The sequence below is a fragment of the Beta vulgaris genome, chromosome 7 (assembly GCF_026745355.1).
Source record: "Beta vulgaris subsp. vulgaris cultivar EL10 chromosome 7, EL10.2, whole genome shotgun sequence".
Classification (NCBI taxonomy): domain Eukaryota; kingdom Viridiplantae; phylum Streptophyta; class Magnoliopsida; order Caryophyllales; family Amaranthaceae; genus Beta; species Beta vulgaris.
Genome location: NC_079208.1, coordinates 17,805,074 through 17,876,759, shown reverse-complemented (window position 1 = coordinate 17,876,759; position 71,686 = coordinate 17,805,074). Strand labels below are relative to the sequence as shown.

The 71,686-nt window shown below is 36.3% G+C and overlaps 2 protein-coding genes across 2 annotated transcripts; both read left to right on the top strand.

Moving 5' to 3' along the window:
- Positions 1–16,897: 16,897 nt before the first annotated feature.
- Positions 16,898–18,721, top strand: LOC104898836 (uncharacterized). Its single transcript, XM_010685946.4, has 2 exons — positions 16,898–17,299; positions 18,063–18,721. The coding sequence occupies exons 1-2, from the start codon at positions 17,132–17,134 to the stop codon at positions 18,696–18,698; spliced, it is 804 nt and encodes a 267-aa protein (XP_010684248.2). The 5' UTR covers positions 16,898–17,131; the 3' UTR covers positions 18,699–18,721.
- A 13,683-nt stretch (positions 18,722–32,404) lies between these two features.
- On the top strand, positions 32,405–54,267 carry LOC104898837 (uncharacterized). The gene is made up of 9 exons (XM_010685947.4): positions 32,405–32,869; positions 36,629–36,690; positions 37,591–37,645; positions 43,411–43,509; positions 43,661–43,747; positions 51,982–52,098; positions 52,255–52,347; positions 52,943–52,973; positions 53,747–54,267. The coding sequence occupies exons 1-9, from the start codon at positions 32,762–32,764 to the stop codon at positions 53,923–53,925; spliced, it is 831 nt and encodes a 276-aa protein (XP_010684249.2). The 5' UTR covers positions 32,405–32,761; the 3' UTR covers positions 53,926–54,267.
- Positions 54,268–71,686: the final 17,419 nt, after the last annotated feature.

Here is a 71,686-nt window from a genome sequence, read left to right as displayed (position 1 = left end):
AAGCACATGACATGGCATGTCCAGTAGAAAGCGTACACGTGGTACAAATTTTGAAAGAAAATTGCGCTTCACGCAGAGCTGTGCGCCAGGCGCACGACTTAGTGTGTGGTACAGTGCCAAGTGTCAGAAAAAGTTGCGCCTGACGCACCAAGGTGTGCCAGACGCAAGGCTGTGCGCCAAGCGCACGGTGGTGCGCCTGTCGCACCAGCCTTGCTTTTGGCACGCCTTTGCCAACTTTTTAGAATGCGTTTTAAAAGATTTTCTTTTGTCTTTTAAGTTCGAAATCTAATTTTATGGGATAAAATTTGATTTTAACGATAAAAATATATTTTATTTATTTAATTATTATTAAACAATTAATTAGGCTTTTCAAAGGATCAGGCTCAAAATACAATTAATTATCATGAATAATTAATTGGACTTTAAAATAGAACTTTAACACTTTTCGAAATGGTTTTTGAATAGCTTTTCAGATTGGTCTGCCTTTGGGCCGGACCATTTAAGACTGCGATATGTTTCATCATAGGATCCTTAAATGGGGAGACATGATTACATCACTTAACTATTGATGGAGAAAGCTCAAAAATATTAGCAAACACAAAAATCCTCATAATCTAAGCCTAAAAATCACATGTTTATAAAGTAAATTCAATAGAGGTAATAACAACACAAATAGTACTAAATTAAACCCCAAATTCTATGATTCTAAAAGTTCATCCTCGTCGCATATATCAAACAAGTCCCTAGGCTTAGTCTTAGCAACATGAAGCCATCCTTTCCGTATCTCATCATCCTCAACATAAAAAAACTTTGTTTTGTCTGAGAAGAGAAGACAAATGGTTTGTCATGAAAATTTCGACCAGTGTGCATCAACTTCGAGGACTTGACAGTAACTCTACCACTTGGGTATATTTTGAACCCCTTACGTATATCAACCCTGTCACAACGAAAACATTACAACTTTGAAAAGAACCATAATAATCATGTTATAATATTTCTTTAAGTTTTTCGTAATACTCTTGGCCATTGACTTCAACCATGATTCTAGAATTTTGTGTATTTCGGAATCACACACGATCTAGGGTATCAAAATTGTTGCCATTGATAATCAAGATATCCTTCTACCGAGATTGCTTAATCCACTGGCCAAGGAGTTCCTCAGCTTTCCTTCTACTATGCTATCATCTAGGTTATGGACCTATAGTTCGAAATAAATTAACTTAAATTTGATTGATATATAAAATAGATAAAGCAACTCTAAATTGTAAAGCATGTAACATCGTTTTGTAACAAATCGTCAAGTTATCCAATGGTTTTTGTCATTTACATTCCCTTGACTTCCTTCAATTTGATTATGTAGTCGTTTTTGTTGTACGAAATCACTTAAGAATATTTTAAAAACGGAATTATGTTACGAAATCATTTATATTGGCCTCGTCATGATTCATCTTGAACAGGTTCGAGTGGATTGGAGTCAACCCAAACTACATCGGTTGACCCAATATTTTACTTTTTTTTTGTTGAAAGTGTAACAATATATTAAAAATAACGGTTTTTTCACCAGGTACTCCTGAGGTTTCTTAATATTCACCAGGTACCCTCGCGTTTTCCAATATTCATCGCGTACCCTTGAGGTTTGGAAAAAATTCATAAAATACCCCTGTCGTTAATTAAGTTTCCATCAATTTTGCTAGGTTTCCATCCAAATCATTCATATTAACCCAAATAAACTCTAACTAACTCTAATTAAACTCTAATTAATCCTAATTAACTCTAATTAACCCTAAAACTCTAACTAACCCTAACCCAACACACCAGCCCCCCACCCAACCCTAACACACCAGCCCCCCACCCAACCCCAACCCACCTGCTCCCCCACCTGCCCCCACCCTGACCCCACCTGCACCCCCACCCAACCCAGCGCCGCCCCTCTCCCCCTCCCTCTCCCCCTCCGTCGCGTAGCCCCCCCTCCCCCCTCTATCGCGCATCCCCCTCCCTCTCCCCCTCCGCCGCGCGGCCCTCTTGAAAATTCTCAATGTTTACCGCATTTAAAAGCCTTGGAAACACTGATTTCGGTGGTTGAGTCAGAGATTTCGTGGTTTTCTGAAGGTGAGGAAGCCATTGATGAGATTGAAAATGGAGGTTTGAAAAACAGAAATGGTGTAGTGGAGTTTGAGTTGAAGGAGGAAGGGGAGAGGGAGAGGGAGGGGGAGGGGGTTGCGTGGATTCTACTAGGGAGGGGGAGGGGGCACTAGTAGAAAAACGACGATTTGCGTCGCACTAAAACGGAAATGACGCAAATGGGTCATTTGCGTCGCACGCGAAGAAGAGTGCGACGCACATCATGTGTAAATGAGCACCAGTATGAGCTATATGCGTCGCATGTACCATAGGTGCGTTGCAAAAGCCCAATGTGCGTCGGACCTTCAGGCACGTACGATGCAAATCGTCTTCGCAAATCTGCGTCGCATGTTACTTCAACGCGTTGCAAAAACCCAATTTGCGTCGGACTTCATGACCCGTCCGACGCACGCAGATCCACGACCCATTTTTAGGTTTAACTTTAACCGTATACCTGTGCGTTTGTACTCTCCTCACTCTCTCTCTCTCTCTCTCTCTCTCTCTCTCTCTCTCAGCCGCTTCCTTCACTCTCCTCTCTCCCTCAAACCCTAAAACCCTCAAACCAAATCTCTCTCAGCCGCTTCCTTCACTTTCTCTCCACACCAGATCTCTTCCTCTCTTCATTCTTCGGTGACCTTCCATCGCAAGTTTTCTCTCTCCTATAATCTTAAATCTGCTCCAAGCCTCCAACTCACCAGATATTTTCTTCGAAACCCTAACAATGGAGGAAGCACTGTAATTCACCAACTTTTCTTCTCCTTTTCTCTTTCTCTTCATAAGTTGAATGTTAATTTCTGTTTGGTGCATTACGCCGGAGTTTGTTGCTCGTCACGCTAATTTCGTCTGTTGTTGCTCGTCACGCCGGAGTTCGTTGCTGTTGGTGCTGTTACGGTCGCCATCGAGAAGCCCAAGGTTATGGTCGCCATTTCTTCTGTTGTTGCTCGTCACGCCGAAGGTTAGATCTCCCGTCATCGAAGATTAACAAGAACGCATCGCTCATTCTCAGGTTTTTAGGATCTTTAGTTGTATTACATTAGTTGTTGAGAGATTCAAGTTTAGGATTTTCAGGATTTTTAGAGTATTTTTTTGATTGGATTAACAAATTGTTGCTTCAATTTTTCATTGTATTTCTACATTCTTTCAGATCTACACGTTTTTTTTTCAATTTCTTTGTTGTTTTTTGTTCTTGATTTTGTACATATTTTTTCGAATTTCGCTTCGTTGTTGCAGTTGGTGATGTATCGTGTACATATTCTTGATGTATTATGTTGTCGTATCTCTGATGTATTCGTTGTACATATTCTTGATGTATTCATTGATGTATTCGTTGTACATATTCGTTGAATTTCACTCGAAAAGTTGATGTATTCGTTGTACATATTCGTTGAATTTCACTCGAAAAGTTGATGTACTCAACAGCCTCATTCCAATTTCTTTTAAATAAATAAATAAAAATTTAAAAAAAATTGCAATTTGCGTCGCACGTAGCCGAAGGTGCGACGCAAATCACTCATCTGCGTTGCACCCTAGGCGATATGCGACGCACATTACCCTTTGAGCTTGGTGTTGGGCTGGGTAGCCATCTGCGTCGCACCGTATACAACGTGCGACGCAAATAGCTAACTAATCTGCGTCGTTTCCGCATACGACGCAGATCGTTTCTGAGTCATTTGCGTCGAGGGCTTTGGCGTCGCACCATAGTCCGACGCGAATAGGCGCCTCACATCCGACGCAAATTGCCTATTCTGTACTAGTGGGGCCTGCATGGCTGCTGCAGGGGAGGGAGGATTGGCTGTGTGGCGGGTGGTGGTGGGGGGAGACGCTGCACAGGGGGTGGGAGTGGCGCTGCATGGGGGTGGGGGTAGGGTGCTGCTGGTGGGAGGGAGGGGAAGGGGGTGGTGGGAGGGTTATGTAACACCCCGATAATTCTCTCTTTTCGGAAGTAACTTTATAATATAAAACTTAGAGAATTACCCAGGCATTATCGCCCGTGTGATAACGTATCGGCTTATTCAGAATTTTGCAGCGGAAAACGATATACTGAAAACCAACTTTATTAAAACTTGCTAAATAAATGACAAGTGTTTGAAACTTAAACACACCAACTTAAAATAAACCACAATCTGAAATAAAGATGTTCCTACGAAAACAGAACTTAAACTACGCTAGATATATATAGTCTCTCCACTCCAGATTCCCAATGTGATGCACATCTGCGAACCTGTAATGTCAATGCAATATCGACTCTGCTCACCAGAAGGATAATCACAGGATCAATAAGGCAATGCCATGATCACACACACAAGTAAAGCACGTAATCAGCAAAGCTGAGTACTACATATCAAACATAAACATTCCTAAACATGATACTAAATAATAACGTATAGGAATAAACAATAAATAAACATATACCAAACTGCAGGTAACTTTTACTGAACTAAACTCAAACCTCTTTTAATATTTAAATGGAATAGTTATTGGACGAGTTGACTTAACTACTAATATGAAATGGGGGGGCGACTCCGCATTTCAGATTGACCTGCGATATCGAGGAACCTTTGAAATAAAAGAGGGATGGTGATCAATCCATTCCTAGAAAAGCCATGGGCTACCACCATGTACTCCAACCCTTAGTGTCCAACTCTAGACGTGCACCAGTCTAAAGCCTATAACTTATTCTCGTTACACTTTACGTTATTTACATATTATTACTTGTGTTGACACTTACAGACAAGTAACACATAATTTATAATCAAACATTCATAACAAAACTTCTTTTATCTTTGGATTAACAAGTGATCACAACTTACAATCCAAGTCTACTTAATTCCTTTTTATTCTTTACTCACTTACTTGTTGAACCTAGCCAACAATAAACTTTACCTTTATATAGGTATAACTTGTAACTTACCAAATAAGGTCCACGACCCTCATAAGATAATAAAATATATAGTACTTCTCATGAATACATGCATTATAGGCACTACTACAAAAGGAGTGTTATTGCGACGCTTTTTAACTCATTTGGATTCACTTAATATATACTAATTCTATTATGAATTAATAAATAAACTAACTTAACATGCTTGCATCAATCATTCCATACAAACATTATAATCTGATAAACATAATCAATACTAGATAACATGTTGCACACAGGCATATAACATATAAAATAATTCCAGAGATCACATATATGAAGAATCATGTTCCTATATGATGAGTCATATTAATATAGGTATTTCATGATGCATTTAGGTTGCATTTTAGGATCATTTAGTTGCATTCTTAGTCCATAATTGCATATAGTTACTTAAGTTGAGAAGATATTACTCTTGTGTGTGTTTTCGTGTTTTTGATAGTTTTCAGGTATTGAGAACACAATTGGAGTATTATTGGACAAGCTTAAGCATGAAAAGCATCTAGGAAGGAGCTAAGTCAAATGAGAAGTCCAAAGGGCATCTTCAAGTCGGATTGCAACTCAAACATAGCGGAAACGTATTAAAAGAAGTATGAAAATTGAGTCATGTGCACTCTTTTGATCATAACTTATTATCCTGAGATCGGAATTCAGCGATTCTAGTGGGGTTGGAAACTAGACTTGAAGAGCTTTCCAACGGTATATTATACGCCCTGATACGACTTCTAGTTTGGGAGATATGGTCTTTGCAAGTTGATGCTGTTTTGCAGGCCGAAAACCCGCGGCCGCGGATTATTCCGGATTTCCTAGTCGAATAAGGCTTTATCTTTTGACGAATTAGACTCTATTTTTCTAGTTGTTTTAGGAAATAGAAAGGTATAAAGACTCAAGGGAATATTATTATTTCCTACCTTATTTTCTATTTTGTTTTTTCCAGAATTAATTCATTAAAGATTAGAACTCTTTTTCTCTCAACTATTGAAGAACCCTAGTTTTGTTTTTTCCCCAATTACATTGAATTTTCAATAGAAGCTTTGATTTTTGGAAGATTGGTTCTACAATTGGTATTATTTCTCTTCTCTTCGTATTCCTATTCAATCCTTTATTATTAATTCATGTTTGCTTATTTATTTATGAATATGTTTTCCCCAACTATGATTGAGTAGTCTGATCTATTTCTAGGGTTTAGGGGGATCCATGATCAATTAGGAAAGGATCTTTAATTAAAGTATTGATTTTTATTGATGCATGTTGATTCCTATTGAATGTTTTTACATCTATTCAATCCAATTTGGCCAGATTTGATTGTTATAGTGTTGCAATATTAGGTTATGCGCCGAGAGGTATAAACTTGATATTAAGGCTAGTTTCAATAGGTAGAATTGGTGTTAATAAATTGCGAGAGCCTGTTAATATTGTTCTATGCTTGATTTAGACTTGAGAGAGCAAATCAATCTGTTTAACTGCATTATTAATTGTTGATTTTTGTGTTTCATCTCGAAATATTGATCATTGGTGAACCTATGCCCTAGACTTTTTATTATTGATAATTCTTGAATTAGTTATAGTTTAGTTTAGTATAATTACTCACAAACACTCGTTCCTATACTCTAGATTTGACTGACAATTAGGAAAAGAACATTGTTTCTCTGTGGATTCGACCCTACTTCCTTGACTACTATTTGTTAGAGGACTTAGGATTACTTTTGATAAGGTGATACGACTTTAGCCTGTCACTATACATGATACTAAGCCACATAGCACGTAAATAATGTACGTACCTTGTATATACTAGCCTGTAGGCTACTTTTGAATCGTTAAAAGTCTCCTACAACGTATTCTCCGCCTAGAAAATAAAGTAGTTAAAATTAATAACTTGAACCAAAAATTACAGCAGCTTTAAAACGATCAAAACCCCTTAAAACACGTTTTAAAAGTGGTTTTTAAGTGTCAAACTTAAGTTATTTTTAATTCCTAGTATATACTATTCTAGCAATTAAAAATCCTTAAAAACTCCATAAATACTTCTTTTCTGAAATTACAGCACTTTTAAAATCTAATAACCCTTCTGAAAATATGTACAACGTATTTAAAATTACGTACTAAACAAATCTCATATTTCATAATATATTTCTTTAGTTTCTAGCAAATAAAAACCCTAAAAACTCTTATTTCCATGATTAAAACTAAAAACAAACTCAATATAATAAATCGGAAATTTCTTATAATACATAACTATAATAGCCGAATATATATATATATATATACAACAGTATTTAATTAGTAAACATGATAAATAATAATAAAATAACATAAAAACCTAGTCTTTTAATGGAATCTTAGGAAGGAAGAAAGAAAACAACCGACAATAAAGGAGCAAGGTGGCGCCGGCCAGCAACAGTAGTAGCAGCGACCCGGCGGCAGTAAGTTTCTGTTCTTGAGAAAGATTTCTGACGTTTCTTGTTGAAAAAGAAATGTTACTTGAAGAAGAAGAAACGAGTTTTTGAGAGAGAGAACGAGAATGACGCACGAAGAGGAGAGAGAAAAAGTCGAAGGAAGAAGAGAGAGAGAATGACGTGATTTTTGAGAAAAATAATTGTGTAGGGTGAAATAATTGGGTTTTAGGATATTTATATAAAAGCTTCCCTTTATGGGCTTAGGAAAAGAGATAATGTTTAATGAAACTTGATGACTAATAAGATGGACAATTTAAGACTTTAGTCATCAACATGACTCTTTCCCTTTATATCCTTTTAGGATTTTCGATTCCATTAAACTTCTTTTTCAATATACTTTAATATTTAAAACCTTTATTAAAACATGCTTAATTAAAATAAGTCTAATTTTATTAAGCTATGAAAAATAATTTCGTTTGACTTTTAAAATAGTCAACCCTTTTTAAATAGTCAAATCATTTTCCAAACTCATTTGGATTTAAATATAACTATATAAATACTTAAATATATTTATAAAAATTCTTTAAAATTGTGGGGGATTACAGTCTACCCCCCTTAAAAGAAGTTTCGTCCCGAAACTTGACACAAAAACCTCATACTTTCAAAAGTTGAATTCGTTATTTCGAAAGTTTTTGAAGAAAGGTAGTGCCTCTTGTGCACTTTTCCCATTTTTAAAACACTTGTATTACTTATGAACACTTTTCTTATGCGGAGAATCTACTTCTTTTGCACTAACATGTGCAAATTGCCCGACATAGGCATGCAATGAATGAAAATTTCATAAAAATAGGCAAAAAGCGCGAAAATTATCGCATTCTACCCCCTTAAAGAAAACGAGTTACACCCTTGTAATTCACCTCAAGGAATAGGTCTGGATATTTTTTTCTCATATCATCTTCGGTTCCCACATTGCCTCTTCTGACTCGTGGTTAGACCAAAGAACCTTGACAATGTGGACATCTTTATTGCGTGTACTACGCACTTTCCTATCGAGAATCTTGACAGGTCTTTCCTCATATGTGAGGCTACTATCGATCTGAACTCGTTCAGGCTCTAGAACATGACGCTCATCAGGGATATAGCGCTTAAGTTGGGAAATATTGGAATACATCATGCATCTTCTCAAACTCAATTGGCAGCGCCAATCTATAAGCTACTTTCCCAATACGCTCCAAAATCTCATATGGGCCTACATACTTAGCACTTAGCTTGCCCTTTTTCCCAAATCTCATAACGCCTTTAGTGGGTGATACTTTCAAGAACACTTTATCACCTACAACAAACTCATCTTCGCATCATTTTGAATCAACATAACTTTTCTGCCTATCTTGCGCAGCTTGGATTCGAGCCTAAATTAGTCTGACATTCTTGACGATCTCCTCAATAAATTCAGTCCCCAAGACTATATTCTCACTAAAGTCATTCCAGCAAATGGGACTTCTACATTTCCGTCCATATAATGCCTCAAAAGGTGTCATCTTTATACTCGCGTGATAACTATTGTTGTAAGAAAACTCAATCAAATCTAATTGGTCCTCCCAAGTTCCTTGAAAATCGATCGCACATGCTCTCAACATGTCCTCCATGGTCTGATTAGTCCTCTCAGTCTGACCATCGGTCGCAGGGTGAAAGGTTGTACTCATTTTCAGTGTTATCCCAAGATTTAATTGGACCTTTTTCCAAAACTTCGAGAGAAATCTAGAGTCACGGTCAGATATGATGTCCTTTGGAACTCCATGAAGTCTCACCACATGCTTAATATAAGTCTTAGCGAGCTGCTTCTTTTTCCATGTCTCCTTAATAGGTAAAACCACGGCAGATTTGGTCAGTCTATCCACAATAACCCAAATGGCGTCATTTCCGCTTCTCGTCTTAGGTAAGGCAGTCACAAAGTCCATAGAAATAGAATCCCATTTCCATCCAGGAACCTCTAACGATTGAACCTTTCCCATGGGTCTCTTATGGTCTATCTTCACCTTTTGATAAGTTACGCACTTAGACACATATTCGGCTACCTCTCGCTTCATGTTTAGCCACCAATAGATAACCTTAAGGTCTTTATACAACTTGTCACCCCCAGGGTGCACAGAATATGGAGTATTATGCCCTTCATCCATAAGGCGTCTCTTAAGGTCATTACACTTCTGTGGTACACACCACCTCCCTTTAAACCTTAGATTCCCATCATCATGAATCTTAAAGTCAGCTTCCTTTCGTTGCTTCATTTTCTCCTTAATCTTATCTAGGTGCTCATCACCAACTTAACCCTCTATGATCTCGTCGAAAACTGACAAACCCAAAGAAAGATTACTAAGTCTAGCCTCACTTTCCCCAGGATTTAAAATTATTAGGTTCAGCCTTTGCATATCTCGACACAACTTCTCAGGGACTATCAAAGCGCTCAAGCTATGACTCGATTTCCTACTTAGGGCATCAGCAACCACATTTTCTTTCCCTTCATGATACTGGACATCTAGGTCATAATCCTTTATCAACTCTAGCCATCTTCTTTGCCTCATATTCAGGTCTTTTTGAGTGAAAATGTACTTTAAGCTCTTATGGTCTGTAAATATCTTACAAGTTGCTCCATATAGATAATGTCTCCAAATTTTCAAGGCAAACACTATATCAGCTAACTCTAGGTCATGGGTTGGGTAATTAGCCTCATAAGGTTTCAATTGATGCGACGCATACGCTATTACCTTACCATTCTGTTGTAACACATAACCCAGACCATTTTTCGATGCATCACTATATACCTTAAATCTCTCATTTCCATCAGGCAGGGTTAAAATAGGTGCAAAGGTTAAACGATCCTTCAAGATCTGGAAAGCTTCCTCACACTTTTCATTCCACTCGAACTTAGACTCCTTTTTCATCAAATTGGTCATAGGTCTTGCTATCTTCGAGAAATCTCTCACGAATCTTCTATAATAGCCAGCTAGACCCAAGAAACTCCTAATGTCTGACACACTCTTTGGAGTTGGCCACTCACTCACAGCTTGAATCTTAGCAGGATCTACTGAGACTCCTTCCTTAGACTCAAAGTGACCCAAGAATGCTACTTTCTCCAGATGGAACTCACACTTAGAGAACTTGGCATATAGTTGGTTCTTCCTCAAAGTCTCCAAAATAACCCTCAAGTTCTCATCATGCTCAGTTTCATTCCTCGAATATATCAAAATGTCATCAATGAAAACCACTACAAACTTATCCAGAAACTCATGAAAGATCCTATTCATCAAGTCCATAGATATTGCAGGAGCATTGGTTAACCCAAATGGCATTACAGTGATCATAGTGACCATAACGCGTTCTAAAGGCAGTCTTAGGTACATCCTTATTGGCTACCCTCAATTGATGATATCCAGAACGTAAGTCGATCTTTGAGAACACACTTGCTTCATTCAATTGGTCGAATAGGTCATCTATTCTAGGCAAAGGGTACTTGTTTTTTATGGTTACGTTGTTCAACTCCCTATAGTCAATACATAACCTCATGCTTCCATCCTTTTTCTTCACAAATAACACAGGAGCTCCCCAAGGTGATGCACTAAGCCTAATAAAACCTTTATCTAAGAGCTCTTGCAATTGCGTCTTCAATTCACTCATCTCAGGAGGTGCCATTCTATAGGGTGCCTTAGATATAGGTGCAGTTCCAGGAACTAAGTCTATAGTGAACTCAACAGCTCTAGCAGGTGGCATACCTGAAATCTCACTCGGAAATACATCCATAAACTCGTTCACTATTGGGACATCCTCAAGTTTTAACTCAGCTTCCTTACTCACATCTTGCACACTACAGAAAATAGCTCACACCCCTTTCTCATCAATTTTTTCACTTGCATAGCGGAGATAACTCCAAACTTCTTAGGTTTCCCAAAACGTCTATAGGAGGTTAACTTTCCCAAAGGGTTTCTCAACACTACTTTCTGAATCTCACAATCGATATTAGCCTTATAAAGACTCCCAAGAATCACATCTAGGTCTCCCAAGTTGAATTCAATTAAGTCAGACCGAAAGACACACCCTCATATCTTCAAAGACAGGTTTTTAAACAACTTGGTACACCTTATGATTTCTCCAATAGGTATGCTAATAGACAAGTCAATCACTTAGAAAACTACTAAACCCAATTGAATTTCCTCAATCAAACCTTCCTCAAATCACTGAGCCTTTAACTCCTCAATGGCTATTACCTCAAATGGAAATCTAGACAATGCTATGAACTTGCTATAATACTTAGAGATATTCATACTTCTCATCCTAAGGTTGATAAGCTCTTGGACCTTTAGTTTCCTCATAAAAGCAGGGTAAAATTTTCCTCTTAAAGCAACAATAAAGGATTCCCAATTAAACTCTTCCATAATACTAAGTATAGTCTCATTCTCTTTCCACCATAAGCCATTCTCATCTTTCAGATACAGTATAACTTGACCTTCTTTCATATTCTCAAGACAGTTCGCGGCCCCAAAAATCTTTTCAAACTCCCTAATCCAACTCTATAAGAGGATAGGGTCAGCTTACCCTTTAAGGTACGGCGGTTTAATCTTAGCTACTCTCTCAAACATGTCCCCATCAAAATCGGGACTCTCAAGTCTTTCTTGAGTCGAATTCTCTGCCAATAGGCGAATAGCAGAAGCGAAGGCATCATTGTTGTTTGACACTCTACTTCGCAACTGAAAGTTAACGTAACTCTACTTTAGGTTCCAGCATAACTTACATGCCCATCCAAGAAGGCAATATTTGATTTGATCATTAAAGATCGCATCAACAAATAATTTCACTAGTTTCAACATGAAATGTTCTCTAATAGTCACATAATCATCCATGTAAAATATATTCACATCAACGTGCAAGTAGAAACAAGCAAGCACGAATATAATCACATGATAAAAGAAAAATATTCCCATCACGTGCTTAGAATAAAATCTTACTCACTCATATAAATAAATAATAGATTTCATTCCTCAATTGGTAATCTCCCAGTCTAAAATAACCAACTTATTCCTCAACAATATCAGAATAAGGAAATTTAAACCATTATAGCTTGGCTACTTTCCAACAACTAATCTCAAACCATAAATAAATACTATATGGAATTACACCATCATTCTCATCCTTATTTCCTTTATATGGAGTCATCTTCAAAGTCTCCATAGTCTTCACTATAATAATATTGATAACAATAATAATCTGAACTCCTAAATCTAATAGATCTTCGAATCCTTTTGGATTGATGTCCATTTTCATCCATCTCTAAAACACTCACATCGCTCAGATAAAGTCTCCAAGTAATATTGTAGATGTCCTTTCAGGCTTGCGCTCTAGTACGATCAAACTCCTGAAAATCTTCATATATCGCTAACAAGGATGTCTACTTTTAACACATAACACATAATGCTCTCTAAGCTAGTGTAGATATAACTTCCAGGCTCATGACATCGAACATTCTCATCATCACTCAATACAATTGAGTTATGATAGCTTCCTACTCTATTAACTTGCCTGACAGACATGGTTAGAGATCTACAATAAATAAACCTATAATGTCTTAGAACTCTCTCTAACGTATTCCCACAAGAAACAATAAGGGTAAACAAAAATAAAGGCAGGAAATCATAACATCTAGTAGGCAAGAAATCATAAACAGTTAGCAGGGAAGAAAAACATTCATGCATCATTAGCAGGGAAGTATAATAATAATAATGCATTGTCAACATGAAGGAATAATAATAATGCATTATTAGCAGGGAAGAAAGTTATAATGCTGAACTGACTATTCAATGTAGGCATATAATATCTCTATCCTATATGCCATTCCCATACTACCCATTCTCACAATGCAATAATATAGACTGAAAAGGCATGAAATATAATAAAGACACTTTTATAACTAATAATAATTAAGTGTCTAAAAAAAAGTTTCAAACTTAAAAAAAATTTCGGACCTATATGTCGGAAAAACGAAATTTTCGAAACATCTAACATTCCGGAAAAAAAAAAAATTTTGCACAAAATTTTTTTTTTTTCCGAACTAACCCAAAAAAATTTCGAAAAATTAATGAAAATTCCGAACGAGTTAAATTTTCAGTCAAATGAAAAAACAAAACGGACTCTAAAAAAAAATTTGGTTTCTCCAAAACTTATACATTCCTATAAATTTTTTTCAAATCGAATAAGTTCGAGCAATTCTAAAGTTTCCTTCAAATAACTAGTAAGCTAGCTAGCTAGTTAGGCGCCTATAAGTCTTAAAATAACCTAAAGCTCTAATACCACTTTATAACACCCCGATAATTCTCTCTTTTCAGAAATAACTTTATAATATAAAACTTAGAGAATTACCCCGGCATTATCGCCCGTGTGATAACGTATCGGCTTATTCAGAATTTTGCAGCGGAAAACAATTTACTAAAAACCAACTTTATTAAAACTTCTAAATAAAGACAAGTGTTTGAAACTAAACACACCAACTTAAAATAAACACACTCTGAAATAAAGATTTCCTACGAAAACAGAAACTTAAACTATGCTAGATATATATAATAGTCTCTCCACTCCAGATTCCCAATGGATGCACTCTGCGAACCTGTAATGTCAATGCAATATCGACTCTGCTCACCAGAAGGATCATCACAGGATCAATAGGCAAGGCCATGATCACACACACAAGTAAAGCACGTAATCAGCAAAGCTGAGTACTACATATCAAACTAACATCCTAAACATGATACTAAATAATAACGATAGGAATAAAAATAAATAAATATAATAACTGCAGGCAACTTTTACTGAACTAAACTCAAAACATCTTTTAATACTTAAATGGAATAGTTATTGGACGAGTGCTTCTACTAATGGAAATGGGGCGCGACTCCGCATTTCAGAGTGACCTGCGATATCGAGGAACCTTTGAAATAAAAGAGGGATGGTGAGTATCAATCCATTCCTAGAAAAGCTATGGGCTAGCACCATACCAACCCTTATGTCCAACTCTAGACGTGCACAGTCTAAACTATAATTATTCTCGTTACACTTTACGTTATTTACATATTATTACTTGTGTTGACAACACAGACAAGTAACATAATTATAATCAAACATTCATAACAGAACTTCTTTTATCTTTGGATTAACAAGTGATCACAACTTACAATCCAAGACTACTTAATTCCTTTTTATTCTTTACTCACTTACTTGTTGAACCTAGCCAACAATAAACTTACCTTTATATAGGTATAACTTGTAACTTACCAAATAAGGTCCACGACCCTCATAAGATAATAAAATGATACTTCTCAGAATACATGCATTACATGATTCACTTTAAATATATATAATTCTTATGAATTAATAAATAAACTAACTTAACATGCTTGCATCAATCATTCCATACAAACATTATATTCTGATAAACATAATCAATACTAGATCACATGTTGCACACAGGCATATAACATATAAAATAATTCCAGATATCACATATATGAACAATCAGGTTCCTATACATGATACTAAAAATTTAAACCTTCCTTAAACATGGTACTAAGCCACGTAGCATGTAAATAATGTATGTACCTTGTATATACTAGCCTGTAGGCCACTTTTAAATCGTTAAAAGTCTCCTACAACGTATTCTCCGCCTAGAAAATAAAGTAATTAAAATTAATAACTTGAACAAAAAATTATAGCAGCTTTAAAACGATCAAAACCCCGCAAAACACGTTTTAAAAGTCGTTTTTAAGTGTCAAACTTAAGTTATTTTTAATTCCTAGTATAGTACTACTATTCTAGCAATTAAAAATCCTTAAAAACTCCATAAATACTTCTTTTCTGAAATTACAGCACTTTTAAAATCTAATAACCCTTCTGAAAATATGTACAACGTATTTAAAATTACGTACTAAACAAATCTCATAGTTCATAATATATTTCTTTAGTTTCTAGCAAATAAAAACCCTAAAAACTCTTATTTCCATGATTAACACTAAAAAAAACTCAATATAATAAATCTGAAATTTCTTATAATACATAACTATAATAGCTGAAAATATATATATAAAAAACAGTAATTTAATTAGTAAACATGATAAATAATAATAAAATAACATAAAACCTAGTCTTTTAATGGAATCTTAGGAAGGAAGAAAGAAAACAACCGACAACAACGGAAGAAGGTGGCGCCGGCCAACAACAGCAGCAGCAACCCGGCGGCAGCAAGTTTCGGTTCTTGAGAAAGATTTGTGACGTTTCTTGTTGAACAAGAAACATTACTTGAAGAAGAAGAAAGGAGTTTTTGAGAGAGAGAGAACGAGAATGACGCACGAAGAGGAGAGAGAAAAAGTCGAAGGAAGAAGAGAGAAAGAATGACGTGATTTTTGAGAAAAATAATTGTGTAGGGTGAAATAATTGGGTTTTAGGATATTTATATATAGACTTCCCTTTATGGGCTTAGGAAAAGAGATCATGTTTAATGAAACTTGATGACTAATAAGATGGACAATTTAAGACTTTAGTCATCAACATGACTCTTTCCCTTTATATCCTTTTAGGATTTTCGATTCCATTAAACTTCTGTTTCAATATACTTTAATATTTAAAACCTTTATTGAAACATGCTTAATTAAAATATTTATAATTTTATTAAGCTATGAAAAAAATAATTTCATTTGACTTTTAGAATAGTCAACCCTTTTTAAATAGTCAAATCATTTTCCAAACTCATTTGGATTTAAATATAACTATATAAATACTTAAATATATTTATAAAAATTCTTTAAAATTGTGGGGATTACAGGTGAGGGGTTAAGGGTTAGAAATTAGGGTTAATTAAGTGTTCTAAGGGTCATATTTAACGGAAAGATGACGGTAGGGGTGTTTCAGGAATTTTTTCCAAACATCAAGGATACACGATGAATATTGGAAAACGCGAGGGTACCTGGTGAATATTAAGAAACCTCAGAGGTACCTGGTGAAGAAACCGTAAAAATAAAGTTTAGGCATTAAGTCCTCTATTTATAATGATATTGCTCAAAAGCTAACTCGGTGCATGGGGAAAATATCATCGTCGACCCAATTTGACATCTATAATTTCGAGTAACATTGCCCGTTGGAATCAATAAACATAATCACCAAGTATTTTAACACCAAATAGGTGTAAAGATAAAGTACTTCTACACTCAAGTAGTAGATAATCTAATTTGAGCTACCTAATATTGCTCTCTTCTGGTCCTTTTGACTGAGTGCGGAGCGCTTATAATAATTCATCACTAGGATTAGTGCGTCTAACATTATTTAATCAAGTGTAACTTTACATAATATAACTTAACTACTTCAACACTTTAACTAGGTTGTTTTTTTGTGCATTAAAATTTAAAAAGCCATTTTAGCCTAAGCTATCACAAAAACATTTCCAGCACCATTTTGCATTATTTATCTTAGAATATCAATTTGGGACTACTTTTTCTTCGTTGTGTGTTTTGGTAGTTTTTAAGCAGTTTATATTATTAGCATGACTATTTTTACTCTGTATACTAACTCCATTTAGATATATACGGAGTAACAAAAATTTAAAGGAATTCCATTGAGAAAGGGATCGATCGAGAGTGGAGAGTCGAGACTAATAAGTGAAAGAATGAAGTGGAAAAAGGAGATGCTAGATTTGATCTTGGTACCAGCAGGGCTGTTCTTGATGTTTGGGTACCATATATTCCTGGTATACAGATACCTCAGAAATTATACGTGTACAGTGCTTGGCTTTCATAATCACTGCCAGAAAGTATGGGTTAAGAAGCTTATGCAGGTTAGACTACCAACTTTTCCTACACTTATTATTAGGTGTAACCGTGTAAGAGAACAAGAATAAGTCTCGAGTTCATCCTAAATCAGTCGGATTAGAGTGGACTCATATCATTTTGGACTAAATATGCACTCAAATTTTCATTTTCTAAATATTTGCTATTAGATTTGGACCCAATTCATTTTCTGCACATGGAAATCAATCTAGAAGTATTTTGGTGTATAAGTTTGTTTATTTATTCCTTTGTAATATCAGTAAGCCATTAATTTGATAAGTGTTAAAGATGACATCTCTTCAACTTTTTTTCTATTTTCCCTTTGATACAAAATATGAAAATCATCTAATAATAGTAGTGCAAAAAACGTGATTATAATACTGAGTATCATATCATCTTCAATAGGGACTTAAGATTTAAGAATAGAGAAAGAGTTGTCAAAAATGAGTTTCCATCAATTCAAATTCATTTACATTTTAGCGAAACTTTCCCTTTTCAGTAATGAAGATTTGAGAAATGTTTCAAATTGATAAATGTGATGTAACTTATTAAATTTTGAGTCTCACCATTGGACATATAAGTCTCAATATGAGTCTTAAAAATCAAATTAAAAGTTGGTCTCATACTCTCATAATCGGAGAAAAAAAGTATTTATGAAAGGTTTTTGAATGGTAATGCTTTCAATGTAGTAAAGAATTGATTTAATGCTTTGTACATTAGATTGATAACATTGAATTGATAACACCCACTATTAACTACTATTAATCTCAGATTGGTGCAATGAGTAGAGGTCCAGCCTTTACAGTAATGAACAGCACAATAGTAGCATCAAATTTCATGGCATCCACCTCTTTAACCCTGAGCTCCTTGATTGGTGCATGGATCGGAAGCTCTTCGAGCAGTGAAATAATCAAGAGAATAATCTATGGAGATGCTGGACTACCAATTACTTCCATCAAATACATCAGCATCCTCTTGTTTTTCTTGCTTGCTTTCGCGTCTTTCATTCAATCCTCGAGGTGTTATGTGCAGGCCAATCTCTTCTTAAGTATGCCAAAGGCGGCAGTCCCTGAAGACTTCATTGTCGAGGCCTTGGTACATGGTGCAAATTTCTGGCAGGTCGGTTTGAGGGCAATTTATTTCGCCATAACAATGTTGATGTGGATATTCGGCCCAATTCCTATGTTTCTTTCCTCTGCTGCAATGGTGGCGGTTTTGTATGTTCTTGATGTTAATAATAAGATACTGGATGATTTTAATGAGTCAAGTGAGAAAGAAGAAGAGCGAAACGAAGCTGTGGTAGGGGGTTGTGAGAAACAGGAAATATTAGATGATGGTAGTTCTGAACTCCAAGCAGCAGCTGCACTTACCACAGCACTACTGTCTACTGCGTTTGCTTCGCTATAAATATAATAATCCTTTTTTCTTCACATGTTAATGTTGGTGTGAAATCAACAAGTTTCATACATACATGATATATCCCTGCAACGGATGCGGCTGCTATGCTGTATTTAACGCGGGATCAAGATAAAATACATTGATTAGTATCTTTACTTTCCTGGATAACTGAGCAAATCTACGATGGCATATATAGATCAGTATCACTAGTTTCCTGGGTACTATGCCTTTCGGATGACAGATTGGGGGAACTGGAAACTTTTACGTCAGTGATATTCCCGTCACTACTCACTACCTGCAGTGTCTTCAAATAGAGAGTCAAGAGCAAGCTTTCATGGATAAAGGAATAAGCCAGGAGAATTTGACCCAAAAACAAATGTTGCAAGGAAGCAAAATCCGTTGATAATAAGTCCTGAAAGTGGAAGGGGAACATCAATGACCTAAAAGTTTCTAATAAAAACAAAATTTCAGGAATCATGGTTGGAATTAAAGCCTCAAAGTTAGTCATATTCATGGATTATTTGTTTGTTTGCTTTTGTTCATGAAATAGTACTAGAGGTGATCATGGGCCGGGCCGGGCCGGGTTCGGGCCGGGCCGGGCCGTGGCCAAAAAATTTTGCCCATTGGTTGGACCGGGCCTAAATTCGGGCCGAATTTTTGTGTCCAAAGCCCGCTATTTCGGGCCTAAATTAGTGGGCTTTTGCGGGCCAAAAAATAGACTAAAAAGTCGTTTTTGGCTTTCCTAAAGCCAAAAAAAATACGGCCGGGCCGAAAAATTCTGCCCAAAAACGGGCCGGGCCGAAATGATCACCTCTATGAAATACCCAAATCCCACATAGAAAGAATACAAAGTTATTACCTCGTTTATATACCATTATGTTCCTTTTAAGCTTTGTTTAGCAATGCGCTAGCTTAGAATAAGGGCAAACCACGCGGGCGTGTTGGCCGGGCCTAGCTTGTGGCGAGTGCGGTTGCCTGGTTTTTCTTTGGCTTAGCTTCTATAACCTATTCAAACTCTTATTCTCGGGTTAGAGAGATATAAACCAGCCATTATCTTATCGATTTCTTATTAAGGAATACTAGAGGTTCTTATGCTTGTGGTTCTGTTGTTGAATCAAGAAATGCTGAATTTTTTAACATGTTTTTCTCTGAAATGTTCTACTACTGCTTCACGTTTTTCTTCTATGATCATGCTTTGTCTGTGCCTAGACCTCAAATGACTTTACTAGTTGTAGAAGAAGAACGTAGGAGGAGTAAAAGACCTAGATTTTGGTTCCGATTTCGTCACCTTCTTCTTTAATGAAAGTTGTGTCCTAAATGAGGGTCTAGTGTTTGTCTTTATCTTAGAAAAAGACCCTACAACCTATGGTGAGGCTATGAAATATGTTGATGTTGTTTTTTGAAAAGAGACCACAAGTAGTGAGCTAGAATCCATGATGGGTAACAACACTTGGGAATTAGCATATATACTTTCTTAAAGGTTGCAAGTCTGATTTTTCTTTGGCTTAGCTTCTATACTCTATTTAAACTCTTATTCTCTGGTTAAGGAGATATACAATTAGTCGTTATCTTCATGTAAAAAATGATCCTACATCTACTAATTGGTTACGAATTTCATAGTGTTGCTTATCGCTTTCTTATTAAGGGATGCTAGAGGTTCTTATGCTTGTGGTTCTATTGTTGAATCAAGAAATGCTAAATTTTTAACATGTTTTCCTTTGAAATGTTCTAATACTGCTTCATATTCTTCTTCTGTGACCATACTTTGTCTGTGCCTAGACCTCAAATGACTTTACTAGTTGTAGAAGAAGAGCCGAGGAGGAGTCCAAGACCTAGATTTTGGTTCTGATTTTGTCACCTCCTTCTTTACTGAAAGTTGTGTCCTAAATGAGGGTCTAATGTCTGTCTTTATCTTAGAAGAAGACCCTAAGACCTATGAAGATGCTATGAAATATGTGGATGTTGTTTTTTTTGGAAAGAAACCATAAATAGTGAGCTAGAATCCATGATGAGTAACAACACTTGGGAATTAGCATACATTCACTAGTAGAATAATTGCTTATTGCTGCAATGATATTGCTGCGGTTTTACCCATACGCAGCAATATATCACGTAAATAAAAAGGAAAAATATAAAATAACCATATTGCTGCGGTTTTGACCGAAAACCGCAACAATATTGTTTTAACGGAAATTTTTTGACTATTTGATAAGATATATTGCTGCGGTTTCTGTGTCAGAAACCGCAACAATATATTCAAATAATATAAAAAAATATTATTTGAACCTATTGCTGCGGTTCCTACAAAAAACCGCAGCAATAGGCATTTAAAATTAACAATAAAATGGTCCACCTCACTTTTCACGCCTAAACCCTAACCTCACTGTTTTCACTTTCTCTCTCCTCCTCTATCAATTTCACGCCTCTCCTCCCCCCCCCCATCTTCTCTCTCTTCATCTCATCAGTGCCTCTCCTCCCTCATCTCCTCTCTCTCTCCCTCTCTCTTTTCCCTCCTCGTTTCCGCCCTAATTTCGCCGGAAAAACCGCCCAGATACCGTCGGAAAAACGTACGCCCACTTCTCCACATAACCGCAACGTCTTTGTCGGCTGTTCTTCGTCGATAAATCTGAAGACTCGCTGTTCTTCGTCGACAAATCTGAAGACTCGCTGTTTTTAGTCGACAAATATGAAGACTCGATCTGAAAACAGATCTGAAACTCGTTGTTCTTCGGTCGGCTGTTCTTTCTTTGTCGGCTGTTCTTCGTCGTTCTTCCTTCTTCGTCGGCGGTTTGTTTTGTCTTGAAGATCGAAGATCGAAGCGAGTTTTGAAGATCGAAGACTCGAAGATTGAAGATTTTGTTTGTTTTTCAGATTTTTTTTTTCGTTTTTCAATTGTTACATACAGTAAGGAGTATTTGTTTATTTTTTCGTTTTTATTATTATTTCATGTCGGTTTTTTTGTTTTTTTTAAAATTATTTCAGATCTGTTTTTTTCCTTTTGTTGTGATGTAATATAAGTTTGTCTATTTATTTTTTTGTTTATTTGTTAGAATTCATGTTAAGCTTTTATGATGTAATGTTAAATTTGTCTTTATTTTTTTTTATAATTTTTATGTTTTGTAGTTAGATTTTGATGAAAGTTTATGAATTTTTGCTATTTTTCAGAATTTTGTTCATCTTTCGAATTTAATGGCAAAATGCAAAAAAAAAAAATTTTTTTTTTTACTTACACCTATTGGTGCGGTTCTGGTTAGGAACCGCAGCAATATGCTTATTATTTATTATAAAAATAGAGTATATTGCTGCGGTTTTCCTTAGAAACCGCAGTAATATACTCAATTTTGCTAATATAAAATACTTATATTGCTGCGGTTTTACCTAAAAACCGCAGCAATATGTTCAAAGATTGCCGCGGTTTAAAATCGTAGCAATATATTAATTACCTATTGCTGCCCCCTTAATTGCCGCGCGCTCAAAACCGCAGCAATAGGCCACTTTTTGACCGCAGCAATAAGCATTTATTCTACTAGTGCTTCCTAGAGGTTGCAAGTCTGATTTTTCTTTGGCTTAGCTTTTCTAACCTATTTAAACTCTTATTCTCTAGTTAGGGAGATATACAACCAGTCATTATCTTCATGCAAAAAATGATCCTACTTCTCTTAATTGGTTAAGGATTTCATAGTGCTGCTTATCGCTTTGTTATTAAGGGATGCTAGAGGTTCTTATGCTTGTGGTTCTATTGTTGAATCAAGAAATGCTGAATTTTTTAACATGTTTTCCTCTGAAATGTTCTACTACTGCTTCATGTTCGTCTTCTATGACCATGCTTTGTCTGTGCCTAGACCTCAAATGACTTTACTAGCTGGAGAAGAAGAACCTAGGATGAGTAAAAGACCTAGATTTTGGTTCTGATTTTGTCACCTCCTTCTTTACTGAAAGTTGTGTCCTAAATGATCTAGTGTGTGTCTTTATCTTATAAGAAGACCCTAAGACCTATATGAGGCTATAAAATATGTTGATGATGTTTATTGGAAAGAAACCATAAATAGTGAGCTAATATCCATGATGAGTAACAACACTTGGGAATTAGCATACCTTCCTAGAGGTTGCAAGCCTATCTCTACCAAATGGGTCTTCAAAAAAAAAAGTTAAAGCTTGATGGTTCAATTGATAAGTATAAGACAAGACTGGTTGTGAGAAGTTTCACTCAAAAGGAGGGAACTTGTTATTTTAACACTTATTCCCCATTTACTAAGATTGCCACCATAAGGACCTTGATTGGTTTAGCTACTTTACATGGCCTTATAGTACATCAATTGGATGTTAAGATTGCTTTCCTAACTGGTGATCTTGAAGGAAAAAATCTATATGGATCAACCTGAAGGATGTGTAGTTCCTGGTCAAGAGTGCAAGGTGTGTAAGCTAGTAAAATCCCTCAATGGTTTAAAGTAAGCCTCAAGCAATGGTAACAAAAGTTTGATAATACCATAGCCAGTTTTGGGGTTCTTATAAATGAAAGTGATACTTGTGTCTATTCTAGAAATGACCATCGAGGTTGTGTGATCATCTGTTTATATGTTGATGATATGTTGATTCTTGGGACTAGCTTATATCTTGTCAATGAAGTGAAAGACTTCTTAATACTAAGTTTAAAATGAAAAATGTGGGTGAAGCTAACCTCATTTTGGGAATTAAATTTTTTAGATCTCCTCGTGGTTTAATTTTGAGTCAGGCCCATTATGTTGAAAAGGTATTGAGAAATTTCAGTTCTTTTGATGTTGATCCAATTAGGACTCCTTATGACTCTAGTATCCACTTGGTGAAAAATAAGGGAAACCTTGTGAGTCAATCAGAGTATGCTAAAGTAATTGGTAGCATTATTGATGAATTGCACTAGACATGATGTTGCGTATGCTATTAGTAGACTTAGTAGATACACTCATAATCTTAGCAAGGATCATTAAGGTGCTTTACGACGTTTGCTTAGATACCTTAAAGGAACCATGGATTAGGGCATTCACTAAACTTCTTGTCCCACTATTTTAGAAGGTTATTATGATACTAATTGGGTGTTTGGATATGATGAGATTAACTCTACTAATGGTTTTGTTTTTACAATGGGTGGTGGTGCCATTTCATGGAAATCTTGTAAACAATGTTGTATTATTATGATAATTATGGAATCTGAATTTGTTGCACTTTAGTTGGCTGGAAATGAAGCATATTGACTTAGAAACTTGTTGAATGATGTTCCATTATGGGGGAAACCTACTCCTTCGATTGCACTGCATTGTTACTTTCAGGTAGCTATTGTAGTAGTTGGCTGGAAATGAAGCATATTGACTTAGAAACTTGTTGAATGATGTTCCATTATGGGGGAAACCTACTCCTTCGGTTGCACTGCATTGTTACTTTCAGGTAGCTATTGTAGTGGCAAAAAATAATGTCTACAATGGAAAAAAAACACACATTCGTCTCAGACACAAGGTTGTTAAAGATTTGTTAAACAGTGGAATGGTATCACTAGAATATGTAAAGTCCGAAAAGAACCTAGCGGATCTGTTTACTAAAGGCCTTTCTAGAATATAATTGGGGATGCATCCAAAGGGATGGGATTGAGACCCATTTGAAATTTAATAATGAAAATCTGCTCTATGCAAGTAAAGTTCAAAGGGGATCATTAGTAATAAAGACACTTGTTTGTTTCTATCCCTCTTATTAAAAATTGTGTTTAAAAAGTGCTTATCACTTGTGTTGAGGTTAAGCAAAAGGCTCTTAATGAACCCATATCCACATTCGTGTGGTGGTGTGTGGTGGTGTACACTTGATGGGATTTACCTACTTAGATGTGCAAGTGGGGCCGCTTCCTATGAAAAATTGTGGATCATTTCTCTACAACATCTATGAGGATGCAGATAAGGCGTGTGGCCAATATAGGCGCCGCATTGATCGTAGAGTGATTGATTCTCTTAAAGATTGATGTGTGGTTTAGATAATGGTTTTGAGTTTTTTTAAGTTCAAGATGAACGTCACTTAATTGAACAAGATTCTTAAATCTGATTCACTAAGTGTTAATTAAAGTCGCAAGACATTTAGCACTGATGCATTACTTCTTTTTCAAACCCGAAATTGTTTTTCCTCCTTTTTTTCTCCTAACTTTCTTTATTGTGTGGGATTGTGGGAATTAGTGCCTCAAAGTTAGTCATATTAGTAAAGGCTAATGGATGATCCTTCTGCATAAGCACTACACCAATACCATACTTAGATGCAGCAATTTTAACAACAAACACTTTGTTACAATTCGGGACAACTAATACAGGTGCAGTAGTTAAAGCAAATTTCAAAGTTTCTAAGGCATGTTGAGCCTCTTCTATCCACTAGAAAGCTCCTTTTTTAAAGGTTTGCTAATGAGTGCCAAACCAAGGAAGTTGAGCAAATCCTTGATAGAAGTAGGTGTAGACGAACTAGCTATTGCTGCAACCTTAGGCTCTGTTTTCACACCCTTGTTAGATATGAAATGGCTTAAGTATTCAAATCTATTAGTAGCAAATGTGCATTTGCTAGTCTTGATGTACATTTGATTCTTCTCCATTAGAGCAAAAACATCTTCCAAATGTCTCCAATGATCCTCTAGTGTACGCCAATACACTAAGATATCATCAAAAAATACCAGGACACTTTTCCCAAGTAAGGGATTGGAAACCTGATCCATCCACCCCTAAAAGGAAGTTGGAGCAGTTGTGAAGCCGAACGGCATGACTAAGAATTCATAGTGACCTGTGTGTTTTAAAAGCTGTTTTGAACACATCCCCATCATGTATTTTAAGTTGATTGTAACCAGCCCTTAGGTCCGGTTTAGTAAAGACCTTAGCTCCTGAAAGTTCATCAATAAGTTCATCCACAACTGGAATTAGAAACTTATTCTTGATGGTTCTTCTGTTCAACTCTCTGTAATCTATATAGAGCCGACAAGTGCCATCTTTCTTTCCCACAAGAACTACTGGAGAACCAAACGGACTGGAGCTATTTTAAATTATACCCCTATCGAGCATATCTTGTACAACCTGTTTTATCACATTCCTTTGCTCCAAAGGGTATCTGTATGGTCTAATGTTCACATGACCCTTTCCATCCTCCAAGACTACCCTATGATAAAAGACAACTCTACTAGGAGGTAAATCTACTGGATCTTCAAGGATGTTCTTGTATTTCTACTTCAACTCTTCTAACTTAGGCTAAATTACATAATGTATGGTTGTCACTTTAATAGAGCAGCAAGATTTGTCTCACACTTGTAGCAAACATACATGGGTTGTTGTAGCCAATAGTTTACTAGAAAGTTCACCTTCTAATACTATGTTCAGCTTGTTTGGTGGTATGGCTTGAAGAGTGAACTTCCTACCTTCCATAACAAATTCCATCACCAAATTCTTGAAATCCTGGCTAATAAGACCAAGAGTACTCAACCATTGCACTCCTAATACCACATTACAGTTCCCCAAAAAAATCAATAAAGCATCAGTAACAAACTTCTTGCACAACAGACTGCACTGAAATTCTTTACTCATTTGTGTACAGACTATATGATTGCCATCAACAACAACTACTGATTGAGGGTCTATTGTACTCAGGAAACACCTTAATTTATTGGCAACAACAGTATTAAGGAAGTTGTGAGTACTTCCTGAGTCAATGAGAATGTGTAGAGGCTTTCCATTCATTAAGCCATGGACTCTCATGGAACGGTGATTCTGATTAGCAAATAAAGCATTCATTGAAATTTGAGGAGACAATGGCTGCACATCTTCATTACTATCAACATCATCATCTATTAACTACTTCCCTTATTTGTCTCCCTCTCCTAAAAAGTATTTGCATACTAATGAAAGGAACAAATATTGTCATACTCATAAAAGATACTGAAATAATTCTTTTACAACATAAGGAAAAAATTACACCATAACAATATAACCAAATCGATGCTAAACAAAAGTAGGAAAATAAACAAACAACTTATGCTTGATTACTACGCCGTACTCTCCAATTATTAAACAAATTTTGTGCTAAGTTGTTCCTAGAATTAGTCCAAGCATTTGAAGTCGCTATATGAGTATTAATATACTTAACTTCACCATCAAGATCCTTATTGTCACTTTCTCATCACTATCAGATTCAAAATACATAGTGTAATCTGTGGCATATGCTTTCTAATAAGATTGTGTAGCAAGATACATGCTTGAACTATACGAGTACGTATTGGAAAAAAGGAAGGGGCCCTTAGAATACCCCATCTTCCTTTCAAAAGTCGAAAACATGTCTCAATAACGTTTCTGGCCTTAGAATGTTTCATGTTGAAGTATTCCTCTGCACTAATTGGTTGTCGGTCCCCCCCACTCTTTAAGGTGATATCGCTGACCTCTATATGTTGCTAAAAACCCTTCACAATTTGTGTATCCCGCATCTACCAAATAGTAGGCACCTTGACATACGACAAACAAATTATTCATGACGTTGGTCATTCGGATACTACAATATAAAATCTTAGGTCTAGATATGAATACTGTAACACCCCGATAATTCTCTCTTTCTAGAAAATACTTTTATAACAAATCTAGAGAATTACCCAGGCATTATCGCCCGTGTGATAACGTTTCGGCTTACTCAGAATTTTGCAGCGGAAAACTTATTAAAACAAAATCAACTTTATTAAACTTATGAATAAGAACCAAACAATGTTTGAACTGAAACACACCAACTTAAAGCTAAAGTCTGAAAATATAAATTCCTAGAAACAACTTAAATACTACTAATGTCACAAAAGCCTCTCCATTCCAGATTCCCCAATGGTATGCATCTTCGAACCTGTAATGTCAATGCTTTCTTGACTCTGCTCCCCGAAGGATCACCACAGGATCAATAGGCAAAGCCATGATCACAAACACAGACAAGCACGTAATCAGCAAAGCTGAGTACTACATATCAGATACATAACCTAAACATGATACTACAAAATACTTGCAGAAATAAATAATAAAGCATATAACAAACTGCAGATGACTCTTACTGAACTAGACTCTAAACTTTTATTTCTTCTTTAAATGGAATAGTTATGGGACGAGTTGTCTATACTAATAGGAGATATGGAGCTACCACATATTCCAATTGACCTGCGATATAGAGGAACCTTTGAGCTAAAGAGGAAAGGTGATCAATCCAATCCTAGGAGAATACATATCACGGCGGACTATGTATCCCAACCCTTAGTGTCCAACTCTAGACGTGCACCAGTCTAAAGTCTATAACCTATCTCGTTTCACTTTACGTTGCATTCATTTTTATACTTGTGTTGACACCAACCAAGCACATAACACACATAACTAATAATCACATAAACATCACAAAACTCCTTTTTATCTTAGAATCAACAAGTGTTCACAACTTATCATTCAAGACTCCTTTAACTTCTTTTATTCTTTACTAACTTGCCTGTTGAACCTAGCCAACAGCAAACTGTATCTTTATATAGTATAACTCATACTTACCAAATAAGATCCACGGTTCTTATAAGATAAATAAATAATCTCAAGAATCTATGTAACACATGATTCCAACTTACTTACATTAATTCACTCACGAATTAATACCAAACTGAACTTATCTGCTTGCATCAAACTTCCATACAAACATCATACTCATACATATTCTTAGTTTACATGTAGCACACAGGCAAGTAACATGTAAAGCAATTTCAGTAAATCATATATATGAACAACAAGGTCCTATACATGATACTAATAAATAAAACATCCCTAAAGCATGTTTCTAACCATATAGCACGTAGACTATGTACGTACCTTGTGTAAACGAAACGGTAGGCCACTTTTACTCTCTAAAAGTCCCCTACTATGAATTCTCCGCCTAGAAAATAAAATAACAAAGTAAATACTTGAACTAAAAATTTACAGCAACTTTAAAAACGTCCCAAACCCTTTTAAACGTCTTTAAAATCGTTTTTATGTATTAAACTTTCATTATTTTTAATCCCTAGTATAGTACAACTATTCTAGTGATTAAAAATCATTAAAAACCTTAAAATACATACTTTCTGAAATTCCAGCATTTAAAAATTTATAAACCTTCTGAAAATATATTTAATGCATAAAAAATCATATTCTCAATCAAAACTCATATTTATACTTTAAATATATAGTTTCTAGTGATTTAAAACCCTAAAAACTATATCTTTCATAATAAAAACTAAAATAATAAATCTGAAATTATTATTTTACACTATGAAAACCGAAAATATATTTTCATATAAAATCATAATTTAAATCATAAACATGCTAATAACAATAAAATAATGTAAAAAATTAATACTTTAATGGAATCTTAGAGAAGAAGAAAAGAAAACAACCACAACAAGGAAAAGAGGCGCCGGCAGCACAGTGACAGCAGAAAGGACGCGGCAGCAAGTCTCGGCTTCAAGAAAATATTTGTGACGTTTCTTGTTCAACAAGAAACGTTACTTAGCGAAGAAGAAACAAGCTTTGGAGGAAAATATGAAATCACGCACAAGGAAGAGGAGAGAAAAAATGTCGAGTGAGAGGAGAGGAAAATATGAATGGCGTGATGTATATAAAATAATTGTGTGGGATAAAATAATTGGGTTTCGGGATATTTACAAAAAGGCTAATCCTTTTAGGTTTAGGAAAAGAGATAAGATTTAAAAAGATTTGATGACTAATAAGATGATCAACTTAGGACTTTAATCATCAATAGGACTCTTTTCCTTTTTATCCTTTTAGGAGTTTCGATTCCATTAAACTTCTTTTTAAATAAATACTTTTAATACTTAAAGTTTTATTAAGACATGCTTAATTAAAACATTTTCAATTTTATTAAGCTATGAAAATATTTTTAGTTGACTTTTAAAAATAGTCAACCCTTTTTAAAAGTCAAATCATTTTCCAAACTCATTTGGATTTAAATATAACTACATAAATACTTTAATATATTTATGAAAACCCTTTAAAATTGTGGGGGATTACAAATACCTTGTGACACTTTCAAGCCATTAGACCTACTAATAGCATCTCAAAGGATACGTCCATCATGAGCAGATCCTTCCCAACCAGGTTGCACGTATATGAATTCCGAATTAGGATTACATACACCTAAAACATTCATAGCAATACAACCTTTCCTCGTTCGATAGTTTGGTCTATCCTCACTTGGCACTTGAACACTAATGTGAGTTCCATTTAAAGCTCCTAAACAATTCTACATTACAACAAATTAAGAGGAATAAGTTCGCAATCAACAACGTGATGGATTTTTTTGAAGAATGATAAAAAAAAGTAATTTTATTACCTCGAAACATTTCCATCTATCCTCTTCGCCTTTTTGTGTTATAGGTGTCGGTTTTCTAAGCACGTGTGTATGTAGCTTCAAAATAGCCAGAAGACATCGATGAAAAATTTCTACTCACACTTTGTCCACTTCGAAAAAAAAGGCTTCTAATTGTCCTATTTTTTAAATGATGAGCCAATGTGTACAAAAAGATGGCCACAATTTCCTCTAAAGATATATTTCGAGTACCGTTTAAACCTTCAATATCTCTAACCATCTCATAGAGGACATAAAAGGTTTTTCTATTGACACGAAGTTCACTTTTACAAGCTATATCACTATGCTTGATTAGTGTATTCAAATTATCTTGTCTTAGAAATTTCTTCTCACTCTTACTATATCTTGGTCACTCAATTTGATGGGTAACTACACCCATTCATACACATTACCAAATACATTATTGTGCTAATATTGTTAACTACCATGAAAAGTAATAACAATTCTATTTGCCTTTTCTTCAATCTCCTTACTATGGTCAATTGAGATGAAGCCATTTCTGTAGACAATGACATACAATTTATATTAATACAACTATACTTGAACTCATACTAGTTATTATAAGTTGTCACAAAGAGTCATCCATATCACAAAGAGTCATCAACTTATCACCATTCACATATAAGCTGTCATCAAGTAACTAGCATAATTCATTTACAGAAGCCAAGTTGCATCAAAGAAGTAGGGGGGAACAACATCTATCAACCAGGAAGGGAAAGAATTCAATATAATTTAACATAATTTAATTTGCTAGCTTGCACCTTTGACCATTATACAAATCCACATGCACAATTAGGCTAACCAGACAATAATTTCAAAAAGTGATGTCATAACATGAATGTACCAAATATCCAATAGATGATCCATGAAAATTATTGTGGATCAAGATGGATAATTAATTGGTGCAGCTAAATTAAGGAGATTGGTAGTTTGTTTGTATTAAGGCAAACACAAGTTAAATCAACGACTTATTGAGAAAATTCCATTAAATTTGTCACGCACTAACCATCTAGAGACCACTCACATCCTAAAAGGTACAAACATAAATCTTTCTTTCCATGGACAAGCCCCCTAGTTAGCCTCTTCTATTTCGTAAACTCTAGCAAACTTAAGGTACAATATTTGCTTCATATATTACACCTTTGTCCTTTCGATTAGATAATCACAAAACAAACAATTAGCCTAAGATGAAAGAGAAAAGAAAGATGAGAAAAATATAGCAATTTGTTACTGTAATACCAAGAAATGTTACGAAATTGAACATCACTTCAAAACTGTAATTGACAAGAAATTGGGGACAAAAAGAGGACATACCTTCTGCAAATAAGGTGGTCGGCGACGGTGGTGGTCGGAAAAGGGTGGTCGGCAACGATGGTGGTCGGAAATGGGTGGTTGGCGACGGCTGGCTTCTCTTGTCTTGGGTTTAACCTCTCTCTCCTTTCCACACAAATTAGGGTTTGAAACTTCAGGGGAATGGAATTAGAAACTTAGGGCCCGTTTGGTTGGGCTTTCGAAAAACAAACGGAATGGAATGAGATGAATTAGAGGAATGGAATGAGTTTTAACCCAATCCATTCCTTTGCTAATTTTTTTGGTTACCATTTTCTTAACAAGGGCCCACAAACCCCCAATCCTTTCTTAACCTTCCAGTCGCACTTTCACACTACTGTATATTTCTTTCATCTCTCTCATCAATTGGCTTCATCTTCTTCAGATCCACAAAGCTCATTTTTTCCAGTTTCGTTTTTCTTCTTCAAATTCTTGTGCTGATCAGATGACTATTAGTTGACCCACAGTGGAGTTGTAAAGGTGAATTTATGTTTCATCTCTTTAACGATATTTGTTATCGCAAGGGTGAGAAGGGTATCAAATTGAGGGAGTAGGATTGAGGAAGGTAAAGGAATGGAAACAAAAAAAATTGTACCAAACATCTGATAATGGAGTCTATTTCTGATTCCGTTTCTTGAGACTCTTCAAAGCTGAACCAAACAAGCCCTTAGGGGAGAGGGGAGATTGGGATTCTAGGGGATGTGGTGGAGATAGATACCCATGAATATGAGACTCTACCCTGAATATCCCCAACCAAATAATGGAATGGATGTCATTCCACTCCATTCTATTAAAGTTACCGCAACCAAACACCCCCTAAGTTTTTGTATTTGCGAGCAAATTTCAAACTAACGCCATTGTAGTTGCTCTAAAAGGGTAACCATTTAGCCCTCACTCTTGGTTCACTTTTATTACCAACATGCCAAGTTGCGAACCGGATATGTAAAAATTCTCTAATCAACCGGGCTCGGCTCGGTTTTAGCTTTTGCGAAGCTTATTATTACAACTCCGAAAAACCTGGTTGGTGAACAGAACTCTGGTAAGGGGAGAAAAGTATAAAATGCGCAACAACAACTAAAACTCACACCAAATCCAGAATCGAGAATCCAGAATCCAGATCAAAACCAACAAAAATCTTCTTTGACAAAATTGAGATTGTTTGAAGACTGTGTGTTGCAGGGGAAATACTGAAGAGAGAGAATTTAGAAAATCAAAGAAATCTGGCAAACGTAGGAGGGTTAAGTTTGCGGGCAAGATCGTCACTGAAGCCGGAGATCACAGAAGACAGTGAAGATCACCATCGCAGCATCCGTCCATGGTTCCTCCGTCGCTTCATGGCTTTCTTTGTCCCCAATTCTCTCTCCTCCGCCCTCCGCCGCCTCGTCTTCCTTCTCTTTCTCATTGCCTTTATCTTTCTCCTCTATTCACTCCCCATTGATCAGGTACTCTCATTTTTCTATCTGCTTTTCATAATATGGATTTATCACAATATCACGTCTCAATTAGTTTTAATCATCAATCATTTCACTTCTAGCTTCTTATAGTTATATGTAGCCGCGTTTATTATCAAATTAGTTACTTATTGTTTAATGTTTTCACTTTTAGCTTCTTATTTGTTATCTTTCTTTTGTTGTTGATTGCTTCACAACTACAAATGTGCATTATGAGCTATTTTTCATGGGGAAAACTCCTAATTCAGAACATTTATGGACGGAATTTTGTTCAGAATTTTTAAATGTTAAATATTTAACCACAAATGTTATATACTCAACTATAAATGTTATATATAATTATTAAAAAAAATGTTATATATAAATTATTAAAGTTGTACATTAAAAGCAGGTAGTATATTATATATATTGATTATATAGGATGGTGAGTGTTTATATACAACAACTGTTATTTGACAAACAACATTTAGAATTATATGTGTAAAATTTGTACATGTTCTGAACAAAAATTGCTTAGAATATTTCGGAATTAGGCACAGCTATGTTTTAGGTTATATGAGTGATTTAGTGTTTTGATTTACTCCCTCCGTTTCCTAAAGATCTTCCCACTTTCCGTTTAAGGGTGTTTCCAAAAGATCTTCCCACTTTTGCTTTATTCCTTATTTGGCAAAACAAATTTCCCTATTTACCCTCTCATGTCACTATCATATGGTCCACTATTACATTATTAATTCAATTTTACTCCCTTTCTCTCTCCTACTTTAACCCCTTTTTATTTGTTTATTTATCTTAACCCCTTTCTCTCTCCTACTTTACTCACACCATGCCCCACACAACTTGATTTTCCTTGGTATCTGTAGGAACAGTAAGTGGGAAGATCTTTAGGAAACGGAGGGAGTATTGTGTGTTGTATGAATTGATTTTTTGAGAATCCTTCAGCATTGTCCTATGTTTTACATGCAAATGTGATCATGTTAAGTAATAAGATCATATAATGGAGAAGAATTATAAGCTGGTTTCCTGATAATATTTTATTAAATATAATTGTAATATAAGGTACGCATGAGCCTTTTGGTTCTTTGATGGAGGTGATAGCGAGCAGGGTAGAGCATATTCTTGACAACTAAGACAATGGAAAGGGATGTGGTAGACCCTTTTAGTCTTCTGTTTTGTTTCTCTTTTACTCACTATGTTCTTGGGGATTTGTAATAAATTATGGATACCAAAACACATGACCTTCAACCTAAAGTTAATGTCTACTCTGTAGCTTATGAATTAACCAATATGGGCCTATAATAGGTTTAGGCAAATTAAATAATTCTCTGTTGGGTGTGAGCCGAAGAGGAGAGGCGAAATGGAAAGGCAACCAGAATACTGTAAGATAAAGCAATCTAAGTTGCTCAAAGAATTTTCACAAAACCCCTCGTTGGATTTATTACAAAGTATGATGCTCAGAAGCAATACGTCGAATGTTGATGTGGTGAAGCTCGATGGAAATTGGGTGTTGATTAAGTAATATGGAAACGTGCTAGCACACTTATTAACATGTGATAGAAGAATAGAAGAGAGATGAACTTAAATGTTATACAGTAATGCATTAACACAAGGTGATTACACTGCATTACAGTTCAGGGAAAAGATCCTATTTTCATTCGCTGCAATTCTAAGTCTCAACACGAAAAGATGCCTACTTTAATTTATATAAGTTTTGTATACAACAACAATAACAAAAAAGGTTATATCTAACAATTTCATCATTAAGATCTCGTGATCAACTAATGACAGTGTGTGAGAGAGTGACTAAGAGATGAGATTGCGTTAGAGTATGGGTTTGAGAGATGAAAGTGATGGAAAGAGAAATTGATTGTGCACGACAAGAGATTGGAGGCAGTTTGGTTTTGACGAAAAGTGTCGGTTGAATCTGGTTTGGGGATAGGTTCAAAAGCATGACAACAGCTTGGGACCAATCCATAGGCACCTAGACCAATACTTGTCTCGGATATACAAACCTTAAAATAGGTCTGACCCAAAGGGTTGGGTAGACAGGATCCCAGGGAGCCAACGAGGTTTAATTCGTTCCCTATCGGACAAGCTAACATTTAACTAATGATTTCTAACAACTAAAGTTTGTCAAAGTATATGCTAGTACAACAACTAACAACTATTGTAAAAGTTATCTTTGCTTAACATGGCTTAGGTGACATTTATACTATATGAGTCAACTTTTACCTTTGATCTTTATTTAGAAGAACTTCCTTGTGTCTACAAAATTGCCACGGCTATAGCTACGACTTTGTAAGGGTCATTAGTATCTATCTCTTTAACTTTTGAGGTCACGGACCATCTCTCTTCCCCTTTCCAACATGTCATTGCCTCTCAGAAACTGACCCAAGTGTTTGTCACTACACCATAGAATATTACAAGGACAAAAGTGGATCTAGTAGAGATAGATAGATAGATAGAGAGGGGGGGAGGGAGGGAGAGGGAGAGAAAGAGTATGGGGGGAGGAGAGAGAGGTGGATGGAGACACAAAGAGAGAGGGAGGGAGAGACAGAGGGGGAGAGAGGGAAGCGGAGAGAGAGGGGGAGGGAGAGGGAGAGAGAGGGGGGAGAGAGTGGGAAAGAGAGAGAGGGGGGAGAGAGTGGGAAAGAGAGAGGGGGAGCGGGAGATAGGGAGAGAGAGAGATGAGGAAGCGGGAGGGGGAGGGAGAGAGAGATGGGGGGAGGGGAAATAGAGAGGGGGAGAGAGAGAGGGGGAGGGGGGAGAAAGGAAGGGACGGGGGGGGGGAGAAAGAGAGGGGGAGGGAGGGAGGGGAGGAGAAAGAGAGGGGGAGGGAGGGAGGGGAGGAGAAAGAGAGGGGGAGGGAGGGAGGTAGAGAGAGAGTAGAGGTGTGGAGAGAGAAGATCGAAAAAGCTTTCGAGGTGTAAACCATGTAATTTTGAGTGGCTTTTATGACAAGATTTGACCATCAACAAACCAATTTTGGTATTCAAGTTCGATAATTATGGAGAAGGATAGTGGTCGCACTGTTGAGGTAAGGAAGAGGATGATGTGGTGGTTGTAACGTAGTTGGATATGGCAGTGGTGGATGATATGGTGTGGTGTTGGGTATGGTGATTGACAATCTTATGTATTTGGGTAGGTGGAGAGTGGTTGTCATTTCTTTTTACTTTGTATAAACTAAAACCAAACAAAAGAATTGAATTTCCCTTTTTTGTTTCCTTTTCCTCTCATTAATCTTCCTTATTTATTTTGCTTTTGTGTTGTGTGAACCAAACAGCCTTTCGTTCGTGTCATTGTCAGGAACCTCAGGGCCCTTTTTCGATAACCAAAACTATTTGGAGTACATAGTTGTCACCACCATAGTTTTGAAGTAATTATTCTCAAAGCTTATTCCTTGATTCATCAATTCATATTCTTTTCAATTTAACTTGTGGTGGTCATGTGCTATAACATAATTACCTCTCTCATTGCCGCTATTCTAAGAGTTCTATTATTTTTAGCATTAGAAAGTTGAACAAGATGTTAAAGAGATGTCTGTGGTTTAAAATCTTGCTTTTATAAGAACTCTTGGTGTGGATAAAGCTTAGCTCATATATTTGTCATGAGCAATTAAATCAATGATAAGCTAGCACTGGGAGACAAGTCATCCAGTTGCCATTTACATTTGCCATTGCATGATTGCTCACTTTTAGATGTTTACCACTATATGACATATGATATTGACATGTACATTTTTTTATTGGATAGTATCTGAAAGAGTTTCTGCTATGGGTCAAGGAGGATCTTGGTCCTTGGGGTCCTGTTGTATTGTAAGTTACATCTGTTTTTCTTGTTTTCTTTTTTGCTTTTCTCTTCATTTCATACGAACCTTAATTTAGTATAAATTTATTCAGAAGCGATTATGTCTTTGTGTGTGATGCTTCAACTAATATCATATTTCGATTTGAACCGAGACCATTGAATATGACAGATTTGAACCGAATATGCATATTTCGATTTTCGAACCGCGAGTACATCTTGACAAAAAAAAAAAAAAATGCACATGATAAAAATATGCACATTTAATTGAAAAAAAATGTGCGCATTTAATTCAAAAAATATACAAAAAATCTTTTTCTAACCATAAATCTCCTTCTCTCTCTACACACACACGCGTGCACACATACACACGTACACACAACTAATATGTAATCACTAATATGTAAATGCCAACCACTACCGAGTATCTAGTGCCCATTAGGAATGAGTTATGACAATTGGAACCACATGACGATCTTATGATTCTTTTTTTCTGTTGGGGTCATTCTTTTGGTAAACCTCATTGGGGGATTCTGAATTGCTGTGGTTTGATTAGCTTGGAGACACTTGAATAATTTATAATGGTGAAAAGTTACACCAAATTTTGTTACTTCATTTTTGTGCTTCAGTACATATTTTGGTGTCAAAGAGTGTCTGTGATGAAATTGCTCCCTCCGTCCCCAAAAGATTGCCCCATTAACTTTTCTTTCACTTTTGAAAGAGTTATATTGGGTTGGCAGGTAGTTTTGTCCTTTAGCATTCCGGGTAAAAAAGAAGTAGAGAGAGATTGTGGCAACCACATTACATAAAAGGAAATGGGGAATTCTTTAGTTAATTTGCCTAATAAGTAACAACAGAAATAGCTAATTTAGTAAAGACACTAATTCGATTCTTTTGCAACTGAATCTTAGGGCTATCGCGTACGTCCCTCTCACAGTTCTAGCAGTTCCCGCATCTGTACTTACGGTATGTACCTTTTATTTATTCGTCAGCTTGACTTGATGTTTATCTTCTATATGCAATCATGGCTATTGTTTCTTGCTCCTTGTATTTATTATTTTTTGAGCCTTATCCTGCACAATTAAAGTATTATGTGCTGCTATGCCAAAAGTCTTTGCACAAGCGAACACCTCTATAGCAACGTATAGTTTAATTGAGCTAGAGGAAGCAATAATATGATGGTTTATTAGTTAATGTTTTAGAGTTAAGGTACTCCGTCAACCTTTTTTTCATGTCTTTTGTTGTTTCTATAGTTTCTTTGTATCATTTGTCTTATAAATTAGGTAAATTTTTTTTAGTTAATACTTCCTTCATTTAGAAATAGTTGCACCATATTTATAGTATTTACTATTCAGCTCTTATGCTTTGATTCTCATTGGTGGTTTATTTTAGAAAAAACATAATCATATGTGATCTTGTTAGATTCGTCTCAATATATATATTTTTTTAATATCAACTTTTTATAATTTTTACTTACAAATAATTAAAGATATTAATGTAAAATCATGCATCGACGAGCATGAAAACATGAGATGGTCCAACTATTTCTAAACGGATGAAGTTTATTTTGGGTGCTACTACTTGTATCACCTGGAAGATATACGATGGTGGCTTTAATACAGTGGCAATGCATCTTTGTTTCGTATAATTACCTCAACATAGTTGGAATTCAACAATCACATTTGGTTGCCATGACCCTAATCGAACAATTAACCGAAATTAAGATAACACAATTACACCCTAGAATTGCTAAATTACCCCAAATCGAAATGAATACAAACGAATGTAACAGTTGCCTGATTTCATGGAACATTGAAATTGTCAATTGAGAGTGGAATTGCAATTTTCCATTTGAAATTTTGGAGTAACAACTGCAATTTGTGAGTGTCGGAAACTGACCGTTGTGAGAGAGGAAGGAACCTAAGCATAGGTGGCCCCCCACAAACGTTTATATTTAACAAAAATTAGGGTTTGGGGGTGCTACCTGAATTTTTAGAAAATTTTGGGCGTTCAATAAAAAAAAATACAAAAGAGGGATTGTTTTAAAAAAATGAAGACATAAGGGTGTTTTATCCAAAAAAATCCTAAGGGAAATTACTGACAAGTCATGAGGATGAACTCACACATGAAAGTAATTATACGAGGGAAACTAACATCATAAGGAAGAAAGTACAAGCTATAGGAGAAATTAACACCAACCATAGCAAAAAAATCAATAACCTTAGTTGAAATCAACATCAGGTAGCTTAGTGGTAATTCGTCAATTTTATTTTTTCGCCATATTCATCTTATGGATGTGAGAATGCTGCACTAACAATTAGACCGCTATTATATATGGCACGAAATGTTGCAGTGAAGCATCCTGACATCCATAAGATGAATGGAGCTGAGTTGCGTATGTTTCGTTGGATGTGTTAACATACAAGAAGTATCAATTGGGGAATGAGATAATTAGGAAGAAAGTTAGAGTTATAACTATTTAGGACAAGATGATGGAGAATAGTCTAAGGTGGTTTGGACATGCCAAATGGACACTCAGTGATGTAGTTAGGAGGCTTGAAAAGTGGCAAAGTTATGGGTTGTAAGGTGTTGGGAAGACCTAAGAAAACTTGAATGAGTGTGATTGAGAGTGCATGAGGCTATCAGGGATTCAGGAAAATATGGCGTTGGATAAGGCGGAGTGGATGGACTAGGGAGATAATCTATTATACTGGGTACTTGACACAACTTGAAAAGGTAGATTTTGATTCCTCTTTTATTACTCCTTGTGCTTTGCGAACTTTTTCTCGAATATTTTTTTATATATTTTGCGGTTTTCTCAAATCTTCCATTAGTTTTTCTTTACATCTGTTTTTCTCTCTTTACCATCTTTCACAAAAATTCCTAAAACTTCATTTTAAAATCCTAATTTTTTTTATATTTATACTGTGATCCATGTAATGTTTTCAAATTTTATTCCTATATCCCCATATCTTGATTGGCTCATCATACCTTGAGCTTCTTCTTCCTTGTGTTTTTCTCGTCTTACTTTTCTCACTTTCACTTTTACTTTCTTATTTTCATTGTTTACTATGTTGAACTTATTACTTTATGTTATTGTTTCCTTTGCCACAACAATGGATTATTAAGATGGTTCCTGTTAGCCGACCCCAAATTCATACTATTACTAAGGCTTTGTTGTTTTTGCTGTTGACTTGACTCTTTTTGTTGATTCTTACTTAGTGTTATTCCTTGATGGTCTGTAGTCTTGTAGGTACAAAGTATTAAATAAGTGAAGCTTGGGTTTCCAGCTTGTTTTGATTGGTGTTGCAAGTTGGACTAATGTCCCCCATTTCACTATTTTTGTTTGTTTTTCCTCTTGCTTTTTTTCAAAGACATTTACAAATTGCAAAATTATACTCCTGTTCCAACAAAAGGCTTAGCATCTATCATGGTGCATAGTTTAGGTGATAAATTTTTGTTTGGGTATTAATTGTTGTTTTATTGAAAAGGTAGATAGACAATAGTGGAGCATGGTTTAATTGAAGGAGAGAGAGAGAGAGAGAGAGAGAGAGAGATTGTGCTGGTCCTTTGTGTTCTTTTTCAAGGAGAGTAGGATATTATTTCTACTGTAAGAGGGAGAGTGGGATTATTAGAATTTGTTAATGGTGGGCCAAAGTGGGTAAGAGAAATGTTTTAAATATTAGTGGGGCCTTCCCCAAAATAGAAGTGTATGGGATAAATGAAAAAGGAGGGAGTGAAATGACAATTCTGAGATGGACGGAGTAGTACTTTCCCCAAAGTAAAAACCTTAACAACACTCTTTACTTTTTCTCAAAGACTACAACTTGATAGCTTGACCAATGATTAACATTTACTCTCATTTGATCCGCATTATGGATTAAACCTTTGGTCTTTGAGCCAAGGTTTGAGGTAGCTTGACAAAGAAATCTGAGTTGAAGCGCGGTGCCCTTCTGTTTTTCTACCTGCTGTCCATTTGTTATGTGTTTCTATAGCTCAAATCTTGGGCCTTCTCTAAGCATTTTCACTGTGTTTTGGTGAGTTTCAACCCCTTACCTTTTTCATGTGCTTACCTTTCTTGTTCTTCATTTGCTTGAGTAACCAGGATTTGCTTGTAATTGTAGTTGTATTAATGTTTATATGATTTGCAACTGCAGTTTCTTGTATTGTTTGGTACTTTCTGCACATATGATTTATGATAACTTGCTTATTAGGCTCTCTTGTTTGGTCCGGTAACGAGTGTTTGATGGGATGCTATAATTCCATGAAAGTTGCTTAATTTCATTGTTGATGCACCATGTGCTTTTTAAAGATTGATAAAGGTGCTCTGTGAAACTATGGCTGTAAAAATCAGCTTGAAGGTCATTGATACAGCTAACCAAGTCATAACTCTTCAATAGGGAGAAAGTATCATGATTAGATTACAAGTGTGGTCTACTTGTTTATGACCACCACATGGACGTAGGTGTCTTTAAAGAAATGTTGTTCAGGATGTGATTGTAAAGCTCTTTATGTGATACCACCCTGTACATTAAACTGCATTGGCAGCAGTAGCCACATAACACTATGAGTGAAAAATGGAATGAGAGAGAAGATAACAATGGGAAGTTTGACTTAAAACCTTTTTTATGCTATAACGCAAATCATATTAGCCCCTCAACAACCGAAATTTGTCAATGGATTTCTTTGCTTCCGTGAAAGCTCTTCATCTCTCGTGAATCCTATAAGTGGAGCTGTAAGTGTATGACTAGGAAGAGTGTGGGTGTTATGACTGCCATTCTAAATGAAGTCTTGTTAAACACCATAGTCTTTATTGATAAGATTTAATCAAGAAGTGCTTGGATGATGTGATGAACTTCGAAAGCACTTTGTTATGCACTGAGAAGTTCTTGGCTCAATATTACTCAGCTACAGGTAACTAAAGAAATCAACTTTATATTCAACAACTACAGAGACACGAAAATAAGAAGAAGAAGGAATAGAAAGAAAGATATGAGGGGGAAGGTTGTTAATATTAATGGTAACCAGATAACAATCACAGCAATTCGAGAGGCTGGAAACTCTCCATTACAACACTATGAAAACACTCAGTTTCTGGATACTGTCCTCCTCCTTTGCATTCTCTATTTAAAGGCTTACACCTATAGGCTGCCCTAGAAAATTCCCTGCCAACAATTATTCTTCACTGAAAGACAAAAAGCTTACATCATAAAAAAGGACAAAATAGCTGATGATATTAGGATTCCCAATTAAAGGCCAGCACACCAAAACCAAAAGCTTCTAGAAGATTGCCTCTCTTTTCTTTTTACGCCTGGAATAAACATACCTCAGTGGAGGTGTGACACACTTATGATGATCCTTACCTTGTTGAGAAGAATTTCGTTACCATCTCAGTTCATCTTGAGCTTTCACGGCTTGCATTTCCAAGGTTACTACGTGATACCAATAGAGTTGAAAGCCAATAACAATTAAAAGGGGGAAAATTATAGAAGAAAGCCATGGTGGAGATGGTTGATTAGGAGATACCAGACACATCTTTGGCAGATTGAGTGTCAATAGAACTTTTCTTCATGCTTGAGCATGATGTATTCCTCAAGAGATTAAAACAGTCTAAATGCTTCCTGTTTTTCAAGGGGGGAGTTATCATCTTGGGATGACCCACTAAGTATATGTATTTAGGGGCAATCTTTTTGTTTCGTGAGGGGTGGGGTGGGAGAGATTTGGTCTGGGTGGAGCATGATCTCTTAGGACAGAGAAAGAACAGGTCAAGTAGTATTTTTGGCACCTTTGTAGTTTGTATACTGCTGACATACTCCGTTCAACTCTTAATTCTGCTGAACCACCTCTCCTTCCCCCCCACCCACCCCCACCCCCACCCAACGCCCCTTCATATACTGCTTAGTGCTTATGTACTCCATTCATGCATTAGTGTATTTATACAATATCGAGCCATAAGTAATGTCATATAGGTCCTTCTGGCCTCCTACCATCCTGACCAACTGTACCAGACCATTGTTCAGTGCCTTTATTGAGGTTCCGTCTGTTACTTTGATACCTTCATGCTCGTGCCTTGTCCGAGTCAACATGATTTGGCAGTTCCTTTCAAACAAAAACTTTATAGTTTATGTGAAATTGACGAGTCTGGCACCTGGGCAGCGATATCCAAGTAGACACTATATCTGAGTTTGAATAACATATGAGGTACCTGCCTATGACGGGGAGTGGACAAGTCCAATCTAATGGCCACAATTGCAAAAAGATGATTTACTTTTGGTCAATTATTGATTTATCCCAAACATTGTCAATTTTATTAATTGATCTAGGCCATTGTAATTTAAGTTGAAATGGTGGACTCTCAGCTTTCTTGTAAATGGGAGACCCATGCATTCTAGCTTCCTGCTGACTTTTTAACTAGTGATGAGATATGATGTGAAACTTGTAAATAGCATTTGATCCTGTATCCAAAATCTTGAATTTATAATGAGTAGGGTGTGGGCTAGATTTATTCCTTAATTACATAAAATAATTTGAATTGGGAATTGGTGAAATTCAAGTATCATCTTTTAACACCTCTCATAATAGATGCTTGCACCAATACACCTATGCTCACTATTTTTTCCCCCTATTCTTGTGCAATTAGTTATATTTATTTTTCATTAGCTGAGCATAGAATTCTCGTTCACATAGACTGCCCATGTAATCTCATTGTTCTGTTCCGACTTTTATGCCAGCTTGGAGGAGGTTATCTCTTCGGATTGCCATTAGGATTTATAGCTGATTCAGTAGGAGCCACAATCGGTGCTACAGCTGCTTTTCTTCTTGGCAGAACAGTAAGTCTTGAACGCTTCATCTGCACTGGATACATGCTTGCTGCTGCTTTGTTTTTGCATCATACAATTCTAACATGGTTGATCATAAAGCGTAAAGATATATGAGCTGATAAGTTTATTTTTGTTTCTTTTCTTTTTCAACTATTTACAGATCGGAAAAACTTATGTTATGTCAAAGCTTAAGAACTACCCAAGATTTCAGGCAGTTGCCATTGCTATTCAGAAATCCGGGTTTAAGGTAATACTGCAATGGGTTATGTTTGAATCGATGTATGCATGTAGAAACTGTTCTCTTTTCGTAGTTGGGGTCCATTGATGTAATGAATGGAATTTATTGAGCAACATAATTGTAGCAGCTGTATTTGTCCTTCTGTTTGACTTTGGTCACCTGTAACTGTATTTGTAGCTACTATAGAATTTCTTGACTTCATTATATGCCTTTATGACCCGTTTGGCAGTAGTTAATAAATGGTGGTATGGCAATGAATTCTAAGTGTTATGTTAGGGAAGCACCTCCATGGGTAGGCAATTTCAATCCCAAAGTTTGTGTTTTTTTTCTTCACGGGGAAGCAATCTCACCTCTAAGTTTGTGTTTTTTTCTCCAAGGGAAGCAATTTTTATTACCACTCATCACCAGTCATTACCATCTACTAGGTGGATTGGACGGGAATGAAATCTTAAGAAGAAAAATACACTTTAGGATAAATTAGCATTACCACGGGAATGAACAATGATTTTCTTCACAAATTTACATCGAAATTCATTCTCATTACCACCATTTATAACCAATTACCAAACGAGCCGTTACCGTTTGTTTCGTAAGAAGGAATCAAATAAGTAGCAAAGGTATTTAACCATCTCCTGTATTTCGTTTTCGCCATGTGTGCCAGAGTTGGTAGGAAAGAAACTGACAAGAAATAATTCTTCTAAAAATCTTATTTACCTTTCTTACCAAATCGGCGGCTTTGGATGGAAGAAAGCTTATAGCATTTATTGCCGTTGTAGTTCCTTTAGATTCCTATATAGCTTTATAATCAAACAATGAAATGATATCAAATCCTGCCATTAAAACCCAACAATGGAAGTGCATGTTCCTTTCTTTTCTCTTCCCCTCTATGTTCCCTTTCTTTTTCTTTCCTTTCCAGTTATCTTTAAAAAGTAATGGAGCAATGAACATTTTGAGGTAAAATGGCAGTAGATTTCCGCAGTTTCTCTCCTTTCATTTTCTGGTGTGCCATTTTAGTTGTTTCTTCAATTTTCCTCTTTTCATAACATTGGTGTATGTTCCATAAGTTTCTTTGATCTGTAGGCCCACAAGTCCCTTTTGGTTGTGGATGGTCCATACTCCATACCATGATTCTATACTGGCGTCTGGCAATATATGTTCTGTTACTCTATTAGTCTAGTTCTCTTAGTCTGCTATACATGTTGTACAGGACTAATGCCGTCATAAATGTTCATTGTCGTGCAAGAATAGTTGGGATCACAAGAATAACGAAAGATTTGGGGGTTGTGCCTTATCATTATAGGTAAACATATAATCCACCAATTGCTTCCATAATCCATATTATCAGAATATCAGTCCACTTGGCCAACTTTTTTTTTCTTCTTTTTGAGTATCTTTGTATTAATTTTCGCTTTAAGCTATTCACAACTCACAGGAGGTCTTGTATGAGAGATGATCCTCTGTGTGAGCCAGTTCTGATATTTTTGAATATTTTTACACTATCCGTACCACCAAGTAAGGACACATCTTGGTGGAACGAGGCGGTGAGACAAGCGATAAAAAACAAACGAGAAAGTTATTAACTTTTGGGAAAAGATAGCAGCGATGTGAATTATGAGAAGTACAAAGAGGCTAGAAAAGAAGCCAAGAAGGCAGTACGAGAAGCTAAAGCACAGATAAACAAAGAGCTTTATGCAAGATTGGATACGAAAGAAGGTGAAAAAGACATTTATAGAATTGCGCGTCTGAGGGACAGGAAGACAAGAGACATACGAAAGGTAAAATGCGTCAAGGGTGTAGACCAAAGAGTGCTTGTGGAGGATGAGGAGATAAAGGATAGATGGAGATCGTACTTTGATACCTTGTTCAACGGTGATAAAGCACAAGCCATCGGGGATGTACACATCCCGCCAAGTATGTTAAATCGTGAGTTTATGAGGAGGATTCAAAAGGGAGAAGTCGTTGCAGCATTAAAAAAGATGGGATTGAAGAAAGCTACGGGGCCAGATGGCATACCTATATAGAAGTTTGGAGGTGTTTAGGGGGGAGAGGAATCGAATGGCTGACAACATTCTTCAACATGATTTGGAGACGCAACAAAATGCCATTAGAGTGGAGGAAGAGTACTTTGATTCCTTTGTATAAGAACAAAGACAATGTACAAGATTGTACCAACTATCGAGGAATCAAACTAATGAGTCATACTATGAAACTCTGGGAACGGGTGATTGAGCAAAGACTTAGGAAACATGTAAAGATATCGGAGAACCAATTTGGATTTATGCCTGGAAGATCGACTATAGAGGCCATCCACCTCATAAGACAAACAATGGAACATTACCGTGATAGGAAGAAGGATCTACATATGGTTTTCATTGATTTGGAGAAGGCATATGATAGAGTACCAAGAGAAATACTTTGGTGGGCGTTGGCAAGGAAAGGTGTTCCACTGAAATATATAGATATCATCAAGGATATGTATGAGGGGGCAACTACGAGTGTGCGGACTACGGTGGGGAGGATAGAAGAGTTTCCTATTACGATCGGAGTGCATCACTTAGTCCTTTTCTCTTTGCTCTAGTCATGGGCGAACTAACGAGGTCAGTTCAAGATGATATACCATGGTGTATGATGTTTGCGGATGATATTGTGTTGATTGATGAGACAAAGGAAGGTGTTGAAAGTAAGCTGGAATTGTGGAGGCATACATTAGAAGCCCGTGGTTTTAGATTGAGCAGAAGTAAGACAGAGTATATGGAGTGCAAGTTCAGTGGGGTTACAAGCAGCGAGGCGGGGCGGTCACTTTGGATAGCAAAGTGGTTCAAGGATCGAACGTCTTCCGTTACCTAGGATCCATTCTCCAAAAGGATGGAGAACTGGATGGAGACTTGGCGCATAGAATTAACGCGGGTTGGTTAAAGTGGAAAAGCGCCACCGGATTCCTTTGTGATTTTGGCATTCCCCAAAGATTGAAGGGAAAGTTCTACCGCACTGCGATTAGGCCTGCTTTGTTATATGGCACCGAATGTTGGGCGGTGAAACAATGCCACGTTCATAAGATGACCGTGGCGGAGATGCGTATGTTGCGGTGGATGTGTGGCCACACAAGGAAGGACCGATTAAGAAATGAAGTGATCCAGGAAAAAGTTGGAGTTGCATCCATTGAAGAAAAGATGAGGGAGAATCGGTTAAGATGGTTTAGCCATGTGAAAAGGAGATCAGGAGATGCACCGGTGAGAAGAATTGAAGAGTGGAGGAGTAATCAAATTGTAAAGGGTAGGGGAAGACCTAAGATGACTTGGCTGAGGGTAATTGAAAGTGATATGAGGTTACTTGGGATTGAGGAGAGCATGACGTTGGATAGAAGTGGGTGGAGGGGGAGTATCTATGTGGAGGAAGGGGTCTGATTACCGCATTTATTTGTATCTCTCAATTGTGTTGGTATTAAAACCTTTTGCTGAAAACCTCTTCTAAACACTTTTTGGTGTAAACCGTGTTTTCAAAAAAAAAAAAAAAAAACTTTTATCACTCTTGACGATGCCATCTCCTCTGGTCACGATTCTAGTTAACGATTCATGTTAGCCGACCCCAAATCACCTTGGAATAAGGCTTAGTTGTTGTTGTTGCATCCGTGAACTCTCGTCCTTCGATACCGGGAACGTGGTACGTGGCCACGTTCCAGGGGTTGCGTCCTGGAACGCAGAACATGGTACGAGGTACGTGGTCTGGGAGTCCATCTGGTTTGCTCTAGAGGCTGCGTTCCGTGTTCCCATTTTCGTACCACGTTTCGGAAAGTTCTGCGTTCCATGTAACAATGCTCTCGTTACTGGAAATTGTTTAGTCAATACTAGCGGTGAGAGGGACTGGCATCTAGTACCGGTCATAGCCGGGTCCAAAGAATAAGGAATTGGTGCCAGACTTGGGGAGAATATGTTCGGGTTCTGAATACCTGGTCAACTTGCAAAAACTTTCTACATCAACTTTTTACTGGCAAAAATGACAAATGTACCTGCTATTGGACTCTCGAATTGGTTCCTACAGGTACCCAGTAGGTAATGGGTTTGGAAAATTAGAACCGGAACTGGTTAAGTCTAATTTTTCGGACCAGAACTGGTCCCAGCGGAATTAGTTTTGGTTCCCGACCCGACGGGTATTAAACGGTTTTGGTCCAGGCGTCTAGGCTACCCATTGACCACTATTTTTGTTCAATATAATCATTCCAAAGCCTTATTTGCAGTACGTCCTTGTGCACTTCACTTAAATATCAGTTTGGTAGATTTGAAAACCTTTACGACACGGGCTATACGATACGATGCGGCCTTGTTCTGACACCATGCAAACTGCTGTCAAAATTTTGTTCACTGTCATAGAAGTTTGTCTTTTGATGGCACCTATGACATTACTGTCCTTTTTTGCTGCAAGGAAATTAATGGATTTGCAATTAAATGTAGTACTAAATGACCTGTTAGGTTATGTGCACTTCTTTCTGATTATGAAGTAGACTCATGATGCATCTTGGGTCAAGGATCAGACAGACATGTCAGAAGGGAAACATCCTCTTTATTATAGGATGGGTTAGGTTGCTCACATCTAACCTCCCTCGAAACCTGGATATGCTGAAGCCTCTTTAGAAGCATTGGGGTAATGTCATGCCGATGAAATGCCTTATCTAGAGTTTGGTGTTATCTGTTAGTAACATGTGGCTGTAAACAGTAACTTTATCTTCTAATATATCATAAATAGGTTCCTAAAGAAGCATATTAGTGATATATCCACCTCCTTTGAACCAAACTTCTCATAAGGTACATATGCCTACCTGTACTTCTTTGGCAACTCAAGCATGCTACAAGTTAGGTAAGACAATATTTGTAATTGTAGTTGTATTGGTCGACTGTTGTTTAGTTCCTGTTTGAATTTTCTTTCATGCTACTCTTAAGGAATAGTAAGAGTTGAATATACCGAGTTCCATGAAGGATTCAAATTTGGGGACTGCTGTCCACAACTAATCAGTTTTTGTTTATTTAAATTGGATTACAAGTTCAATTTTCCAGCAAATCTTAATGCAGCTGTCCAACAGTTAATCACAATGTAGCTTACATAATGTGCTTACGATTGAAACAAGTACTCTTGCCAGTATAATAGTTTTCTGTTATAAACTTGGGCAGAATCTTTTTCCCCTTTTTCAAGATACTTTGACAGGAGTTAAACTTTCAGTTTAAGGAGGAAAGAAATGGAAGGAAGCCATGAAAATGGCTTGGCTTAAAGTTGAAGATGAAAGGGAGATCAGCGAGAAAGACAGAGAATGTGTATATAATTCTAATGTAAGAAGTAAAAGTGAAATGTTAGAATATTACAACCTACCTATTTATACTAATTACAATAAGTAACCAAACTAATATTAGAATTACATCTAATAAACTAGCAACACTACTGAACTTTTAACAAGCTAACTAACAACAATAACCAAATAAACTCCAACACCCTCCTCAAACTGGAAACGGTTAGAACATTTTCAGTTTGAATAGGAGTGAACTATTGCTCTGATTGTGTCGTGAAGAAAGCATCGTGCTGCCTACAAGTAGCTGAACTGAACATATCCACAGACCACAGCAGCTGAGAAGAAGACCAAAAATTTGTTGTTATACACAGCAGCTATACCACAACACCATTGGAACTAACCACCAAGCTATACGACAACACCATTGAAACCAACCATTAACAAGTAGTGTAGGAACGTAATAGTTGCAACTGAATGTGCTTGCTGTCTTCTTGTGATGAGCATGCAAAGGTGCAAACTTGCTGTGCTGAAGAAACATATATGCTTCTATCACATTGAAGACTCTGCCCATAAGCTCCATATACACCATTATTACCATCCACCAATCACACTATATACACCACAACTCCAATTTGAGATAGAAAAATAAAAGAGGGAAAAAGAATGGGAAAGAAGAATGTGTTTAGAAGCTGAAAAACAAAAGAAAATGATCATTATGGATCTTGAGAAAAGGCCTCAATGAGCAATAAAGGACCTCTATGGGTCATAAAATTTGATCTCTATGGATCACAAAGAAAGGCCTCTATGGCACAACAAAATGACCAACTATGGGTCTCAAAAATCAAAGCCTCTATGGGTGAATGACCAACTATGGATCTCAAAATGCGAAGACTCTATGGGTAAATGACCAACTATGGATTTCAAAATTCAAAGCGTCTATGGGCAAATGACCCACTATGGGTCTTGAGAAAAAAAGGACCACTATGGGTCAAAATAGATCACTAAGGATCATCAAAGAAAGCCTCAAAAAGGCTACAAAAATGAGATTCCATGCTGCGAGCATGCAAACCAAAAGAAGACAATGGGATATAATCAAACTCTCTCGAAATTTAACCTCGACAAGTTGATTAATAACCCAATAATAATAATCTTTAGAAATTTAAGGAAGAAAAAAAATGAGATGTGTTTGGGAAGGAAACAATCAGGGATTTTCAACATCATCCATTAACCAACCAATTTCTATATGATTCAACGACCAACAACAACAACACTTCCAAGAAACTAAATTATCACAAAGCATACACCTCCAATCCAATCAAAACACCTCAACAACACCAAATAACTCATCAAAAACCAAATCAGCAACAATAATGGACCCAACATCAGCACACCAACAACAGACCCAACACAACTACAACAAATCCAAGAAAACTCAGCAACCCAAATTCACCACTAAACTAGAATTCAGAGATCAAAATAGCTCCATACTGACAGAAGGAAGATGGACAGAAATTCACCGGCTAACAAGAAACCCAAAAATTACAATCAAATATCACCAAACCAACAATTCCAAACCACCAACAATTCAAGAAAAGTAGAATACCAAACCATCAACATCCAATAAACCATTACTCCAAAATAGAACTCCGATTTCCAAATCGTAATCAAGAATCAATGTAATTTCTCACCAATTACGAAATTGCAAATTAACACAACAAATCTCTAACTTCAAGAAGACACAAGATTTAGAGATTAAACCAGTTGTGCCGGAGCAACTGTGTAGAGAACTGAGCGAAATCATCAATTCATCGATGAGAACGTTGCTGATGAAATCTTGAACCAAAAAACAAGAACCAAATCTTGAATGCTTCGAATAAGAGAAGAGGAGATAGAAGCGGAAAATCGCGAGCAAAAAAACACCAGAACGATGGCGCAGAAACCATCAAAATCGATCACCCCTGAAATTCATCAAACGCGGATGAACAAGTTACAACGATGAGAGCCCATAATTTATAGGTTGAGCAAAGCTCGATTATCACTATAAAACAATTGAATTAATCGAATCAGAACAACTTTCCTTTCAAGAATCTAAAGAACCCTAGAAATGAAATTGGGATAAATCGAGAAATCAATAAGCGATCAATCCAAATCATTTTAAACGAAATCTGAAATTACGAGAAATAAATTGCAAACGAAAAATTCAGAAAAATACGATGAAAACTCCTTAAATTGAAAGAAAAATATTGCGGAATGAATGATCTAGGGGTTGACCTGCTCTCATACCATGTTAAACTTTCAGTTTAAGGAGAGGAAAGAAATGGAAAGGAGCCATGAAAATGGCTTGGCTCGAAGTTGAAGATGAAAGGGAGATCAGCGAGAAAGAGAGAGAATGTGTATATAATTATGATGTAAGAAGTAAAAGTGAAATGTTAGAATATTACAACCTACCTATTTATACTAATTACAATAGGTAACCAAACTAATGTTAGAATTACATCTAACAAACTAACTAAGAATACTACTAAACTCTTAACAACCTAACTAACAACAATTACCAAATCTTAAACTCCAACAACAGGTATCTATTTAAGTTGTTTGTACTATCTTGCTTCTCCTTACGCTCGTCCTTTTGAGGAATGGTTTACTAGTAATACTATGTCACTTCCTCCCTGAGAAAAAAAAAAATATTAACTGCTTCACTGACAATAAAAGCAGACAAGTAGGCCTTACCAAATGATAAAGTAGACAAAATAGCTGCGGTTGGAGTTCACATTATGCTACTTTTAGGTTATGTTTAAATGCTGTTGGCATAAAGATCTTGATCTATGTTGTACATTGTGATTGAATGCTTAACTTAAGGAGCTTTTATCTTAAAAGATCTTGGTTTATGCTGTACATTATGACTGAATGCTTAAGTTGTTTTATCGTTAATATAAATAATTTGCAATATTAACGCTTTCTTTGGCAGATTGTGTTGCTGCTTCGACTTGTTCCTCTCCTTCCATTCAACATGTTGAACTACCTCCTGTCTGTAACTCCTATTAACTTGGGGGCGTACATTCTAGCTACTTGGTTGGGAATGATGGTAGACTATGCTGTTCTGGCACTCGATCAATTTGTTCTCTTTTACTTTTCCAGCCCTCTGTTTCTTGCTCCTTATTCTGCCATAATATTATCAAATCAAAAGGGAGCGTTGCTTCACTGTGAAGCTAATAATTACCGTGTTTGGTTTTTATTGCAGCCGATCACTTTTGCTTTTGTATATGTGGGAACAACATTGAAAGACCTCTCGGATGTCACTCATGGATGGAGTGAGGTTTCAACTGCTCGGTTGGTAAGTGCTTCCTTTTTTTTTTTTTTTTTATAGCCTATCTAGCGTACATGCTCTTCAGTGAACACTGGTTTGGATGGTTGATTATTCGATCTATGGTTAAGCTTATAGTTCTGGGAGTGCGGGACAGAAAACTCATTAAACTGACCTGTTCCTACTTTTTTTTTAGTGGCGTGAGGGTGGTAAGACTCTCCGTCTGTAGCAAGTTTTAACAAATATGACTTGAATCACTTAATTTCGTGTCTGCACATTGTCTCCTAGAGTTACCACTTCAGCAAACCATTTTGGTGGCCCTATAATCCTCTTTAGACATTCAAAGTTTCACTTACATTCTCCTGCCTGTCACCCTTCCGCCTACCCCCCCTCCCCTCTTCCATCTCTTTCCCCTGATCATAACTATTTTTATCTCTTGCATACATGTAAGTCTTTTTAAAAATTAGTTTGAATAGATAATCTAATTCTTTAGGAACTTTAGTTTTCAGAGGACCCAGCAGATGACAAACGTAAAACTAATTTTAGGACAGTAAAAATCTTTTGGTCTAACTGTTATGTTGGCATGCATCTGTATTGAATTCATATAATTCTCTTGTTGCTGCAGGTTTTTATCGGACTGGGTCTAATTGTGTCTGGTGAGTTATTCTCAGAAAATCTTATATATTTTTCGCTATCGCCTAGAAAGAATATGCTCAATGTTGATCTGGAAATTAGAATTTGTGAAACCAGAAAATTTTCCACTCCTCACCTAAAACATGACGACTCGTTATGTTTCAGCAGAGTACTATCTAGATCTAGCTACCGAGTACAGACCATAAGCGCTGCTCCCCCCTCTCCCAAAAAAAATAAAAGCAAAAGAAAAACCAACCACACTACCACATAATTCCTCCGTTTCTAAATACTTGTATCATTTCCGACTTACACACTATTCAATGCACAACTTTAATTTGTTCCTTAATAACTTCATTAATTAAAAATGATTAAAAGTTATATCATGTACATATGGATTAAGACGAATTAAAAAGGACCACGCTTGACCATATTTTTCTTCTACATTTGTGAGAGAATATGAGATAAAGTTAGTAGATAAATAGTGGTTACTATGCAAATGTTGCATGTGTTTAGAAATGGAACATTAGGTGAAATGACACTATTCATTGATCAATTTTTACTCCAATTTATCGCCATTATATAAAGAAAAACATAGTCAAGTGGGATCTTGTTAGATTAGTTTCGATATATACTATCAAATTGTAACTTTTTTATATTTCTTATATGTGCATAACTAATTGGATGCGTGAAAAAACAAACGTTTCATTTAAAACAGAATGGAGGAAGTATATATTTTTAAATATACAAATTTCTGAGTAAGTCCAACTAATTCTATCTTTTGCATCTGATTTTGTAGTGGTTCTTATTATGTCGATAACCAAAATTGCTAAAGCTTCTCTGGACAAAGCATTAGCTGAAAATGCTGATGTTGGGTGCATTTTGGCTTTGGATGAGGATTCAAAGCTTCCGACTGTGAAGGAGCCACCTTCGTCAGATATTTGGCAGCCTCTCGTTATCAAAGTTGATCCATCTTAGAGAAGATACTGATAAACACATTATATGTATATACTCATTTTGAGTCTTATATTCAATTGAAAAGACAACAATGCGGAAAGAAAGAAGCGGGAGGAGTTTAGCGATAGATTAAATTTTGTCTCTTTGTCACATAGTTTCCTTGTACAGTATTCTGATTTATGTTCACTACAACATAGTTAATTACGAACCTAAGTACAACGTAGTGCTTAGGTGTTGCTATCTTGTTGTAACATAGCGATGCGGGTTTTTGTTACGCAATACGCGACATGCATGGTTTTTCCCTTCAAATTTTGTCGAGCAAGAAGAGTTATTGAGCAGATTTTAAGATCACATTTGATTTGATGTTTTTTGGCGGTACAAATATGAATTTTTTTACCGGACTTCGTTATCAGATGTTTTATTTAAGAAAGTTTGTTTCGACCCTCTCTCTATATCCACCCCACCCATCACCACCAACTTGATGTTGCCACCTCGTGCCAGTAAGTAGTCCATGATCTTTTATTTGGCCACTTTGACGGACCTAGTACGAAGTGAGAAAGATAAAGAACCACCAAACCATGGATCTACATTGTAGATTAGCAGTAGATCGCTCAAAAAAGAGTCAATTTGGGCACAGCCCAAACAGGTAAAGTGTTAGGGATAATATTTTTCAGAGATAGAATTGTGCTTGTATTAAGATTGTTATTAGAGAAAGTTTGGGCGCATACTCGGTATGAGGAGGTAGTTGTTCATACTAGGATATATTAGTAGATTGAACCCATAAAGACCAATGAGTAAAGACAAATGAGTAACTTTCTCGTTGCTATTTTTAGGGTAAGAGGAAAAAAAAAAGGAAAAATGGATTTTAATAATTCAACCTTTAACCGGTCTTCTTAAAACAGTCTCACTATTCACTTTTTTTTTAACAACTCAAACTTTAGGACCCAGCCACTTTTAGTGAACCTGGTTACTGGTGAGCGGAAAAAAAAAGTCAATGTATTTTAATTGACTTTTATTTTTTTGGGGAGCAGCAATTTCCCTCCTAAAACTTGCCATTAATGCTTCCAACTACCATCCCTATTACTCCTTCGTCTTCCATGGCACGCTACTCTCTTTCTTTCTCTCTGAAATTTCTCTCAGTCTCTGGCAAGTGAAGTAAATTCAACAACCAACAAAGTACGAATTACAGGTAAGAACAACATCTCCAATTATTGCAGTACTGAAAGCGCATATTTTTGGAACTAAAAATTCGATCTTTATTTTGCAATTTTAGGAAATTATCAACTGAACTTGAAAATGTGAAACCCTAAACATGATTTCAACCTAAAAATTGGAAGCTGGTGTAATTTCAACCTAAAAATTTGAACCTTGATGATGTTTAGCCCAAAAATTTGAACCCTTGATGAGTTAAGCCTGGAAATTTGAACCTAAAAGTGACGAATTTGAACTTGTAAAAAATGTAGGGCATAATTTTGTTGGAATGTGAATTTGAACTTATTTTTGCTCCTTGATTATGCAATGACATGTCACCATTTGTGGTAGGCAAACTTTTCAATTCATTGTTTTGAGGTTAAAAAATGGATGATGGTACTTTGAGATTCTGGCATGGTGGGCGTTTTATCAAAGATAGAAATGGGTATTTAGTGTATATGGGAGGAATGGGTAGGACTTTCCCCATTGATCCAGATGAAATATGTATTTGAGATCTAATTGAGGTAGGTAGAAAGTGTGGTAATTACATTGACCAAGTTAGATTATTCCACCTAGTTCCTGGCATGACATTAGCAACTGAATTGAGGAAGATTTATGAAGATGATGAGGTTTGGAGATGACTAACTTTTTTGCAGAAAAAGTTTATAGAGTTGTATGTCTTGCATGGTGAGATGATGACCCACTTAGTACGAAAATCCCATGGACATGATGACACACCATGCCCACCCTTTCCACATCAGCCTAAAGCTAAAAATTAACCCCTAGGAGGGCCCATAAAAAGCCAAATCTTGCCCAAGATATTGGGCCCACAGAAGATGCTGCCACATCATCCACACCTATTCAACCCACTAGTGCTAGTCAAACAGATTCCTTCTCAACACCTCTCACTGTTACCCAAACATCTATAACCAGTAACCCAAAACAAATCCCCACCCTTACAGTTTTAGCTTGCACAAGCAACCCAGATAAAACACCCAATTTGCCCCATACTCTCACTGACCACCATAAAAAAAACCCCACCCATCATAAAAAAAAGCCAAGTAAAGGCAAAGCTTCCCAGCTACAACAAGCTGAACCTGAAGCTGAACCTGAAGTTGAACCTGATTATAACTTCCTTGACAATAGACCAGAAGAGCCCCTCACATTAAGATAACTTATAGGTGAGTATTCTAGTGAGGATGAGCTTGATCCAGAGTATGTGGATGATGGTGTAAGTGATGATGAGTTTGATTCAGAAGATCTTGATTAATCCAGAAATGATGTTAGTGAGTGAGAAAATGCTGATATTCATGAGACTATGCAGATGAGTTTTGGTGATGAATTGAAACTAGTGATGATGAGTAAAACTGCAAGGATAGAGTAAAAAAGTGCAATAGTAGCTGCTTATCATAAACAACTTCAAAAAGAGCTGTAGAGGTAAACTTGTGCACAACAAGACCAAATACGCAGTAGCTGAGCAAGTGCATCATGAGGTGGATTTGTTAGGAATATGAAGAGATGATGATGAATACACACTCCACCTGACATGGAGAAGAAGAATATTGATTGGTCAAGGTGGACTACTAAGCTCTTTTAGTGAGTAGTAAACTGATTTCTCAAAATTTCAATTGAAGGTAGGCCGAGTTTGACAATAGGTGATTTAAGAAATTGTTTGTTAAGTATGGATATTTCAATGGAGGAATGTGAGTGTCACCATCAGCAATAGAAAGGGCCAAAGGATAGGAGTCAAGTGTGTAAAGTTGCCCATTTTATTGTATTCATCTTGGGATTCAAGGAGAGGCACTTTTGTGGTAAAGACAGTGAAAGGTGCTTATAATTGCCATAGGAATATGAAGAAAAACAAGCAATTGAAGAGTACTTGGTTAGCTGAGCAGTTCTTGGAGGTTTATAAGGCTAGACCACACTGGCCTGCAAAAGAGGTTGTGGAGACTGTAAGGAGAGCTTACAAGCAGATGACCACAAGAGATTTGGCCTATAAAGTGAAGTTCTATGCACACAGGATGTTGCATGGTTCAATGCAAGACCACTACAAGAAGCTCCTGCCCTACATGAAAGCTGTTGAAGCAGCAAACCCTAGGACTAAGTTGGAGTTAGTCACTGATAACTCAAAGTCTCCTCCAGTCCTCCAAAGGTTATTCACCAGCTATGAGGGTCTCCAGAGGGGTTGGTTAGAAGGTTGTAGGAGAGTAATATGTGTAGATGCATGTTTCTTGAAAACATTATTGGGAGGTTAATTACTATATGCTGTAGGGAGAGATAGTAATGACCAAATGTATCTCATTGCCTGGGCAGAACTGAAGGGGAGAATAACAACATCTGGGAATGGTTTTTCACCAACCTTCAACAATGTCTTCAGCTTGGAAGTGGAACTGGTTTGATAATAATCTCAGATGAGCATCAGGTATGTGCTAGTTTAATGCTTATTTTTTGTTTTCTGAATTGTGTACTCTGCTAAGCTAGATCACTAAGTGCTATATTAGTGTTGGTTAATTAAAGAAGTACTGCTACTAATTCAGTACATGTTGTTGATTAATCATTGTTAGTGCTACTTAATTAGTGCTGGTTAGTGCTGCGATTGATGTTATTGATGTTATATGTTGTTGTAATTAGTGCTAGTATAGTGTAGTACCATGTTTAGTCATCTGTTTTAGTGTATAATTAATGTTGTTTCTTTTTTTGGAAGGCCATCTTGAATGGAGTTACAAGTGTACTACCAGATGCAGAGCATCGACATTATGCAAGGCACATCTTTGCTTTGTGGCACAAGTCCTTTAGAGGGGATGAGATGAAACTGTTGTTTTGGAAAATAGCTAAGGCTTATAATGTTGCTGACTATAATGATGCACTTGAGGAACTGGCTGAGTTAAACCCAGATGCAGCTACTGCATTTATGGCATACAACCTTAAATGCTTCTGTAGTGCTTTCTTAGATACTAGTGTGAAGACAGATGCCATAACTAGTAATATGGCTGAGACTTTTAACGGTTACATCATAAATGCTAGGACAAAGCATCTCATATATATGTTAGAGGATATAAGAATTGCTTCACTGCAAAGATTAGTCCTGAAAAGACAAGAAATGACCAAGTGTTTGTTAGTGCTTTGCTCTAGGATCCAAGCCAAGTTAGATTTGGAGAAAATTAAGGCTGCTGATTGTGATGTGTTGCCATCAACAGATACTTTATTCAATGTGCAGTATTACTTGATAAGTTGAATGTGGATTTGGAACCAAGACTTGTACATGCAGAAAATGGGATATGTTAGGCATCCCTTGCAGGCATGCCATAGCTTGCATCTACTTTGTTCACAAAGAAGCTGAGAACTTTGTGCATGACTGTTACAAGAGGGAGGTCTTTTAAGGGCATATGCTGGTTCCATACCTCCTGTGGAAGGTGAGAAGCACTGGCCTAGGATAGAAAGCAATATCAGCCCACATCCAATTAAAATTGAACCTGGCAGGCCTAGGTTGAATAGGAGAAAGGACCCAGTTGAAGACCCTAAAAAGCCTGGTAAGCTTACTAGGCATGGTATGGAGATGACATGCAGTCTATGCCATACCAAGGGCCATAACAAACGAAGGTGCCCCAATAGAGACACTGCTTCAGGTGTTGTACCTCCACCAAAAAAGGCTAAGGGGAGACCAAATACTGATGGACCAAGCACTGCTTCAATATCATATGTTGCTGCACATTTGGATTCTACAGCACAACCATCAAGATTAGGAAGAGGTGGGAGAATGATTAGAGGTGGTAGAGGTTCTAGAGGGTGTGGGAGAGGAAGAGGAAGAGGGGAAAGTGGAGGACATCCTGAAGATAATGGAGGAAGGAGAGGTAGAGGAGGAAGGAGGAGAGGTAATGGAGGCAGGGGAGTTGTCCTTCATGCTAGGACTGCATCAATCAATAATGTGAGTCCTACTTTTTTTTCACTTTCTTTTATTGTCAGTTTGTGTATTATGTATTTCATTGTTCAGTGTACTTAAACTAGCTGTTGTATTATGTGGTTTTTGAATCGATCTCAAGCTTCCACAGTTGACCAAGCAACATAGTAGCATAAATGGACCTCAAGGAAGCATCTCAAACTTCCACAGTAGACCAAGCAACACAGTAGCATAAATGGACCTCAAGGAAGCATAAAAAATGTCCAGATCATTTTGTAATGTTACTGATTTTGTAATGACAACTTAGATTCCTTGTTCAGATCATTTTTTCCCAAGTTCAATCACTGTTGCTCTTTTTGTAATGACAAGTAAAATGTTGCTGTTTTGTAATGATACAATAAATTGTGATGGTTCTATTTGATACCCAATTTGGGGTTGAACAATGAAATGTTTTTTGTGACAAATTTTTTTCCATTACCACAATACTTAACAACTTACACTTCATTAGCACACTTACAAAAAGTTGCTGCATCACTTCTACCCAAACCCTTAATTTGCATTCTAACCCAATAATAATTTTGCATCAAACCTAGCCTATTGAAACATAACTACTTCAAATAACATATCAAAATGACAAATAAAATCCAAGAACACATCAAAGCCATTGATAAGTTCTTCTCATTCCTATTGCACCTCAGCACCTCCACACGCAATTCAGTAAGTTCAGTCTTCATCTCCTACACATCTTCTTCCAGGCTTTCCTTTTTCATCTGTAATTTTTTTATTTTTTCATCAAGTAAAATCTTGTGGTACTCCAACTCAGCAATGATCATATCTCTCTCTAGAATTTTAAATTGGAGGTCCCTAATATCATTTCTTTCATCCATATTTGGCTCAGTCACCCACCTGAAAAAATCGCAACATTGATCAGGCCACTTAGGGCATCCAAGGAACTGCCTCCCACAATTTGACCCTTTCTTCGCAATTCGCACAACAACAGCAACCCCACATTTGCACTTCACCCTTTCAATCATTGAGTTTGTTGAAGAACCAGATGCACCTGAGTCATTTACACCTTTCATGTTGCAAAATTTTTTTGTGAAGAAAATATGAGAAGTAGAGAGAGCAATGGGGGAAACAAGACTGTTTAGGAAGATAATATAAAGTAAAGAGAAAGAAAAGAGAAATAAAAGAGAAAGCCTAAATATTACCGTTATTTTACCTGCTATGAAGGAATGGTAACCTTTTGTTTCAGGTCATCATTTAATGAGGTTCACTAAAAGTGGCTGGGTCTTAAAGTTTGAGTTGTTAAAAAAAAGTGAATAGTGGGACTGTTTTAAGAAGACCGGTTAAAGGATGGATTATTAAAATCCAATTTTCCAAAAAAGAACAGGAAGAGAGTGAGAGTGAAATTCTGCAAAAAACATTGAACATTAGTGGTGAGGATAATTGTGAGGATTCAATTTCCAGAATTGCGAATTTGCGATGATGAGCATTTGCGAAGGAGGTGAAAATCTACAGGCATGCATCACAGAAAAAACAACGGAAACAATATAATTACAAACGTAATTGATGAAATTTGGGGAATGCATGCTGTTAAAGTGCTGACTTTGCAGTTTGATTTCATTAAATTGTGTTTTATGTTGAAGGGCATCTGATGGTTGTAGTGAAATAAATGGGGTTTGGATTGGAATTTTATTAGCACATAGAATTGAAATGTATTGATTGTGGGATCTCCAATATCTAGTGTACTTGGCTCATAAACACCCCCAGGCAACATCAATACTTGGTTAAATGGATCAAACAAGGTCATTATAAAATAACACAATGAACGCGACAATCTCTTATTGTTCATACGAAAAATCCCATCAAAACCCATCTTCGTAATCCACTTCCTTTTCAACATATCAAACCCACCAACAACCCTGCCTAATGTGTCTACCCTACAATTGACGTTTGCAGGAGATCCTTTACACTTTTCTAATAATCGTGTTTTAACCACCTTTCTGAGCAATTTAACCTTTCCACTTTCGCTTACAACCGACTGAAATCATACATAAATAATGATATACAACATAAGTTTATAACATAAATATAACATACACGATTAATAAAATATTTCATCATATTCTATCTCACCCTCAACACATCTACAGTCAGCTCAAATTTCCCAACATGCATAACCAAATACTAATTAATACTTATTCCTTCCAAAAACAAATTTTATACATAATATCTTCCTTACCTTCTCACCTGTTACATTTTCAGCTACAACACCTTTTCTCTTACTCAGTCCCTTCTTCAGCTCATTGTCCTGTTTTGTGAAAGTACAAATATGATGAAGTTTTAAATACATTTAAAACCCTCCTAACCTAAAGATTGATTTTTTTTGGCTACCTCTAAGCATTCGATTTCTTCCACATACGCCTCATCATCGGATTCACTACTCATAATTACATCACCCATCTACAAGCTACTTGCTGTGAATTTTTTACATCTAATTTTCATCAACTAAAAGAGCAAAACACTTTCTAAATATAATACACACTAATTCCTCACTTCAAACTAAACTACATTACATCATCAATTTATTATTTCACACAAATTGTTCGCTTCAAACTAAACTGTAGCATATCATACACATATTAACAATATTTTCAAAAAAATACCATCAAATAAATTCATGAAGCACAGTAAACACATATACACTGTTGTTCTAGTATGAACACTAAGGCAACTACAAGAGGGAGTGAATTGTAGTTGAGGGAAAATTTTTAAATTTATAAAGTGGAATAGAAATAACATTAAAACTTAAGAGAAAAGACACACAAAATTTTACAAGAAAAACTTCCCAAGGGATTTTAATCTCAACTTTCTTTAATAAAATAGGCCAAAAGAATCTCTCTTTACAACCTAACAATGACTTTTTTTGTTCCTCTAGGAACTTGTTCCCAGTCACTCAGTTCCCCCCTGAACTGATGACACTCACTTTGATTTCTCTAGAAGTCCTCTCTTTTCTTTCGTTCTTTTTCTCTTTTTATTTCAATGATATTCTCTGAATTTTTTCCTCACCCAAACACTTAGAATATTACAAGGAATAGTGGAAGAATATTAAATTTTTTCTAAATAATAATTTTCTTTTAGAGATAGAAAGTTATTTCTTTTAGAGATAGAAAGTTATTTCTTTTTCCTCAACAAATCTTCTTCTTTCATAGCTGTTGAAGTCGGCCGTTTTTTTTTCAGAATTTTACTGCTCCATGACCTCTTAAATTTATGCTTGTAAGATTGTGTGAATCATGACCTAAATCTGCTGCGCGTGTCCCACAAGTGTAGCAATGGTAAAATCGTAGCTCCCACTATCCGTTAGTGGAGAGAAATACTCGCAGGTAGTTGCTTATGCTTAGGCTTAGCCGATTGTTAAAAGGTTAGAGATCTTGAAGGAAGTGGTTCCTTCTTTTGAGCGCCACTTCATCCAACTAACTTGTCGAGTACCGTTTTACTCCAATGCACGTTTTAACTGTATTTCAACAATAACAACAACCATATCTAATAACTAAGAATCTTTGATAAAAAAAGATTCTAAGTTAATAGATCATTAATTATACCTTATAATTTCAATTGAATGAAAGCAATATCAAGGAAGTGGTTCCTTCTTTTGAGCACCACTTCATCCAACTAACTTGTCGAGTATCATTTTACTCCAATGCACGTTTTAACTATATTTCAACAATAACAACAGCCTTATCTAATAACTAAGAATCATTGATAAAAAATATTCTAAGTTAATAGATCATTAATTATACCTTATAATTTCAAGTGAATGAAAGCAATATCTTGACTTAGATTATAAAATCTTTCTCTACAAGATATATAAAATAACCATGATAATATTTTGAGTGTTTTATAATTTTCTAAACTAACATAATATTTTTACCTAAGTATTGGCATCATCAAAACATGGAATGCAACAATATTCCCCCTTTTTGATGATGGAAAATATAAGGCATAAAATAAAAAATAAAACAATAAGCAAAAGAATTAAGAGCTATAAGGTTTTATAAAAAAAACAAAAACTAACATACTCTAAGTAAAAACGAACATACTTGAAGTAATAACTACACTAAATAAATATATGCGGACAACTTAAAGCAAACAAGTCTATAATAAGAAATCTCAAGAGACTATCGAAGAAAGGTCACCAAAAACCAGAAATTAGTAGAAATATTATTTTATGTGCCACAACCTTTTTTCCCCTTTTGTCATCATCAAAAACCAATAAAGGAATCAACAAAATGCATGTGGGACATGATATATACAGAATCACAACATAGTAGCTCAAACATGTTATCTAATAATACTAGCCATCCAAGCATTGTAATGTGAATTCCAAGATATGAGCAATGCAAAAGAACAAAAAAATGAGGCAAATGAAAAATAAGCAACAAAAGAGGGTGTGCTTAGCACAACCATAGGATAAAGAAAAATTTAAAATAAGTCACCAACGTTTAATACAACCAAAAATAAATAAATTGTTTGATGAGATTAAGAGATAGGAAATGAAGATGGGGATTAGAGTTTGGGACGAACAGAGGAAAAAGAGACCACATGGTCAATCTTCTCTCTCACTGCAGCTTCACCATGCTTCACAGCAGCAAGGACTGCTCATGTTGGATGTTAAGGCGTGCAACTCGAGCTTCCACACCCTGGACTACTCTAGCATGTAAGAGAGTCAGAGACTCCTGTAGAGAGCGGAAAATCCCAAAGAGACTAGTGGTGGAGAGTAGGGGATGATCAACTGTCTGAGATCCTGAAGTAGCTTGATCCTCCTCCAAATTTATGTGAATTGCACCTTGTCCCTAATCCCGATGGGTCTTGGTCTCAACAATTTTTTGACTCTTGCGGACAGACCTAGGACCCTCTGTACTGACTTCCTCCTCCAATTTTCACTTAGACCCAACTTCTCCCTTCCCCTTTGTCTCTGCTGTAACACCCCGATAATTCTCTCTTTCTAGAAAATACTTTTATAACAAATCTAGAGATTTACCCAGGCATTATCGCCCGTGTGATAACGTTTCGGCTTACTCAGAATTTTGCAGCGGAAACTTACTAAAATAAAATCAACTTTATTAAACTTATGAAATAAGAACCAAACAATGTTTGAACTGAAACACACCAACTTAAAGCTAATGTCTGAAAAGACAAACTCCTAGAAACAACTTACCTAATGTCACAAAAGCCTCTCCATTCCAGATTCCCCAATGGTATGCACCTTCGAACCTGTAATGTCAATGCTGTCTTGACTCTGCTCCCCCGAAGGATCACCACAGGATCAATAGGCAAAACCATGATCACAAACACAGACAAGCACGTAATCAGCAAAGCTGAGTACTACATATCAGACATTCATAACCCTAAGCATGATACTACAAAATAACTTGCAGGAATAAATAATAACAAGAGTAAATAATAATCTGCAGACAACTTTTACTGAACTAAACTTAACCCAACTTTTTATTACTTTAATGGAATAGTTATTGGACGAGTTGTCCTGCCAATAAAAATGAAATGGGGCGCGACGCCGCATTTCAGAGTGGCCTGCGATATCGAGGAACCTTTTGAATAAAGAGGGATGGTGATCAATCCATTCCTAGAAAAGCCATGGGCTACCACCATGTACTCCAACCCTTAGTGTCCAACTCTAGACGTGCACTAGTCTAAAGTCTATAATTATTCTCGTTTCACTTTACGTTAAACATATTTTATTACTTGTGTTGACACAACCAAGCAAATAACACATAATTAATAATCACACAGTCATAACAGAATTCTTTTTATCTTTGAATTAACAAGTGCTCACAACTTATCAATCAAGACTCCTTTTATTTCTTTTTATCCTTTGTTGAACCTAGCCAACAGAAATCCGTACCTTTATATAGGTATAACTCATACTTACCAAATAAGATCATAATTTAAAACATAAACATGCTAATAACAATAAAATAATGTAAAACCAATACTTTAATAGAATCTTAGAGAAGAAGAAAAGAAAACAACCACAACAAGGAGGAAAAGAGAGGCGCCGGCAGCAGTGACAGCAAGAAGGACCGGCGGCAGCAAGGTCTTGGCCCAAGAAAATATTTGTGACGTTTCTTGTCCAACAAGAAACGTTACTTAGCGAAGAAGAAACAACCTTTGAGAGGAAAAATATGGAACTCACGGCACAAAGGAAGAGGAGAGAAAAAAAAGTCGGGTGAGAGGAGGAAGAAAAATATGAATGGCGTGATGTATATAAAATAATTGTGTGTGATAAAATAATTGGGTTTTAGGATATTTACATAAAGGCTAATCCTTTTTGGTTTAGGAAAAGAGATAAGATTTAAAAAGATTTGATGACTAATAAGATGATCAACTTAGGACTTTAATCATCAACAGGACTCTTTTCCTTTTTATCCTTTTTGTAGTTTCGATTCCATTAAACTTCTTTATCAATAAATACTTTTAATACTTAAAGCTTTTATTAAGACATGCTTAATTAAAACATTTTCAATTTTATTAAGCTATGAAAATATTTTTAGTTGACTTTTAAAAATAGTCAACCCTTTTTAAAAGTCAAATCATTTTCCAAACTCATTTGGATTTAAATATAACTACATAAATATTTTAATATATTTATGAAAATTCTTTAAAAAATGTGGGGGATTACAGTGAACCCCCCTTAAAAGAAGTTTCGTCCCGAACTTAACACAAAATTCTCGTACTTTCAAAAGTTTGAACTAATCATTTCGAAAACTTTTGGAGAAAAGGTAGTGCCTCTCGTGCACTTTCCCATTTTTAAAACACTTGTGTTACTTATGAACACTTTTCTTATGCGGAGACTCTACTTCTTTTGCACTAACCTCAAGGAATAGGTCTGGATACTTTTTCTTCATATCCTCTTCGGCTTCCCACGTTGCCTCTTCTGACTCGTGGTTAGACCAAAGAACTTTGACAATATAAACATCTTTAAAATCTCATATGGGCCTACAAATTTAGCACTCAGCTTACCCTTTTTCCCAAATCTCATAACGCCTTTAGTGGGTGATACTTTCAGGAATACTTTATCACCTACAGCGAACTCAACTTCACGACGTTTTAGGTCTGCATAACTCTTCTGCCTATCTTGCGCAGCATGAATTCGAGCCTGAATCAATCTAACATTCTTGACGGTCTCCTCAATAAATTCAGTCCCCAAAACTATATTCTCACTAGAGTCATTCCAACAAATGGGACTTCTACATTTCCGTCCATATAATGCCTCAAATGGTGCCATCTTTATACTCGCATGGTAACTATTGTTGTAAGAAAACTCAATCAAATCTAATTGGTCCTCCCAATCCCTTGAAAATCTATAGCACAAGCGCGCAACATATCCTCCATGGTTTGATTAGTCCTCTCAGTCTGACCATCGGTCGCAGGGTGAAAGGCGGTACTCATCTTTGGTGTTGTCCCTAGGTTTGATTGGACCTTCTTCCAAAACTTAGATAGAAATCTAGAGTCACGATCCGAGATAATGTCCTTTGGAACTCCGTGCAACCTCACTACATGCTTGATATAGGTTGCAGCGAGTTGCTTCTTCTTCCATGTCTCCTTAATAGGTATGAAAACAGCGGACTTGGTCAGTCTATCCACAATAACCCAAATGGTATCATTTCCACTCCTCGACTTGGGTAAGGCAGTCACAAAGTCCATAGAAATAGAATCCCACTTCCATCCAGGAACCTCTAGCGATTGAACTTTCCCCATGGGTCTCTTATGGTCTATCTTCACTTTCTGACAGGTTAGACACTTAGACACATACTCAGCTACCTCTCGCTTCATGTTCGGCCACCAATAGATCATCTTAAGGTCTTTATACAGCTTGTCACCCCCAGGGTGCACAGAATATTGAGTGTTGTGCCCCTCGTCCATAAGACGTCTCTTAAGGTCATTGCACTTTTGGGGTACACACCACCTCCCTTTAAACCTTAGACTCCCATCATCATGAATCTTGAAGTCTACTTCCTTACGTTGCTTCATTTTCTCCTTAATCTTGTCTAGATGCTCATCCCCGACTTGACCCTCGATAATCTCGTCGAAAACTGACACTCCCAAAGAAAGGTTACTAAGTCTAACCTCACTTTTCCCAGGATTTAGAATTTCTAGGCTCAACCTTTGCATATCTCGACACAACTCCTCAGGGACTATCAAAGCACTCAAGCTATGACTCGATTTTCGACTCAAGGCGTCAGCAACCACATTTGCTTTCCCCTCATGATACTGGATATCTAGATCGTAATCCTTAATCAACTCTAGCCATCTTCTTTGCCTCATATTCAAGTCTTTTTGGGTAAATATGTACTTCAAACTCTTATGGTCTGTAAATATCTTGCAAGTTGCTCCATAAAGGTAATGTCTCCAAATCTTCAATGCAAACACTATGACAGCTAACTCTAGATCATGGGTAGGGTAATTAGCCTCATAAGGTTTCAATTGACGCGACGCATAAGCTATTACCTTACCATTCTGTTGCAACACACAACCCAAACCATTCTTTGAAGCATAACTATAGACCTCAAATCCCTCATTCCCATCAGGTAGAGTTAAAACAGGTGCAGTGGTTAAACGATCCTTCAAGATCTGAAAAGCTTCCTTACACTTCTCATTCCACTCAAACTTGGACTCCTTTTTCATCAAATTAGTCATAGGTCTTGCTATCTTCGAGAAATCTCTCACAAATCTCCTATAATAGCCAGCTAAACCCAAGACACTCCTAATGTCTGACACACTCTTTGGAGTTGGCCACTCGCTCACAGCTTGAATCTTAGCAGGATCTACCGAGACTCCTTCCTTAGACACAAAATGACCCAAGAATGCTACTTTCTCCAAACGAAACTCACACTTAGAGAACTTGGCATATAGTTGGTTCTTTCTCAAGGTTTCCAAGATAGTCATTAAATGTTCATCATGCTCGGTTTCGTTCCTCGAATATATCAATATGTCATCAATGAAAACCACTACGAACTTATCCAAAAAGTCATGAAAGATTCTATTCATCAAGTCCATAAATATAGCAGGAGCATTTGTTAACCCAAATGGCATTACAGTGAACTCGTAGTGACCCTAACGTGTTCCAAAGGCAGTCTTAGGTACATCCTTATCAGCTACCCTCAATTGATGATATCCTGAACGTAAGTCAATCTTCGAGAACACACTCGCTCCATTCAGTTGATCGAATAGGTCATCTATTCTAGGCAAAGGGTACTTGTTTTTGATGGTAACATTGTTCAACTCCTATAGTCTATACATAATCTCATACTCCCATCCTTTTTCTTCACGAACAAAACAGGAGCTCCGCAAGGCGATGCACTAGGTCTGATATAACCCTTATCTAAAAGCTCTTGCAATTGCGTCTTCAACTCACTCATCTCAGGAGGTGCCATTCTATAAGGTGCCTTAGATATAGGTGCAGTTCCAGGGACTAAGTCTATGGTAAAGTCAACAGCTCTAGCAGGTGGCATACCTGAAATCTCACTCGAAAATACATCCATAAACTCATTCACAATTGGAATATCCTCAAGCTTCACTTCTACTTCTTTACTCACATCCTTTTGAACCTCACAATCGATATTGGCCTTGTAAAGACTCAACCAGTTCATCCCAAGAATCACATCTAGGGCTCCCAAATTGAATTCTATTAAGTCAGACGAAAATACAAAGTCTCCTATCTTTAAAGGCAATTTCTAAACAATTTGGTACACCTTATGGTCTCTCCAGTAGGTATACTAATAGGCAAATCAAACACTTCAAAATCTACTAAACCCAATTGAATTTCCTCAATCAAAGCTTGCTCAAATCATTGAGCCTTTAACTCCTCAATGGCTATTACCTCAAGTGCAAATCTAGATAATGCTATAAACTTGCTATAATACTTAGAGATAGTCATGCTCTCCATCCTAAGGTTGATGAACTTCTGGGTTTTTAGTTTCCTCCTCAAAGCAGGGTAAAACTTTTCTCTTAAAGCAGCAATAAAGGATTCCCAAATAAACTCTTTCATAGTACTGAGTCGAGTCTCATTCTCTTTCTACTATAAGTCAGTCTCATCTTTCAGATACAGTATAACTTGACCTACTTTCACACTCTCAGGACAGTTCACAACCCCAAAAATCTTTTAAAACGCCCTAATCCGACTCTCTAAGAGGATAGGGTCAGCTTACCCCTTAAGGTATGGCGGTTCAATCTTAGCTAGTCTCTCAAACATGCCCCAGCAGAATCGGGATTCTCAGGTCTCTTTTGAGTCAATTTCTTTGCCAATAGGGGAATAGCAGAAGCTAAGGCATCATCATTGTTTGACGCTCTACTTCGCAACTGAAATCTACGTAACTCTATTTTGGGTTCCAGCATAACTTACATGTCCCTCTAATAAGGCAATAATTGATTTGATCATTAAAGATCGCATCAACAAACAATTTCACTAAGTTCCAACATGAAGTGTTCTCTAATAATCACATAATCGTTCATGTAAAATATATTCACATCAACGTGCAAGTAGAAACAAGCAAGCAAGAATATAATCACATGATCAAAAGAATAATAAAAAAAAATATATTCCCATCACGTGCCCAGAATAAATTCTTACTCACTCATATAAAGAAATAATTTCTTTCCTCAATCGATAATAAGAATATTTTCCCAATCCAAAATAACCAACTTATTCCTCAATAATATAAAGAATACTCAATAAGGAAATTTAAACCATTATAGCTTGACTACTTTCCAACAACTAATCTTAAAGCATAAATAAATACTCTATAGAGTTACATTATCATTCATATCCTTATTTCCTTTATACGGAGTAAACATTTCATCTCCAAAGTCTCCAAAGTCTCCAAAGTCTTCACTATAATAATAGTAGTAACAATAATAACTTGAGTTCCTAGATCTAGTAGATCTTCAAATACTTTTGGATTGATGTCCATTTCATCCATCTCTAAAACACTCACATCGCTCAGATAAAGTCTCCAAATAACATTGTAGATGTCCTTTCAAGTTTGCACTCTGTACAATCAAACTTTGAATTACTTCATATATCGCTAACAGGGATACCTACTTTTAACCCATAATGCATAATGATCTCTAGGCTAATGTAACTATAACTTCGAGGCTCATGACATCGAACATTCTCATCATCACTCAATATAATTGGGTTATGATAGCTTCCTACTCTATTAACTTTGCCTGACAATTCTATTAACTTGTCTGCAGACATGTTTGGGATCTACAACAAATAAACCATAATGGTTTAGCACTCTCTCTAATGTGTTCCCACAAATAACAAGGGTAAACAAAAACAAAGGCATGTAAATATACACTTTGCAGGCAAGAATTATAAACAGTTAGCAGGAAAGAAAGATATTCATGCATCATTAGCAGGGAAGTATAATAATAATGCACTTATTTGCAGGGAAGAAAATAATAATGATGCTGAACTAACCTTTTAATGCAGGCATATAATATTTCTATCCTATATGCCCTTCTTATACTACCCATTCTCACAATGACATACTATAAACCTTAAAGGCATGAAAAATAACGCAGGCACTTTTATAAATAACATTACTTAAGTGCCTGAAATAACTTTTCGAAATAAAAAAAATATTTCGAACCTAAGACACTCGAAAAAATGTTCACTCGAAATTTTTTTTTTTTTCGGACTCAGCACGTTTTCGAAATTTTTTTTTTTTTTCGGACTCCTCAAATTTTCGAAAAAATTTCGAACTCACAATTTTTTTTTTTTTTCGAAAACCACATTTTCGTCCTCTAACTTTTCCAAAATTTCGGTGTTTCTAAAAAAAAAATTTCTGAAATAAAACGTAGGAGCAATACTAAGGTTTCCTCCAAATAGCCAATAAGCTAGGTAACTTAAAAGCTAAAGTCACTTAATAAGCTAGTTAGTTACGCGCCTATAAGTCTTAAACTAACCTAAAGCTCCTAGATACCACTTTGTAACACCCCGATAATTCTCTCTTTCTAGAAAATACTTTTATAACAAATCTAGAGAATTACCCAGGCATTATCGCCCGTGTGATAAGTTTCGGCTTACTCAGAATTTTCAGCGGAAAACTTACTAAAAAAATCAACTTTATTAAACTTATGAATAAAACCAAACAATGTTTGAACTAAACACACCAACTTAAAGCTAATGTCTGAAAAGACAAACTCCTAAAACAACTTAACTAAGTACAAAAGCCTCTCCATTCCAGATTCCCCAATGGTATGCATCTTCGAACCTGTAATGTCAATGCTTCTTGACTCTGCTCCCCCGAAGGATCACCACAGGATCAATAGGCAAAGCCATGATCACAAACACAGACAAGCACGTAATCAGCAAAGCTGAGTACTACATATCAGACATCAATACCTAAACATGATACTACAAAATAACTTGCAGGAATAAATAATAACAAATAACTAATAATTGCAGACACTTTACTGAACTAACTTAACAACTTTTTATTACTTTAATGGAATAGTTATTGGACGAGTTGTCTCCAATAAAATGAAATGGGGCGCGACTCCGCATTTCAGATGACCTGCGATATCGAGGAACCTTTGAATAAAGAGGATGGTGATCAATCCATCCTAGAAAAGCATGGGCTACCATGTACTCCAACCCTT

Excerpts from the sequence above, each read along its gene's own strand:
- LOC104898837 (XM_010685947.4), top strand. The coding sequence starts at position 32,762 with ATGGCTTTCTTTGTCCCCAATTCTCTCTCCTCCGCCCTCCGCCGCCTC. Across the intron at positions 52,099-52,254 it reads CTACTTGGTTGGGAATGATG|CCGATCACTTTTGCTTTTGT; the intron begins GTAGACTATGCT and ends TTTTTATTGCAG. Across the intron at positions 52,348-52,942 it reads AGGTTTCAACTGCTCGGTTG|GTTTTTATCGGACTGGGTCT; the intron begins GTAAGTGCTTCC and ends TTGTTGCTGCAG.
- LOC104898836 (XM_010685946.4), top strand. The coding sequence starts at position 17,132 with ATGAAGTGGAAAAAGGAGATGCTAGATTTGATCTTGGTACCAGCAGGG. Across the intron at positions 17,300-18,062 it reads GGGTTAAGAAGCTTATGCAG|ATTGGTGCAATGAGTAGAGG; the intron begins GTTAGACTACCA and ends TATTAATCTCAG.